Raw genomic sequence first — 63786 nt, forward strand, 5'->3', positions numbered from 1 at the left:
TTTTAACAAATCAAAAACTGAAAAATTGGGCGTGCAAAATTATTCAGCCCCCTTAAGTTAATACTTTGTAGCGCCACCTTTTGCTGCGATTACAGCTGTAAGTCGCTTGGGGTATGTCTCTATCAGTTTTGCACATCGAGAGACTGAAATTTTTCCCCATTCCTCCTTGCAAAACAGCTCGAGCTCAGTGAGGTTGGATGGAGAGCCGAATACTTTCGCAAGGCACTGTACCTAATATAATGTTTACATACCCTACATTATTCATCTCATATGTATACGTATATACTGTACTTTATCATCTACTGCATCCTTATGTAATACATGTATCACTAGCCACTTTAACTATGCCACTTTGTTTACATACTCATCTTATATGTATATACTGTACTCGATACCATCTACTGTATCTTGCCTATGCTGCTCTGCACCATCACTCATTCATATCTTTATGTACATATTCTTTATCCCCTTACACTGTGTACAAGCAATTTGTTTTGGAATTGTTAGTTAAATTACTTGTTGGTTATTACTGCATTGTCGGAACTGGAAGCACAAGCATTTCGCTACACTCGCATTAACATCTGCTAACCATGTGTGTGACAAATAAAATTTGATTTGATTAGCATAACGCAACGTTAACTATTCATGAAAATCGCAAATGAAATGACTGGAACGAATTGCAAAAATAGTTGAAGTTGGAGACTTTTATCTCCTTCACCATCTTTAAACATCTGCTATCTGAGCAGCTAGCCGTTCACTGCAGCTGTACATAGTCCATCGGTAAATAGCCCACCCAATTACCTCATCCCTATACTGTATTTATTTATTTACTTTTCTGCTCTTTTGCACACCAGTATCTCTACCTGCACATGACCATCTGATCATTTATCACTCCAGTGTTAACCTGCTAAATTGTAATTATTCGCCTACCTCCTCATGCCTTTTGCGCACAATGTATATAGACTCTTTTTTTCATTTTTTTCTTTTTTCTACTGTGTTATTTACTTGTTTATTGTTTACTCCACGCGTAACTCTGTGTTGCTGTCTGTTCACACAGCTATGCTTTATCTTGGCCAGGTCGCAGTTGTAAATGAGAACTTGTTCTCAACTAGCCTACCTGGTTAAATAAAGGTGAAATAGATTTTTTAAATTAAAACATGTTGCACGTGAAACAACGCAGTAGATTTCGCACAAAAGCTCTAACAGGATAACTGATATATCCAAACATGACTTTGTAGGGTGGAGATACTGACTCAAAAGGAATAACAGTAGGGAGCACATGATGCCGCGGAGCTGAGCAGACGTTGACAAACCGAGCTCTTCAAAGTTATTCTATTTTTACCTAAATAACAACGTTGAAACAATATTCTAACATCGGCTGATAAATTGTCAAGTACTTACCTTCCCAAAGAGCCATGGACCTCCGACCGAGAGGCAAGAAGGACGACCAAAACGTTGTTGATTCCCAAGATAACGATAACGCTACAGCTAGCAAGATTAGCATTAGCCCTCCTAACTCAGACAACAGTTCCAGACAGTTGCTCTCAGCCTCTTGCGAGCCTGCCGACATGCTGGCTGCTCTCCTCTGGGAAATTCAGGATAGTAACAAAGGTCTTTCTATGAAAATTGACAAGAAATCAACTGAACTTCATTTTTCCATTGACGACCTGAAATCCTCCATGAATGATCTCCTCGAGAACGACTGAGGCTGAGTTGCACATTAGCACAGTTGAAGATACCATCGCTCGACATGACCAGGTTCTGATACAACTGCAGAAGGACAAAGCCTACCTGAAAAACAAGGTAGACCAGATGGAGAACCAGAACAAACGTAGTAATATATGTGTGGTGGGATTGAAAGAGGACAGCGAGGGCCGTGACCCGGTCCGTTTCTTCACTCATTGGATCCCGGATGACCTAGGCATAATCAACCTCACCAAGCCGCTGGTAATCGAACGCACCCACAGAACATCAGCGTGTCCTGCTACAGTGTTATAGTTCTTTCTCTGGATATAAGGTCAATTTTGATATAAGCAAAATCTTACCGTTGTCTGTCTTTGACCATCATACCATCAAGCACAAGTTTCCTTTTAGATGGTTGCCTATGGGCTTCACATATTTGGGCATAATGGTGGATGGTAATCTGAACAAGCTCTATAAACTCAATCTGGCCAATTTGTTGCAAAAGGTGGAGGTTGACCTTTGTAAATGGATGGACTCACCTCGCACTACTGGGTAGAATCAATGTAATTAAAATGAATGTCCTGCCCAGATTTCTATATTTGTTTCAATCTCTCCCTATCCCTGTTCCCGCAGCATTCTTTTCCTTTCTCGACAAGCTGACCAGACGGTTTATCTGGCATGGCAAAACCCCTAGGGGTTTTGATCCTTCATTATGGTCAAAGGGGCTTAAACCTCCCCAATTTTAGAATGTACTACTGGGCTGCACAGTCTAGGTTTCTGGCTCAGAGGTTTGACAATGGTCCCTCTCCCTCATGGTTGAACATTGAAAAGCGTGAGGTAAATGATGACACTGGGGCAGAATTGTTTTACAAATGGGACAGAAAAGCTATAAAAACCATCACAGACAACCCTTTAATTCTACATTCTGTCCTGTCATGGTGCAAACTGCATGAGCTGTTCAGACGAGCGGGATTCCTTTCCCCCAAAATCCCTTTATGGAACAATAGATTGATCCCTATGTTTTTCCAGTAGTAACTTTAGACCATGGTCTGATAAGGGTACCACTCTTCTGGAAAATTGTTATGAGGTGGGAGTTCTTATGTCTTTTGATCAGCTGAAACAGAAATACCACTTGCCTAACAGGGACTTCTTTAGCTACCTACAACTATGAAATGTTATTAGGGTGACTCTCAAGGGAGAATGGAACCTACCTAAGATGTCACCTATTGAACAACTCTACCACTCAGACCAACCACTGTTCAAGACCATTTCCTGTGTTTACGATGCTCTTATGTTAGGACTAACACTGCCTGGGCTAGATATACCCCGACTTAGATGGGGAAAAGATCTGGGTATTGATCTTGATGAGGGTCTATGGAGTGACCTATGCAGAGATGGTAGAGATGGTTACATCCACATTGAACTCCAGATACAGACTGATCCAGTTTAATTTCCTCCATCAGCTCTATATCACCCCGTCTAGACTGCACAAGTTCAACTCTGATATCTCCTCCCTATGTTTTAGATGTGGCTCAGATGAAGGAACATTCCTCCATTCCACTTGGCAGTGTTCAAAACTACACGGTTTCTGGCAGGAGGTATGCGATACCATATCCTCAATTCACAGGGGGTTGCATTCCCTTTAGACCCGGAGGTCTGTCTACTGGGTAACTTTACTAACACCAATCTTAGGCAAAGCCATACTATAAAGCTAACATAAATATTGCTAGTGATTGCCAAGAAATGTATTGCCTTGAAATGGAAATTGGATTCCTCCCTGCCAGTTGCAATGTGACTATCAGAAGTTAAAAGTTGTATCCCACTAGAGAAAATCACTTACTGCTTGAGGAATAAGTTAAAGACATTTTACAGAAATTGGCAACATTTTATTGACAATATGGAGAATCTCCCCCCACATCACATTGATTGAATCTCTATATAACCCCTATATAATGTTTCACACGTAATGTATAGTATGTAGCTTATATGATCCAATGTTTCCTTATTATTATTTTTTATTTTACTCTTTATTATGACTTATTTATTGTATGTTTGTATATATAATTATCAGTTATTTTTTGTTATGCTCGTCTGTTACTGTCACTTTATCCTATTGTTGTCTAATATTTTTCACTTTTGTTTTGAATGTTCTTAATTGGAAAATGCTAAAATAAAATATGTATATATAAAAAAGGAATGACAGTGACTCCTCTGTTTCACCACCAAGTCTGCGACACACCAAACGGCGGGCGCCACAAATATCAGGATTCTTCAACTTCAATTCTCCATACTTAACGCTACCCCAAAAATCACTATTTTCAATGGTGCCCTGTTCCTAAGAGCAAAGCAAGAAACAAATATTGACCTAAGTCGTGCGACATGGAGCGCCTGCTCCCTCTGATCAAAAGAAACACAAACAAATATCACAAGTCCACGACAGGTTAGCTTCACTGATTCAACTTCACCCAACTCCTTTCTCACCCACCCTGAAACCACAAATGGATCCGCCAAAAGGCAAGGGTCCACTTTCTCCAAAAAACCACTCCTACTGGACCAGATGTTTCATTATCATGTCCAAACTCGCCGGTCCTCACTCTCGTCGGGTTCCATCTCTGAGCTACTGGAGCGCGTAACTCTTTTTGCACTTGATGCCAACCTTCCTCACCACAACCGCTTCCCTCTACACTCAGGTCCTTCTCGGCGGTCATCACTGTACCTGCCACCGCATTTAATTCAACCTCACTCTTGTCACATTCAATTTCCTTCTGTAGCTCTTCCAAAAGTTCTGTGTCCACCATGTTCTCCTTCATCAGATCTTCCAGAAGTCTTATACAATCCCCCACTCCATATACAGTGAGGCAAAAAAGTATTTAGTCAGCCACCAATTGTGCAAGTTCTCCCACTTAAAAAGATGAGAGAGGCCTGTAATTGTCATCATAGGTACACTTCAACTATGACAGACAAAATGAGAAAAAAAATCCGGAAAATCACATTGTAGGATTTTTAATGAATTTATTTGCAAATTATTGTGGAAAATAAGTATTTGGTCACCTACAAACAAGCAAGATTTCTGGCTCTCACAGACCTGTAACTTCTTATTTAAGAGGCTCCTCTGTCCTCCACTCGTTACCTGTATTAATGGCACCTGTTTGAACTTGTTATCAGTATAAAAGACACCTGTCCACAACCTCAAACAGTCACACTCCAAACTCCACTATGGCCAAGACCAAAGAGCTGTCAAAGGACACCAGAAACAAAATTGTAGACATGCACCAGGCTGGGAAGACTGAATCTGCAATAGGTAAGCAGCTTGGTTTGAAGAAATCAACTGTGTGAGCAATTATTAGGTAATGGAAGACATAAAAGACATACCCCAAGCGACTTACAGCTGTAATTGCAGCAAAAGGTGGCGCTACAAAGTATTAACTTAAGGGGGCTGAATAATTTTGCACGCCCAATTTTTCAGTTTTTGATTTGTTAAAAAAGTTTGAAATATCCGATAAATGTCGTTCCACTTCATAATTGTGTCCCACTTGTTGTTGATTCTTCACAAAAAAATACAGTTTTATATCTTTATGTTTGAAGCCTGAAATGTGGCAAAAGGTCGCAAAGTTCAAGGGGCCGAATACTTTCGCAAGGCACTGTATCTGCAGTAGATTGCAACTCCTTCCCCTTTGGCAGTTCTATTTTGACAGAAAATGTTGGGTATGGAAATCTCAGAATTTTGGGTTGTCTTCCTAAGCCAGGATTCATACAGGCTTCTGATGTTAACATGCATGAAACCAAGACTTTTACGGTTACAGAAGTCAACAAATGAGAGCGCCTGGGGGGACACAGGGCCTGGGTTAACCTCTACATCACCCAAGGAACAGAGGAGGAGTAGGATGAGGGTACGGCTAAAGGTTATCAAAACTGGTTGTCCCATGCGTTGGGGACAGAGAATTAAAGGAGCAGATTTCTGGGTAGGATGGATAGTGGTAGGATAGATTCAGGGCATAATGTACAGACGGGTATGGTAGGGTGCAAGTACAGTGGAGGTAAACCCAGGCATTGAGTGACGATGAGAGGGGTTGCATCACTGGAGGCACTAGTTATGCTAGGTGAGGTCATGGCATGTGTGGGAGGTGGGACAAAAGAGGTATCTGAGGCATGTTGAGTGGGGCTAGGGGCTACTCAGTAAAATTAAACAATGATAACTACCCTAAACAACAAGTATACAAGGCATATTGACATTTGAGAGAGACATAAAGCGAGGCATAAAGCAATCACAGGTGTTGATTGGGAGAGCTAGCTAAGACAACAACGGGTAAGACAACAACAGCTAATCAGCTAAGACAACAACAGGTAAAATGGCGATGAATGGGCAGAGAGGGTCAGTTAACAGGGCCTGGGTTCGACGCTGGGGCCGACAGATAAACAAAATAAACTAAATGGAGTACCGTGATTTAATGAACAGTCCAGCAGGCATCAGCTCTGTAGCCAGGGTCCAGTGAACAGCAATAGATGAAACAGGGAAGCCGTTTGGTAGTCGTTACTATGCTAGCAAGCGGGAGACACGGCGTACATGAAGATAGCAGGCCGGGGCTAGCAGAAGCGTCTTCACCGGCGTCCGGCAAAGGCCGGTTGAGGGCACAACGGTCCAGAGCTTACGGCAGGAATCTGTTGGTGTAGTGGCCTCCAGTCGTGTTAGTGATGCGTCAGGGAGGCATCAGCTGGGTATCCGAGTGACGATAGGGTCCACTGAGCAGGCCGGGAGATGGGCCTGGCTCAAGGCTAGCTTTGGGGCTGGGCCACTCGGTAGCAGCTAGCTCGCTGCGATTATATGGAGTAATGGTCCAGAGCTACGGCAGGAATCTGGTGATGTAGTGGAGAAAAGCAGTCCAGTATGTTCAGGGTTGACATTGCGCTGTGCAGACTGGCGGGTATTATCCAGGCTAAATGCGGCTGGTGTCTGAGCTAAAGGTAAAAGCCGCTAGCAGTGGCTAACAATGACTTAATAGCTAGTAGCTAATTAGCTGGTTAGCATCTGATGGCTAGCTTCCAATGGAGGTTATAGCTATATGGTCTAAAAATAGCAGATCCGTTTCAGATTGGGTGAGTCGGGTTGCCGGATGGTATATTTCATTTAAAAATGGAAAAAAAGATTTGAAATATATAAGAAACAGACTAAAAAAAACATTTACACGGGACAATTACAAACATGTGTGCACTGCTACGCCATCTTTGATTGCAATATACACACATAATACAGTTGAAGTCGGAAGTTTAAATACACTTAGGTTGGAGTGATTAAAACTCGTTTTTCAACCACTCCACACATTTCTTGCTAATTTCTTGTTGGTGCAGAAAGTGCAAATCAATCTCAGAGCAGCAGCAATGGACCTTGTGAAGATGCTGGAGGAAACAGGTACAAAAGTATCTATATCCACAGTAAAACGAGTCCTATATCGACATAACCTGAAAGGCTGTTCATCAAGGAAGAAGCCACAGCTCCAAAACCGCTATAAAAAAGCCAGACTACATTTTGCAACTGCACATGCGGACAAAGATCGTACTCTTTGGAGAAATGTCCTCTGGTCTGATGAAACAAAAATAGAACTGTTTGGTCATAATGACCAATATGTTTGGAGAAAAAAGGGGATGCTTGCAAGCCAAAGAACACCATCCCAACCATGACGCATGGGGGTGGCAGCCTCATGTTGTGTGGGTGGTTTGCTGCATGAGGGACTGGTGCACTTCACAAAATAGATGGCATCATGAGAGGAAAATTAAGTGGATATATTGAAGGTAAAGGTGTATGTAAACTTCTGACTTCAACTGTATGTCATTCCCTACTTGTCACGCACTCTGTTTTATAGACTAAGCTATGAGACTACCTAAACCATATAAACTGGAACAACTGTTTCAGTAATGGGTAAAATAAGTCCACGTAACATATTGTATTAGTTTAGATTATTTTCTGGGTAATTTATATTTGAGTAGCATACGATCAATTAATTAATTAACCAATCAATCAATGTTCATGCACAAACATAGACATTCAAAAAACAATTGTAAAAATATACCTGCAAAAGAGAATGCTGGGAAATATGATATTAAAGGGCGTGGTTTTTGTTGAAAGTGATGCTATGAGTTTCATTTCCCTGTATTAGGCAAAAACTAGTTCCTCAAAATAAGGCCTTATGAAACACTTATGGTATTGTGTTATAGTTTTTTTTAAATTACATTAACATATTAGCTTAGGATCTCACCTGGTAAAGTCCATAGTACTAAAGGTAGATGAATGCAACAGTCATCTCTCTGTCACTAACAAATACAGTCATGGGTGGTAACTTTACAATTTACTTGAAAGGCAATGCACTCTGGGAAGTATTTGAATAAGGCTTTACACTAAGGAGTGTGAAACACTCTTACGGGGTCTATATGGATCCACAGACTCAACACTTTCAGTGTTGATTTAACATTGTTCATTTTGTTTATTTTTAACACTGGATAATTAGCTGTGAAGGAACATATGCAGGAAGAGTCCAATTCCATCTTTATTGAGACTACTAAATGCATATTTTGAATCAGTAGGTTGTTAAAAAATATATTATATTTAAATAGTTTTTTAAATTGTGGTCAATTCCACTGCCGCATGCAAACTGCTATGGTGGTATTTGTGGAATTTTAAATTGTGAATAAATAAATCTACCTTTCCTATAAGCTGGTGAGCAAGCTGAAAGACAGAGCATTCCGCATGGCGGAGAGGAGGATAAAGGACTGTGTGAAGATGCAGCAGAAACACCACCAGCGGATGGAGAGGAAGTTCTTGAAGGAGAGTGTAGCGTCGGATAACTCAGATGCCATGAGCTTCACTAGTTATAACAGCAGCAGCACGCTAAACCGCAAACTTCCTCAGTTCAACACTCTCACTTCCAATATGCCATACTCACAGGTCAAAATTATTTCTTCCTTGCTACTTCACTGTCAATTTCTCATGATATTTGATATTGTTTTTCGTTCCTGAGTAAGCTCTGGAAATGTCAGCATTATTCAAATGTCTTGCTTTACATTTTGTAAATGATCTGTGTTAATGTCCTCTTCTGAGTCCACATTTCAATCTGTGCAATTCTCTCTCTCTATAGGCCACTCTTCACTCCACGGCCAAGGGTAAGACCAAGATTAAGAAGAAGCTAGAGAAGAAGAAACAGGTGGACGGCACCTTCAAGATCTACGAGGATGGGAGGAAGAGTGTACGCTCGCTGTCTGGCCTTCAGCTTGGCCAGGACGTCATGTTCCTCAAGCAGGTAAAATAAGTAGCTAGGTAGAGACACAACGCCCAAAACAGTTGGTGAGATTCTGACTAACGGAAAATACATATTTTTAAAAAAAATAAACACTCTATGCTCCCAAATATTAAATGGGAGAAACCATTACATTTTCCACAGGCTTAGTGAGGAAACCTGTGTTCGCGCCATTAAAATTGTTCTCAGCTAGCTTACTTGGTTAAATAAAGGTGAAATAGAAAAAATAAAATGGGTTCCTATTCATTAATGTTCCTTCAACAGGGCACCTATACCAACTCCAAGGATCGCTCGCGTCTCAACATCCGGGACATGTTCCCTCACCACGGCAACAACCCCGATTACCATGATGATTATGATGACGACCATGCGGACACCATCTCCCACATTTCCCGTGCCATAAGCGACCCGGGCCTTCACGAGACAGCCTACTCTGAGATCAGCGCCGACTCAGGCCGCGACTCTTTGTTCACCCGGCCAGGTCTCGGAACCATGGTGTTCCGACGGAACTACGTATCCGGCGGTCTCTTCGGGATCGGAGCCCGGGACAAGGGTTTTGTGGCTGGCAGTGAACCCGTAGGCCGGGCCCCTAACGTTCGTCTCTGTGGCCACCTCCCACGTCGCCAGCCCAGCCTGGACGATGCAATAGAGATAGGCAGCATCGGCAGTGCCCTGAGCCTCCAGGAGAAGCACCTACAGGAGCTGCCCTGGGAGGAGGCTGATGTGGGCCTGGACGAGGAGCTGGAGCCTGAAAACGGCCCACTGGAGACCTTCCTGGCCTCCCAGGGCCTGGGGGAGTTCATGCCCATCTTCAGGAAGGAGAAAATCGACCTGGAGGCCCTACTGCTCTGCTCGGACCAGGACCTGACCTCCATACACATCCCCCTGGGACCCAGGAAGAAGCTACTAAAGGCCTGTAAGAAACGGTTGGACACCCTGGAGGAACCAGAGGGCATCGAGGACACTGATCTCTGAAGGTCAGTATTACTTCATGAATTCTATGACAGGCAAAACACCTTACTTTGATTGCCTACACATGCCTCAAACAATAGAGGGAATCAAGAACACTGAGCTTTGAAGGTCTGTACAGTAGATTCTTTAAAGGCCTAATGCCTTTTTTTAAATCTCAATATAAAATAATTTCTGGTTAAAAATTAAGTACCTTACTGTGATTGTTTTCAATCAAATGGTCAAAAAGAAAACAAATAGCTTCTTAGCAAGAGCAATTTCTCAAGCAATAATTTTGTTGGAACTGTCTGGGAGTGGGAAGAGGAAGTCGGAAAACTAGCTAATTGGCAGAGAGGTTTAGAACTCTCTTTTTTATTGGTCTATTAGCGATGGCACCAGGCAAGCCTAAACTACATCCCACCAAAACAGGCTGACGTTTCAAACAGCTCTTAAGGCGTCCGCATGCTTCCCAGCCGAAACAGTTCATGCATATATTATGACAACATTTTGTGACGATTTTGTTTGTTTTGTTCTACGGTAATGTTTTTTTGGGCTGTTTGTGCACACAAAACATTTTCTCAAGGCAAGCTGAAGTTTTGTAGCCGAAGTTTACACCACTTCATCGGGATTGGTCAACAGTAGGGATTCTTCAATTAAGTGTTTGTTGTCATTCAATGAGAGACGACTCGTTTTCCTGCACATTTTTTAACTTGAAGTATACTCAAACAAATTTAAAAGATCTCCTCTGCAAAAATGTCAAAATCAATGACAGATTTCTTGAGTTATCTTCAATTAATTCTGACTATTTTAAGGAAGTGTATACTGGATATGGCATGTCAAGATAGACAAATAGTACTATTACTCGTTTTTCAAGATATGGTATTTTAACTTCGCCTAGCCGAGTTCTGTGAAGAGCAAACCAAACCTAGTATGCGGACACCTTTACACTAACAGGACATTTTCACAATTTCACAGTATTATTCCAACCTCATATTGTGGATATATATATATATACATATACATATATATATATATATATACACACAGTATATCACAAAAGTGAGTACACCCCTCACTTTTTAGTAAATATTTGAGTATATCTGCCGACACTGGGGAGCTACAGTTCATTGAGGGAACCATGAATGCCAACATGTACTGTGACATACTGAAGCAGAGCTTGATCCCCTCCCTGCGGAGACTGGGCCGCAGGGCAGTATTCCAACATGATAACGACCCCAAACACACCTCCAAGACGACCACTGCCTTGCTAAAGAAGCTGAGGCTCAAGGTGATGGACTGGCCAAGCATGTCTCCAGACCTAAACCCTATTGAGCATCTGTGGGGCATCCTCAAACGGAAGGTGGAGGAGTGCAAGGTCTCTAACATCCACCAGCTCCGTGATGTCGTCATGGAGGAGTGGAAGAGGACTCCAGTGGCTACCTGTGAAGCTCTGGTGAACTCTCTGGCAACCTGTGAAGCTCTGGTGAAAATGGTGGCCACACAAAATATTGACACTTTGGGACCAATTTGGACATTTTCACTTAGGGGTGTACTCACTTTTGTTGCCAGCGGTTTAGACATTAATGGCTGTGTGTTGAGGTATTTTGAGGGGACAGTAAATTTACATTGTTATACAAGCTGTACACTCACTGCTTTACATTGTAGCAGTGTGTCATTTCTTCAGTGTTGTCACATGAAAAGATATACTCAAATATTTACTAAAATATGAGGGGTGTACTCACTTTTGTGATATACTGTATATATGTATATCACTATATATATATATATATATATATATATATATATATATATATTCGGGGGTGTCAGTTGTTGATATGTGCAGAGGGTCCTTGGTTCATATATATATATATATATATATATATATATATATATATATATATATATATATATATATATACACAACACATTATAATAATATAATATAGGCCACTTAGCAGACACTACAGACTGACAGTACAGCAAGTAAATTGATTTGTATCTATTCTTTAATCTTGGGTCAGTACTAGCAGAATTCCTACCTATGTGTGTGGATGTAGATGAATGGGGCCATCTAGTGGAGAGCAGTAAAACTACACCACAGCATGGCAAAATTATATCATTTAGGACTTCAGCTCAAATCAAATTTTATTTGTCACATGTGCCGAATACTTACTATTGAAATAGGCATAAGCTATTATAGTAGAAATCTTCTATGATTTCTACTACGATTTCTACATTGATTATATAATACTGTACATGTTTTCTTTTGTTTCAGTCACAGAGCAAAGATCCTTTACTGTCATTCAAGATGACACAGGAGACCTAGACTTGGCAGTGAATGTGGTCCTGCTCTGTCTGGATCAGTTCTAGTTATGAGATGGTGTTATGATCCACAGAGCCTGGTTCTGATGCCTGTATACCCAGGGATGTTGCTCCCTGCCTTGGGACATAGAGAATATTACACTGGGTCTGGTAGAGTCCCCAGTGTTCTGGTGCTGTGCATGAGAGGACATCTTTAGTCACATGGCCAAATGGTCTGGTAGGGCCACGGGTGCCATGGGACTGTGCCCACACACATGCTATCACTGGCACACAACCTTGTGATTAGGAATTATTTTCTCCACTCACTGATGCACTCACGTTGCCCATATGTAATGTTGTATTCCATTTGCAAGTGAACATTTCATAATGTTTTGTCTGTATATTTGTGCAAATGTGTAATGTTATTTATTATTTATAGAATTTTTTAAATGTATTGTTTATTACAGACATTATTGTACAGTTTTGTTACTTTACTGTGTATAATAATGGTACTACAGTTAGCTAAGACGCTAGGATGCCCAGACTACAATGTCTTAGAAGGAACCATATTCCCAATACAGTGTCCTTAAAAACAGAAACGTTGTGTATGTCCCAAATGACACCCTATTCCCTACATAGTGCACTACTTTTGACCAGGGTCCATATGGTTCTGGTCAAAAGTAGTGCACTATGTAGGGCATAGGGTGCCATTTGAGACAGATCCAAATTTATGTTTTTAAGGAGAGTTTGTGTTTTTAATGAATATACTGGAACATGGTTCCGTGAGATTATCCGTCAGTCAGTCTGTCTGTGTCTTCATCCCAAAAGTACCCTATCCCTTATGTTGTGCACTTAATTTGACCAGTGGCCTTAGGGTTCCCTAGGCACTATATAGTGAACAGGGTGCTATTTGGAATGCATTCTGTCTGTGCTAAGGTAACTGTTATCTGGGGTTTGCTGAGGGGCTCCAACCCCGGGGTATAGTGTTTCACAAGAGGACTGCCTGTGGACTGATGTGTATGACTGTGCATGAATGTGTTTGAATGTAACTTCAATGATAATGTATGAATACAAACTTTGGGAAACAAAATAAGTCATATTTGGATGTACTTTCACACATAACAGTTATAATAAAACCTTTAGTACAATTAATGAAAGTTACTTTTTTGACACTGATTGTTAATATCTTGGTAATTGCAACTACAACTGCAACGATGGTTCAGCTGGATAGGTCTTCCCTGCTGTTTCTGTCACTAGTGTTACATTGTGATAACATGACTGACAGCTCCTGTTAGGAATAGAACAACACAGAGTTGATGTAGACGAGAGGGATGAATGAAGGTCTGTCTGATAGCCAAGTGCTCTTATGTCCCCTGGGTCATGTGTGTAGTCTAGAGGGATGAATGAAAGTCTGTCTGATAGCCTATTGCTTCTATGTCCCCTGGGTCATGTGTGTAGTCTAGAGGGATGAATGAAGGTCTGTCTGATAGCCAAGTGCTCTTATGTCCCCTGGGTCATGTGTGTAGTCTAGAGGGATGAATGAAAGTCTGTCTGATAGCCTATTGCTTCTATGTCCCCTGGGTCATGTGTGTAGTCTAGAGGGATGAATGAAGGTCTGTCTGATAGCCAAGTGCTCTTATGTCCCCTGGGTCATGTGTGTAGTCTAGAGGGATGAATGAAAGTCTGTCTGATAGCCTATTGCTTCTATGTCCCCTGGGTCATGTGTGTAGTCTAGAGGGATGAATGAAAGTCTGTCTGATAGCCTATTGCTTCTATGTCCCCTGGGTCCTGTATGTACAGTCGTGGCCAAACGTTTTGAGAATGACACAAATATTAATGTTCACAGTCTGCTACATCAGTTTGTATGATGGCAAAATGCATATACTCCAGAATGTTATGAGTGATTACATAAATTGCAATTAATTGCAAAGTCCATCTTTGCCATGCAAATGAACTGAATCCCCCAAAAACATTTCTACTGCATTTCAGCCCTGCCACAAAAGGACCAGCTGACATGTCAGTGATTCTCTCATTAACACAGGTGTGAGTGTTGACGAGGACAAGGCTGGAGATCACTCTGTCATGCTGATTGAGTTCGAATAACACTGGAAGACTGGAACAAAAAAGTGCTTCACAGGCAAGGATACTGCTACCAGTAAGATTGCACCTAAATCAACCATTTTTCAGATCATCAAGAACTTCAAGGAGAGCGGTTCAATTGTTGTGAAGGCTTCAGGGCACCCAAGAAAGTCCAGCAAGCGCCAGGACCGTCTCCTAAAGTTGATTCAGCTGAGGGATTGGGGTACCACCAGTACAGAGCTTGCTCAGGAATGCCAGCTGGCAAGTGTGAGTGCATCTGCATGCACAGTGAGGCGAAGACTTTTGGAGGATGGCCTGGTGTCAAGAAGGGCAGCAAGGAATCCACTTCTACAGGAAAAACAACAGGGACAGTCTGACAGGCTGACATTGAGCATTCCAGGGTGGATTGCAGAGGTCTTGAAAAAGAAGGGTCAACACTGCAAATATTAACTCTGCATCTACTTCATGAAATTGTCAATAAAAGCCTTTGACACTTATGAAATGCTTGTAATTATATGTCAGTATTCCATAATAACATCTGACAAAAATATCTAAAGACACTGAAGCAGCAAACTTTGTGGAAATTAATATTTGTGTCATTCTCAAAACTTTTGGCCACGACTGTAGTCTAGAGGGACGTATTAAGGTCTGTCTGATAGACCGCTTCACCACTCGGGAGCACTAGGCTAAGACACTGCTTGAGTGTCTTAGACCAGTCAGTGCTTGAGATGTCACTACAGATACCCTGGTTCGAATCCAAGCTGTATCACAACTGGCTGTGTTTGGGAGTCCCATAGGGCAGCGCACAATTGGTCCAGTGTCATCTGGGTTTGGCTGGTGTAGGCCGTCATTGTAAATAAGAATTAGTTCTGACTTGCCTAGTTAAATAAATAAAAATGTCCCCTGGGTAGACAAATGAAGGTCTGTCTGATAGCCTTGTGCTCCTATGTCCCCTGGGTCATGTTTTATTAGAGTTAAAACATTTTAAAATGGGGAGGTCATAGCTGTCCAATTAGAAAACCGATATTTTACTTTTCCGTTACAAAAAGTTTTGCTGGTGGGCCCAATTGAACACTACCCTGCAACACTGCTGAACAGTTGTAGTGGTAGTCCAGTCCACTCAAGATACCTCCAGTCCTCCTATTTTGCCTACCTCATTAAGAGCACTGCAGCCAACATGGCACCTGGCCCACCCAAAACTCTGGCCAACAGCCCATTAAAACACTTGTCTACTCCTTTCTTTCTTTCTTTCTTTCTTTCTTTCTTTCTTTTCTGAACTTACCCACCTCTCTTTAGTGTAGTCTCTCCCTTAGCAACAAGAAATAACTGACACAGTGAGTACTAAGCCGGGGCTGCAAATCCTCTCCTGACTTAGACCACCTTTCCCCGCACTCCTCCTCCTTCCACCACTCCTCCTTTCCCAGGACCTCTGCCAAGGTTACAACAGCGATGGGAGAAGTGAGGGGAAACAAGGACAGCAGGGGAGGGACATGAGGTATGCATGAGAGGCTCCGTTGAGGAGAGAGAGAGACAGATCAGCAGAATTGCTTCTCCAGCTGAGCAACTGGATAAAACTGCCAATAAAACTTTGCACCCTGCCATGCTAACATCAGTCCAGACCCTTTGTGTTCAGGGTACAATGTGCAGGCTGATTTCCTCAGAGTCTGGACGTTGCCTATGAGTCTGTCCGTACAGCCGCTGGACACACCGAGCAGTCACTTTTATTTTAGTTTGTTGTCGGTCAGGAGGGAGGCACAAAAGGAGCTGACATGCAAAATGTACCAAAGGAGTGGAGGGAAGAACAGAGCGTGGGAGGAGGAAGAGACAAAGATGTTAAACCGTGGGAGGGTAGAGAGGCCTTGTTCCAAAAGAACACCGGTAACTCCAAACAGGACATGTCCACAGGGAAAGAGAAGAAGAATGGAGAGATGATGAATGGAGGGGGAAAGGGGATGGAGGGGACGGATAAAGAGTCGCTGATGATGGAGCTGACCCGTCTGGTTCAGAAGACAGTGAAGGAGAGTAGTTGGTGGGAGCGGAGAGGCATCGACATCACTATCCTGGCCCTCTCCTTTCTCCTGCTACCCCCAGGTAATCTATACACCCGTCTTACACACTTCATACACCCATATCACACACTTCATAAACCCGCCTCACACACTTCATACACCCATATCATACACTTCATAAACCCGCCTCACACACTTCATAAACCCGTCTCACACACTTCATAAACTCGTCTCACGCACACTTCATAAACTCGTCTCACACACTTCATACACCTGTCTCACACACTTCATACACCTGTCTCACACACTTCATACACTCGTCTCACACACTTCATACACCAGTCTCACACACTTCATACACACGTTTCACACTCCTTATAGTTCTTATCAAGGCAAACATATGGTATGCTATTACATGTTTATATAGTGTAGGTTTACCACATTCAGTTCATCCTACCTCCAGGTAAGACATCTACCTGCACACCACAATACATACACCTGTCTCACACTTTATAGTGGTCCTCTGTAGCTCAGATGGTAGAGCTTGGCGCTGGCAACGCCAGAATCATGGGTTTCAATTGTCGCTGAGGCCGCCCATTCGAAAAATATATGCATGACTAAGTCGCTTTCAATAAAAGTGTCTGCTAAATGGCATAATAGTATTATATTATGTTGTTTTAAAGGTAGGTAATACAGTATATATGTTATTATATGTTTATAAAGTGAGGTTTTAACACATTCAGTTCACCCTACCCCCAGGTAAGACACCTGTCTAACAACGGCAAAATTGGTTGAAATTAGGTCTTTTCAACCAGTTTCTCTCACTGGGTATTAGCCTGGTTAAACCAGTTTTTCTCACTGGGGATTAGCCTGGTTACACCAGTCTTTCTCACTTGGTATTAGCCTGGTTAAGCCAGTTTTTCTCACTGGGGATTAGCCTGGTTAAACCAGTCTTTCTCACTTGGTACTAGCCTGGTTAATCCAGTTTTTCTCACTGGCTATTAGCCTGGTTAATCCAGTTTTTCTCACTGGCTATTAGCCTGGTTAAACCAGTTTTTCTCACTTGGTATTAGCCTGGTTAAATCAGTATTTCTCACTGGGTATTATCCTGGTTAAACCAGTTTTTCTCACTGGGTATTAGCTTGGTTAAACCAGTCTTTCTCACTTGGTACTAGCCTGGTTAATCCAGTTTTTCTCACTGGCTATTAGCCTGGTTAATCCAGTTTTTCTCACTGGGTATTAGCCTGATTAAACCAGTCTTTCTCACTTGGTATTAGCCTGGTTAAACCAGTTTTTCTCACTGGGTATTAGCTTGGTTAAACCAGTCTTTCTCACTTGGTACTAGCCTGGTTAATCCAGTATTTCTCACTGGCTATTAGCCTGGTTAAACCAGTTTTTCTCACTGGGTATTAGCCTGGTTAAACCAGATAGAACGATGGGATCAATAATGAGAGCAGGATTCAGTCTGAAGAATATGTTTGTACAGCTTTACCACATAACGTGTAACATGCAAATGTGTTCTAAATACACAGGACATCATGTTATTAATCCATTGTGCCAGTATTAGATCTTGAGCACTAACCTGGAACTTGATGTTGAGACAGGGACAGAGCAGAAATATACATGTTCTAATGTATAAGTAGACCAGTACATGGCCTCAATGAAATACTGATTTCAACAAGGCTGCACACACACCACACACATGCTTGATGTCTGATAGGACAAGGGAGTATCTGAGTCTGTGACCTCTTTCTAGGTCATTGTGACTGGTATGTCACCAGAGGCTATGCTTAATTTGGCAGCTTGTTAACACACCCATTAAGGTTCATTGTTTGATTATCTTTGGAAATCAAAGTCTTTAGATTCTAAATGCTGTTATATTTACGATTAGAAAATTGCTTTACATGCTCTCCAATACCTACTTCAGATTTTTTATTGAACCTTTATTCATCCAGGAGGTCCCATTGAGGTCAGACTACCTATTTAACAATAGGGACCTGGCGAATAAAAACAATAAATAAAATAAAAACACTTAGCTCAAAACACAAAGATCAGCCAGTAAAGGGCCACATTTCTGTTTCTGCTATTTACAATGGCACGTAGCATTTTAGTAGCACTCTTCTCTGTGCTACTAATTATCTGTCAACACTGGACAGTCCAATACTGCCCTGGGGGTGTATTACTGTCAACATGGTGTTTTACTGACCTTGTGACTTATTGCCTCCCAATGATGCTCTTCGAAATAGGGGGTGGGGAAAAGTGGAACATTAGCGCCAGACAGATTTTTCTAGGAATAGATTGGCAATATCACCTAACCAAAGATCCCCCGCTCCAAGAGAGGCATAGTCCAGGTGAAGCCCATTGAGGTTGAATGCATTTGTCATGTATTCCAGAGTGCATGCATGAAGCTACTGCAAATAATACATAGTTGTATCATTTTAGTGTAAGTCACTTTGTAGTCTTCTAGGTCCATTATTTAGATATTGTTCCTAGCTCTTTCTCATGTTGGCATGACAACTTTGCAGGAGCAACCTATACCTGTGATGATAACCTGTACCCCTCCCTCACAACATGTACCCCCTCCCATCCCAACACCTCCCAAGTAGCGATCCAGTTACCCTCCTTCATCTGAGCATCTCCTTTCAGTGCTGTAACCCACACCTTGGTACCGCAGTAGGGAGGCGGCAAGGCATGGTCGGGCTCCAGACTGTTTGCTGACTGTGTTCTGGGGAGGGAGGGAGGTTATCCAACACTGTGAACAAAGCCATAAAACCTACCAGCTCCTGCATGGAGGAATTATCCACCATAATTTGCAAATAAATTAATTAAAAATCCTACAATGTGATTTTCTGGATTTTTTTCCCTCATTTTGTCTGTCATAGTTGAAGTGTACCTATGATGAAAATTACAGGCCTCTCTCATCTTTTTAAGTGGGAGAACTTGCACAATTGGTGGCTGAGTAAATACTTTTTTTGCCCCACTGTATGGGGCTTTGGTGACAAAATGGATGGCACGGTGATAGACTGCATCCAATTTGCTGAGTAGAGTGTTGGAGGCTATTTTGTAAATGACATCGCCGAAGTCGAGGATTGGTAGGATAGTCAGTTTTACGAGGGTATGTTTTTCAGCATGAGTGAAGGATGCTTTGTTTTGCGAAATAGGAAGCCGATTCTAGATTTAATTTTGGATTGGCGATGCTTAATGTGAGTCTGGAAGGAGAGTTTACTGGATGGACGGGCAGGTGTGGGCAGCGATCGGTTGAAGAGCATGCATTTAGTTTTACCTGCATTGAAAGAGCAGTTGGAGGACACGGAAGGAGAGTTGTATGGCATTGAAGCTCGTCTGGAGGTTAGTTAACACAGTGTCCAAAGAAGGGCCAGACGTATACAAAATGGTGACATCAGCTTAGAGGTGGATCAGAGAATCACCAGCAGCAAGAGCGACATCATTGATGTACACAGAGAAAAGAGTCGGCCCGAGAATTGAACCCTGTGGTACCCCCATAGAGACTGCCAGAGGTCCGGACAACAGGCACTCCGATTTGTAGTTGGTGAACCAGGCGAGGCAGTCATTTGAGAAACCAAGGTTTCACATAAGAATGTGGTGATTGACAGAGTCGAAAGCCTTGACCAGGTCGATGAATACAGCTGCACAGTATTGTCTCTTGTCTCTTATGATATTGTTTAGGACTTTGAGCGTGGCTGAGGTGCACCCATGACCAGCTCTGAAACCAGATTGCATAGCGGAGAAGGTACGAATTCGAAATGGTCGGCGATCTGTTTGTTAACTTGGCTTTCGAAGACCTTAGAAAGGCAGAGTAGGATTGATATAGGACTGTAGCAGTTTGGGTCTAGAGTGTCTCTCCCTTTGAAGACGAGGATGACCAGGGCAGCTTTACAATCTTTGGGGATCTCAGACGATACGAAAGAGTTTGAACAGGCTAGTAATAGTAATAATATGGGCTTGCAACATTTTCAGAGGATAATTTTAGAAAGAGAGGGTCCAGATTGTCTGGCTCGGCTGATTTGTAGGGGTCCAGATTTTGCAGCTCTTTCAGAACATCAGTTATCTGGATTTGGGTGATGCCGAAACGGGGGAGGCTTGGGGGGTGCAGGGCTGTTGACCCGGGTAGGGGTAGCCAGGTGGAAAGCATGGCCAGCCGTAGAAAAATGCTTTTTGAAATTCTCAGGTATCATGGATTTATCGGTGGTGACAGTGTTTCCTAGCCTCAGTCAGTGGGCAGCTGGGAGGAGGTACTTTTATTCTCCATGAATTTTACAGTGTCCCAGAACTTTTTGGAGTTTGTGCTACAGGATGCAAATTGTTGTGTGAAAAAGCTAGCTTTCCTAACTGCCTGTATATATTGGTTCCTAACTTCCTTAAAAAGTTGCAGATGTCAGTCATCTGGCCAAGCAAGGTCCACCACAGGAGAAAGATCAGGAACATCCACATGCTTGACTGCAGAACAGAATGTTCAAGCAACCTGTTCTAGAATGTGTTTCAAATGGAAGGTGTAGAGTAGAGTGGAACATTGTCTATAGTTTGGCAAGACAATGACCATAGGAGTTGGCAAGACCGCACAAACAGATCTGGGACCAGGCAAATGCTAACATATTTATGCTAACATACAGTGCCTTGCGAAAGTATTCGCCCCCCTTGAACTTTGCGACCTTTTGCCACATTTCAGGCTTCAAACATAAAGATATAAAACTGTATTTTTTGTGAAGAACCAACAACAAGTGGGACACAATCATGAAGTGGAAAGACATTTATTGGATATTTCAAACTTTTTTAACAAATCAAAAACTGAAAAATTGGGCGTGCAAAATTATTCAGCCCCTTTACTTTCAGTGCAGCAAACTCTCTCCAGAAGTTCAGTGAGGATCTCTGAATGATCCAATGTTGACCGAAATGACTAATGATGATAAATACAATCCACCTGTGTGTAATCAAGTCTCCGTATAAATGCACCTGCACTGCGATAGTCTCAGAGGTCCGTTAAAAGCGCAGAGAGCATCATGAAGAACAAGGAACACACCAGGCAGGTCCGAGATACTGTTGTGAAGAAGTTTAAAGCCGGATTTGGATACAAAAAGATTTCCCAAGCTTTAAACAGCCAAGGTAGCACTGTGCAAGCGATAATATTGAAATGGAAGGAGTATCAGACCACTGCAAATCTACCAAGACCTGGCCGTCCCTCTAAACTTTCAGCTCATACAAGGAGAAGACTGATCAGAGATGCAGCCAAGAGGCCCATGATCTCTCTGGATGAACTGCAGAGATCTACAGCTGAGGTGGGAGACTCTGTCCATAGGACAACAATCAGTCGTATATTGCACAAATCTGGCCTTTATGGAAGTGGCAGAAGAAAGCCATTTCTTAAAGATATCCATAAAAAGTGTTGTTTAAAGTTTGCCACAAGCCACCTGGGAGACACACCAAACATGTGGAAGAAGGTGCTCTGGTCAGATGAAACCAAAATTGAACTTTTTGGCAACAATGCAAATCTTATGTTTGGCGTAAAAGCAACACAGCCCATAACCCTGAACACACCATCCCCACTGTCAAACATGGTGGAGGCAGCATCATGGTTTGGACCTGCTTTTCTTCAGCAGGGACAGGGAAGATGGTTCAAATTGATGGGAAGATGGATGGAGCCAAATACAGGACCATTCTGGAAGAAAACCTTATGGAGTCTGCAAAAGACCTGAGACTGGGACGGAGATTTGTCTTCCAACAAGACAATGATCCAAAACATAAAGCAAAATCTACAATTGAATGGTTCAAAAATAAACATATCCAGGTGTTAGAATGGCCAAGTCAAAGTCCAGACCTGAATCCAATTGAGAATCTGTGGAAAGAACTGAAAACTGCTGTTCACAAATGCTCTCCATACAACCTCACTGAGCTCGAGCTGTTTTGCAAGGAGGAATGGGAAAAAATGTCAGTCTTTCGATGTGCAAAACTGATAGAGACATACCTCAAGCGACTTGCAGCTGTAATCGCAGCAAAAGGTGGTGCTACAAAGTATTAATTTAAGGGGGCTGAATAATTTTGCACGCCCAATTTTTCAGTTTTTGATTTGTTAAAGTTTGAAATATCCAATAAATGTCGTTCCACTTCATGATTGTGTCCCACTTGTTGTTGATTCTTCACAAAAAAATACAGTTTTATATCTTTATGTTTGAAGCCTGAAATGTGGCAAAAGGTCGCAAAGTTCAAGGGGGCCGAATACTTTCGCAAGGCACTGTATGTATTCTACAGATCTAAGCTACTCTCCATATTGTGGAATATTTGCATTTAGAACAACATGTAAACTTGCTATCCTTTGTTTGACTCCTATTCTCTACCATTATCCCTCTATCCTCATCTCCTTGTTTCCTCAACCCCATCTCCCCCTCTCCTTAACCCCATCTCCCCATCTCCCTCTCTCCTCCAGCATTCCTGCTGCTTGGTTCGTCCCAGGCCCCGGTGTTTGTCCTGGGCATGGTGCTAATGGGCGTGTCCCATGCTGTCATCACCATCAAGGGCACCCATCTGGCAAGTCACGGATCGCTGAGCGAGTCCCCTACCTGGGCCGATGTCTGGGCTGTGTTTTTCATAGAGGTAAGAGAGAGATTGAGAGAGAGAGAGAATGGATTGTTGAGGGAGGGAGGGACGGAGAGAGAGAGAGAGAGAGAGAGAGAACTTCCTGTTAGCCAAAGCTTCATCAATTCAACCACAGTAGCCAAATCAAGCTGGGTTTAATCTCTCTTGAATTTGGGTTACTTTTGTTCATTGACACAACATTTTATCCTTTCACCAGACATTATATTACAGATGAGGGAGGCAGGTAGCCTAGCGTTTAGGAGCGCTGGGCCAGAAACAAAATGGTCCTTGGATTGATTCCCCTTGACAACCACGTGAAAAATCTGTCAATATGCCCCTGAGCTAGGCACTTAACTCCAATTGCCCCTGTAAATTGCTCTGGATAAGAGTGTCTACTAAAATGTAATAACATAACTGCTGGACTTTGTCCTTAATTAGGCCTGTTTTTTCAAGCTAGTCATTCAGCTATCAGTCACTTACGTGTCAAGTATCTATGTTCATGACACACTTGTCTGGATATCGATCCCCATGTCTGTGCCATTCTCTTCCATAGTGCTCTATGAAAATATAAACATGTTTGTCTTTGCATTTTCTAGTGTTGTTTCATCACACATCTTGATCACAAGTCTGTCTGTCTGTCTGTCTGTCTGTCTGTCTGTCTGTCTGTCTGTCTGTCTGTCTGTCTGTCTGTCTGTCTGTCTGTCTGTCTGTCTGTCTGTCTGTCTGTCTGTGTGTGTGTACAGGTGTGTGGGTCTTTCACAGCAAGGGCAGGTGTAATAGGCCACATTAAGATGCACCATGCCCACACCAACGTGATCGGCCTGGGTGACTCCAGCACCTGGAAGATACCCTACCTGCCCCGGGGTGTATACCTGTTCATTGCCCCCCTGGCTGTACCTGTTATCACTCCTCTGGTGGCACTAGGTGAGGCACAGCCAGGGTCTGTGTGTATGTTTTTCCATAGGTAGTGTCTACCTGTTCACTATCTAAGACACATAATGCTCTGTCTCTGTTATGCTACTGTTGTTTTGAAACAGGAACATGTTGATACAGTGCTTTCGGAAAGTATTCAGACCCCTTGACGTTTTCCAATTTTTTTTCAGGTTATCAATCTACTAACAATATCCTATAATGACAAAGCATTTTTTTTGTGCTAATTTATAAAATAAGATAAACGTAAATGTTACATTTACATAACTATTCAGACCCTCACTCAGTACTTTGTTGAAGCTCCTTTGTCAGCGATTACAGTTTTGAGTCTTATTAGGTATGACGCTACAAGCTTGGCACACCTGTATTTGTTTCTCCCATTCTTTTCTGCAGATCCTCTCAAGCTCAGTCAGGTTGGATAGAGAGTGTTGCTGCACAGCTATTTTCAGGTCTCTCCAGAGATGTTTGTTCCCGGGTTCAAGCCGAGGCTCTGACTGGGTCAATCAAGGACATTCATAGACTTGTCCCGAAACCACTCCTGCGTTGTCTTGGCTGTGTACTTAGGGTTGTTGTCCTGTTGGAAGGTGAACCTTGGCCCAGTCTGAGGTCTTGAGCACTCTGGAGCACGTTTTCATCAAGGATCTCTCTGTACTTTGCTCCGTTCATCTTTGCCTCAATCCTGACTAGTCGCCCAGTCTCTGCCGCTGAAAAACCCCCACAGCATGATGCTTCCACCAACATGCTTCACCGTAGGGATGGTGCCAGGTTTCCTCCAGACGTTACGCATGGCATTCAGGCCAAAGAGTTCAATCTTGGTTTCATCAGACCAGAGAATCTTGTTTCTCATGGTCTGAGAGTCTTTAGTTGCATTTTGGCAAACTCCATGCGGGCTGTCATGTGCCTTTTACTGAGGAGTGGTTTCATTCTGGTCACTTTACCATAAAGGCCTGATTGGTGGAGTGCTGCAGAGATGGTTGTCCTTCTGGAAGGTTCTCCCATCTCCACAGAACTCCTCCCGGGGCACCTCGCCGACCAAGTCCCTTCTCCCGAGATTGCTCAGTTTGGCAGGGCGGCCAGCTCAAGGAAGAGTTTTGGTGGTTCCAAACTCCTTCCATTTATGAATGATGGAGGCCACTGTGTTCTTGGGGACCTTCAATGCTACAGATGTTTTTTGGTACCCTTCCCCAGATCTGTGCCTCGACACAAGCCTGTCTCAGAGCTCTACGGACAATTTCTTCGACCTCATGACTTGGTTTTTGCTCCGACATTCACTGTCAACTGTGGGACATTATATAGACAGGTGTGTGCCTTTCCAAGAGGTTAACAAACCTTCAGGTAAATTACAAAACAAATGAAACTTTTATGTTGGAACAGGTGTCATGAACACACTATTCTTCCACGTAGAAATCATTTGATGTTTTGTTGATGGTGTTGGAAAACGCTGTCTCAGGCGACGCTCCAGAATCTCCCATAAGTAGTGATGTTACGTTTTATACTGGATGTCCGAGGCCTACATTTAAATCGCTAACGCCTCGATCACACCTACAAGGTCATTGTGCAAAATGGTACACAACCTTATCTGAATATGTGTGCAACAAATGCTAAACATTCACCTTCTGCTGCCATTTCTGTCAAGCTGTCTACACATACAATTTGTTTGATAAATCCAACACATGCAGCACACAGAACCAGTAGCGGTGCGTGGGTAAAATCAATGGGGAAGCCAAGGCAGAAAAAAACATGTGTTGTGATAATTGTGTTGTTTGCTCTATAAACTGTTAGTTCATGTGAATTGCAACCGTGACATATGCCTAAGGCCTAGTCAATAAGAAGACAGTGGCAGAATGCAATTAACTACACATTTGTTTCATCACAAAACCGGAGAGCAACATCTGTCCGGTGAAGTCCACAATGCATATTGCATGTAAGAAACTGAGGTCAGGACTTTGTGATGGCCACTCCAAGCTTTAACTTCCTGACTGATGTCTTGAGATTTTGCTTCAATATATCCCCATAATTGTCCTCCCTCATGATGCCATCTATTTTGTGAAGTGCACCAGTCCCTCCTGCAGCAAAGCACCCACACAACATGATGCTGCCACCCCCTGTGCTTCACGATTGGGATGGTGTTCTTCGGCTTGCAAGCATCCCCCTTTTTCCTCAAAACATAACAATGGTCATTATGGCCAAACAGTTCTATTTTTTGTTTCATCAGACCAGAGGAAATTTCTCCAAAAACTATGATCTTTGTCCCCATGTAGTCTGGCTTTTTTATGGCGGTTTTGGAGGAGTGGCTTCTTACTTGCTGAGCGGCCTAAACAGGTTATGTCGATATAGGACTCGTTTTACTGTGGATATAGATACTTTTGTACCTGTTTCCTCCAGCAAAGTATGTTCATCTCTAGGTAACAGAACACGTCTCCTTCCTGAGCGGTATGACGGCTGCATGGTCCCATGGTGTTTATACTTGCATACTATTGTTTGTACAGATGAACTTGGCACCTCCAGGCGTTTGGAAATTGTTCCCAAGGATGAAGCAGACTTGTGGAGGTCTGCATTTTTTTTTCTGAGGTCTTGGCTGATTTCTTTTGATTTTCCCATGACGTCAAGCAAAGAGGCACTGAGTTTGAAGGGAGACCTTGAAATACATCCACAGGTACAATTGACTCAAATGATGTCAATTAGCCTATCAGAAGCTTCTAAAGCCATGACATCATTTTCTGGAATTTTCCAAGCTGTTTAAAGGAACAGTCAACTTAGTGTATGTAAACCTCTGACCCACTGGAATTGTGATACAGTGAATTATAAGTGAAATAATCTGTCTGTAAACAATTGTTGAAAAAATGACTTGTGCCATGCACAAAGTAGATGTCCTAACCGACTTGCCAAAACTATAGTTTGTTAACAAGGAATTTGTGGAGTGGTTGAAAAACGAGTTTTAATGACTCCGACCTAAGTGTATGTAAACCTCTGACTTCAAATGTAAGTAAAACCACAAGTCCAAATCCCTACCTCCATCCGTGGCTAATTTAGGATAGGGCCAATTTTAGCTAGCTAGCTACCAGAGGACAACAAAACAACAAGATGTTTCTATCGATGACATATTTCTCTGAAGCTTCCGTGAACACTTTTTTTTATGCACCAGGACCATTCCCAGTTGAGCTCACTCAGTTTAGCTCAACGCAGATTGGCTATTATTTTATTTAAAAAATGTATTTCAAGGGAGGCCAAATGCTCACTGGCTTTCCTTGCATTCATTACCTATGAGGCAAAAATGTCATACTCTTTATGACCAGACCGCATCAGATAGATGGCCTACACATCCAGAGACAAAGGCGTGCTGTTTTTCTTTATCCAGTGTGATACATTCAGAGATGAAAAAAAAAATGTATTGGTCAATTTTTTGAAGAAGCCAGGCTTTCCTTGGCATCCATGAATACATGCCACTGCACAGAACGTGCTACAACTGCCTCTGCAATGCATTGCTGCAAGGCAAACGCAGCATTCCATTGGAAATGAATGTACTTCTGATGTACCATAATGCAATGATGCTGTGTGTGATTGAGGTGTAAGCAGTTTTTCACCCAATTAGTTTGGTATTGGTTTTGGTAGAAGATAAAAAGGCTACCCTGCGCAGGTGCTCTGCGTGTGCAACATCATCTATAATAACTTTGCTGTTCTAAATTATTTTGACCAGCAGGTGCCTCTAGTGTACAACATGTTGATCAAGGCCTGCAGTAATGAACCAATGTCAGACACAATTGGCAGGAAACACTCAATGCTTCAGGAAGCTTCCTTTCCCCATAACCACCTGTCAGTGTTCAATTGGGTTGAGATCTGGTGACTGAGACGCCCATGGCATATGGCTTACATTGTTTCCATGCTCATCAAAACATTCAGTGACCATTCGTGTCCTGTCATCCTATGGGGGCTTAGCTATGGAAGCAAAATGAATGGCCAAAATAATGGTGTGTCCAGCATTTTTATACATGACTCTAAGCATGATTGGATGTTTATTGCTTAATTAATTCAAGAACCAAAACTTTGTGGAAGCATCTGCATTCAATATACTTTGTATTCCTCATTTACTCAAGTGTTCATTATTTTGGCAGTTACCTGTATACTTCAAGTTGCAACCCATATTTCTTTCAACACTCAACTTACTTTTCCCCTTTGGTTAAACCTAATAAAGAACATATAAACTAATACACTGAGTGTACAAAACATTAGGAACACCTTTGTAATATGGAGTTGCACCCCCATCTTTTGCCCTCAAAACAGACTCAATTCGTCTGGGCATGGACTCAATGTGTTGAAAGTATTTCACAGGGATGCTCACGCTTGTTGACTCCAATGCTTCCCACTGTTGTGTCAAGCTGGCTGGATGTCCTTTCGGTGGTGGACCATTCTTGATACATACGGGGAACTGTTGAGCATGAAAAACCCAACAGTGTTGCAGTTTTTGACACAAATCGGTGTACCCCGTTCAAGGGCACTTCAATCTTTTATCTTGCCATTCACCCTCTGAATGGCACACATACACAATCCATGTCAAAAGGCTCAAAAATCCTTCTGAACGTGGAGGAGAGATTGACTTCATCAAATCAAAGTGTATCTGTCACGTGCGCCGAATACAACCGATATAGATCTTACAGTGAAATGCTTACTTACAGGCTCTAACCAATAGTGCACAAAAGGTATTATGTGAACAATAGGTAAGTAAAGAAATAAAAACAACAGTTACAAGACAGTGAAAAATAACAGTAGTGAGGCTATAACAGTAGCGAGTCTACATACAGGCACCGGTTAGACAGGCTGATTGAGGTAGTATGTACATGTAGATATGATTGAAATGACTATGCATATATGATAAACAGAGAGTAGCAGTAGCATAAAAGAGGGGTTGGCGGGTGGTGGGTGGCGGGACACAATGCAGATAGCCTGGTTAGCCAATGTGCGGGAGCTCTGGTTGGTCGGGCTAATTGAGGTAGTATGTACATGACCGTATAGTTAAAGTGACTATGCATATATGATAAACAGAGAGTAGCAGCAGCGTAAAATGGTGGTTGGGGGGAGGCACACAATGCAAACAGTCCAGGTAGCCATTTGATTACCTGTTCAGGAGTCTTATGGCTTGGGGGTAAAAACTGTTGAGAAGCCTTTTTGTCCTAGACGTGGCACTCTGGTACCGCTTGCCATGCAGTAGTAGAGAGAACAGTCTATGACTGGGGTGGCTGGGGTCTTTGACAATTTTTAGCGCCTTCCTCTGACACCGCCTGGTGTAGAGGTCCTGGATGGCAGGCAGCTTAGCCCCAGTGATGTACTGGGCTGTATGCACTACAGTCTTTAGTGCCTTGCGGTCGGAGTCGGAGCAATTGCCGCACCAGGCAGTGATGCAACCAGTCAGGATGCTCTCAATGTTGCAGCTGTAGAACCTTTTGAGGATCTGAGGACCCGTGCCCTCTTCATGACTGTCTTGGTGTGTTGGGACCATTCTAGTTTGTTGGTGATGTTGAGAGCTTCAAGTTCCTTGGTGTCCACCTGCTCCATTACAGCCCCGTCGATGAGAATGGGGATGTGCTCGGTCCTCCTTTTCCTGTATTGCACAATCGTCTCCTTAGTCTTGGTTACGTTGAGGGATAGGTTGTTGTTCTGGCACCACCCGTCCCGGTCTCTGACCTCCTCTCTATAGGCTGCCTTGTGATCGGTGATCAGGCCTACCACTGTTCTGTCATCTGCAAACTTAATGATTGTGTTGGAGTCGTGCCTGGCCATGCAGTCGTGGGTGAACAAGGAGTACAGGAGGGGACTGAGCATGCACCCCTGGGGGGCTCCAGTGTTGAGGATCAGAGTGACAGATGTGTTGCTACCTTCCTTCACCACCTGCGGGCGGCCCGTCAGGAAGTCCAGGATCCAGTTACAGAGGGAGGTGTTTAGTCCCAGGTTCCTTAGCTAGTGATGATCTAAGGACCTGCCCTCCAAGACACCTAAACCACCCGATGTCACAGGAAGGCATAAAAGATAATCAAGGACAACAACCAACGGAGCCACTGCCTGTTCACTCCGCTATCATCCAGAAGGCGAGGGACCAAGAGACTGAAAAACAGCTTCTATCTCAAGGGCATTAGACTGTTAACAGTTATCACTAACATTGAGTGGCTTCTGCCAACATACTGACTCAAATCTCTAGCCACTTTAATAATTAAAAATTGGATGTAATAAATGTATCACTAGTTACTTTAAACAATGTCACTTTATATAATGTTTACATACCCTACATTACTCATCTCATATGTATATACTTTACACTATAACATCTACTGCATCTTGCCTATGCCGTTCGGCCATCGTTCATCCATATATTTATATGTACATATTCTTATTAATTCCTTTACACTTGTGTGTATAAGGCAGTTGTTGTGAAACTGTTAGATTACTTGTTAGATATTACTGCATGGTCAGAACAAGAAGCACAAGCATTTCACTACACTCACATTAACATCTGCTAACCATTTGTATGTGACCAATAACATTTTATTTTATTTGAGCTTTGAGGGTACTATGGTGTTGAATGCTGAGCTGTAAGTCAATAAATAGCATTCTCATATGTGTTTATTTTGTCCAGGTGGGAAAGGGCAGTGTGGAGTGCAATTGCTTCAGATTGCATCAGAATACATCATCTGTGGATCTGTTTGGGCGGTATGCAAATTTGAGTGGGTCTAAGGTTTCTGGAATAATGGTGTTGATGTGAGCCATTACCAGCCTTTCAAAGCACTTCATGGCTACGGACGTGAGTGCTACGGGTCTGTAGTCATTTAGGCAGGTTGCCTTCGTGTTGGGCACAGCGACTATGTTGGTCTGCTTGAAACATGTTGGTATTACAGACTCAATCAGGGACATGTTGAAAATGTCAGTGAAGACACCTGCCTGTTGGTCAGCACATGCCCAGAGCACATGCCCTGGTAATCCATCTGGCCCCGCAGCCTTGTGAATGTTGACCTATTTAAAAGGTCTTACTCACATTGGCTATGGAGAGCGTGATCACACAGTCGTCCGGAACAGCTGATACTCTCATGAATGCCTCAGTTTCACTTGAGCATAGAAGTGATTTAGCTCGTCTGGTAGGCTCCTGTCACTAGGCAGCTCGCGGCTGTGCTTCCCTTTGTAGTCTGTAATAGTTTGCAAGCCCTGCCACGTAAGACGAGCGTCGGAGCCGGTGTAGTCCTGTATTGACCCTTTGACTGTTTGATGGTTGGTCGGAGGGCATAGCAGGATATTTTATAAGCTTCCGGGTTAGAATCCCGCACCTTGAATGCGGCAGCTCTACCCTTTAGCTCAGTGTGAATGTTACCTTTAATCTATGGCTTCTGGTTAGGGTATGTACGTACACTCACAGTGGGGACGACGTCCTTGATGCACTTATTGATAAAGCCAGTGACTGATGTGGTGTACTCCTCAAAGCCATCGGAAGAATCCCGTAACATGTTCCAGTCTGTGATAGCAAAACAGTCCTGTAGTTTAGCAATCTGCTTCATCTGACCATTTTTTTTATAGTCACTGGTGCTTCCTGCTTTAATGTTTGCTTATAAGCAGGAATCAGTCAGCAGGATATAATTGTGTTCGGATTTACTAAATTGAGGGAGAGCTTTGTACGGGTCTGTGTGTGGAGTACAGGTGATCTAGATTTTTTTCTTTCTGGTTGCACATTTAACATGTTGATGGAAATTAGGTAGAACTGATTTAAGTTTCCCTGTATTAAAGTCTTCGGCCACTAGGAGCGCCGCCTCTGGTTGAGTGGTTTCCTGTTTTCTTATTTCCTTATACAGCTGACTAAATGCGGTCTTAGTGCTGGCATCCGTCTGTGGTGGTAAATAAACAGCCAGTAAAAGTATAGATGAAAACTCTGTAGGCAAGTAGTGTGGTCTGCAATTTATGACAAGATACTCTACCTCAGGCAAGCAAAATCTAGAGACTTCCTTAAGTCGCTCTGGATAAGAGCGTCTGCTAAATGACTTAAATGTAAATGTAAATGTACATTTCATGCACCAGCTGTTGTTTACAAATATGCACAGACCGCCCCCACTCGTCTTACAACGAGCTGCGTATATCCCGCGAGCCAAATATCGGTCATCATTCAGGACACTATTCTGTGAAACATAAGATATTTCAGTTTTTTATGTCCTGTTGGTAGGATATTCGTGATCGTACCTCGTCTAGTTTATTGTCCAATGATGTTGTTGCACGTTGGCGAGTAATATTGACGGTAACGGCAGTTTTCCCACTCTCCTTCTGCGGATCCTTACGAGGCATCCCGCTCTGTGAACTCTGTGCCTGCGTCTCTTCCTCTTGCAAATAACTGGGATGTTGGCCTTGTCGGGTGTTCGGAGAATGTCCTGTGCGTCCTGCTTGTTGAAGACAAAATCCTTGTCTAATCCGAGGTAAGTGATCACTGTCCAGTATCCAGAAGCTCTTTTTTTGCCATAAGATACGGTTGCATAAACATTATGTACAAAATAAGTTACAAATACCACAAAACCCCCCCACATAATAGCACAATTGGTTGGGCGCCCGTAAAACTGCTCCCATTTCTTTCGGTGCCATTTTAGAAGAGACCTCTTCTACTTTTATTTATGAGAGGTATTGACATGTTGAATGCACTAGGCGGTCTGTCTGAACTACTGGCACACAGCTCGGACACCCATGCATACCCCACAAGACATGCCACAAGAGGTCTCTTCACAGTCCCCAAGTCCAGAACAGATTAGTGGAGGCACACAGTACTAGATAGAGCCATGACTACATGGAGCTCTATTCCACATCAAGTAACTGACGCAAGCAGTAAAATTAGATTTAAAAAACAGATAAAACACACCTTATGGAACAGCGGGGACTGTGAAGCAACACAAACATTGGCACAGACGCGCACACACACACACACACACACACACACACACACACACACACACACACACACACACACACACACACACACACACACACACACACACACAGTAGATATGTGGTAGTGGTGGAGGCACCTGAGGGCACACAGTGAGTTGTGAAATCTGTGAATGTATTGTAATGTTTTTAAATTTGTAGAAACTTAATATTGTTTGACCCCAGGAAGAGTAGCTGCTGTTTTGGCAGTAGCTAATGGGGATCCATAATAAATACAAATACAAAATCTACACTGATTGAAGTGTATTTAACAAGTGACATCAATAAGGGACCATATATTCCACCTGGATTCACCTGGTCAATCTATGTCATGGAAAAGAGCAGGTGTTCTTAATGTTTTGTACACAGTGTATATGCAACCCTTTTTTTCATGTTGTTCCAAGTAGATTTTTCTTCACTTAGGAATTACCTATCCCAAATGTCTTCAATTGGATTACAAACAATTAAATACATGGAATGGCATCAAACACTGGGAGACCATGGGTTTAATGTATTTGATACATTCCACTAATAACGCTCCAGTCTTTACCATGAGCTCGTCCTCCCCAATTAAGGTGCCACACACACCTCCTGTGGTGTGTTGGAACTGACTGTGTCTGTCCCCGACTGTGACTGTATCTAACTGAGTTGTCTGTGTCCCTCTGTTATAGGTCAGCTGAAAGAGCACTCAATGGGCCAGGCCCTGAGGACAGTCCTGATGGTGTTCCTGGGGTTGTACGCTCAGTACTGGCTGTTGATCCATGTCTCTGGGTTCCAGTGTCTTTACAGCACCCTCCTCTGTATGCTGCTCTGCAGGGCTATGTTCTCCCTGCCCTACATACACGTTAATATCTTCCAAGTGAGAAAGCATATATACACATTGATTTAGGCAAGCACACACACGCACCCTCAGCAAAGTATATAATCAATGGGTAACTGACGATTCGGCTGGTATTATTTGGCTAGTAGGGAGCACCAGTTATGAAGGAAAAAACATCTCCAATATGTTGTTTCTCCATTTGTGTTATTATTGATGGCAGCAGTCTTGTCTCCATCCTCCCCGGTACTCCCACTGTGGGTGCCTGCTTGTATTTGGTCCTATTTCACATATATTCAAGTGTGTATTAATGCACATGTGAATTTGACCCTGTACTGTTAAGACCATTGTAGAGGCATTTAACTGAATGGTGGATCCATAGAGATAGAATAACATATGTCTTTGGGTAGACCTCCCGCAGACAGATTATGCTCAACTCTGCATCTCATCTTCTACTACATTGTAAAAGTGTCCAGGGCAGCAAAATCATGCCAACAGTTTCTCTCTGGGTATCTTTCCGTTCAGTGAATCAGCGGGGGCTCACACACACACCCACACACCTTTCCATTAAACTGTTCTCTCCTGTTCTGTACAGCACATCGGCCTGCCTATGTTCTCCCCGAACCGTCGGCCCAAGAGGATTTACCAGATGACCCACGGGGTTCTGAACCTTCCTCGGAACCCCCTGCTGGACTGGATCTTCGGACACTCCCTCATCAACTGTCACGTGGAACACCACCTGTTCCCCTTCCTCTCCGACAACATGTGTCTCAAGGTACAATGCAGACAATGTGTATCTCAACGTACAATGCAGACAACGTGCACCTCAATACAATACAACATGTATCACAAGGTACAATGCAGAAAATGTGTATCTCAACGTACAACGTGTCTTAAGGTTCAATACAAACAACCAGGGTTGGGGTTAATTCCAATTATATTTCTAATTCCAAATTAAATTCTAGAATTCAAACAGGAAGTGGAACATTTTATTGGAATTGAATTGGAATTGCAGCAATCTACTTTTTTGGGAGGGGGGGAATTTAATTAGAATTTAGACTGTCTTAATTTGATTGATATTGTACATTTGAATTGAACAAGAACCATCCTTGGAATGGATTTGGAATTAAGACTGTCTGAATATTTATTGAATTGGAATTGAAGAAGAAAACCATCATTGGAATGGAATTGAAATTGATTTGGAATTTAGACTGAATTTTAATTGGAAAATAAAAACATCCCCGGAGTGGAATTTTAAATTTAGAATTTTAAAACTGGAATTGTGTTGTAATTGTTCAAATTCCAGTTACTGGAGGTGATGCATTAAAATTGAATGCAAACTTTGTTTTCAATCGATCAATTAATTATAATTGTATACGCACATTACTAATATATACATAATATCTATATAATTATTTAAATTTTTGTATGTTTACCAATGTGGAGTTGACATGCAATATATTTCTGGTTAGGTTATTTTGATCCATTTAAAGGGATAATTCACCCTAATTACATATTGGTTTCCTTACACTTAAGCAGTCTATGAACTATGACATTGTAAGTTTGTAATTTGGGTAAGCTTAATAATGGAAAATGTGGGGGGTGCTGCATAGTGGCGATTTTAGCATGTACAGTGGGGCAAAAAAGTATTTAGTCAGCCACCAATTGTGCAAGTTCTCCCACTTAAAAAGATGAGAGAGGCCTGTAATTTTCATCATAGGTACACAAAAGGAACACCTATGTGAGAATGCTGTTCATTGACCACAGCTCAGCGTTCAACACTATAGTGCCCACGAAGCTAATTACTAAGCTAAGGATTTTGGGACTAAACACCTCCCTCCTGACGGGCCGCCCCCAGGTGGTAAGGGTTGGCAACAACATGTCTGCCATGCTGATCCTCAACACTGGGACCCCTCAGGGGTGTGTACTTAGTCCCCTGCTGTACTCTTTGTTCACCCATGTGTCACACCCTGACCATAGTTTATTTGTATGTTTCTATGTTTTGGTTGGTCAAGGTGTGATCTGAGTGCGCATTCTATGTTGGATGTCTTGTTTGTCTATTTCTATGTCTGGCCTGATATGGTTCTCAATCAGAGGCAGGTGTTAGTCATTGTCTCTGATTTGGAACCATATTTAAGTAGCCTGGGTTTCACTGTGTGTTTGTGGGTGATTGTTCCTGTCTCTGTGTTTTGCACCAGATAGGGCTGTTTTCGTACGTTTGTTATTTTGTTAGTTTAATCGTGTATAGTTTCCTTATTAAATAAAATGAATCACAACTACGCTGCATTTTGGTCCGCTCCTCCTTCCCACAACGAAAGCCGTGACAGAATCACCCACCACAACAGGACCAAGCGGCGTGGTAACGGGAAACAGCAAAGGCAGCAGCAGGAGCAGCGAAAAAAGGACTTTTGTACTTGGGAGGAAATCCTCGACGGGAAAGGACCCTGGGCTAAACCAGGGGAGTGTAGCTGCCTCAAGGAGCAACTAAAGGAGGAATGGACATGGGAGGAGGAATTATTCAGAGAAGGATCCTGGGATCAGCCTGGAGAATATCGTTGCCCCAAAGAAGAACTAGAGGCGGAGAGAGCTGAGAGGCGCTGGTATGAGGAGGCAGCGCGGCGACGAGGATGGAAGCCTGAGAGTCAGCCCCAAAAATGTCTTGGGGGGGTCTCACAGGGAGTATGGTGACGCTAGGTAGGAGACCTGCGCCAACTTCCTGTGGTTACCGGGGGGCTAGAGAGACCTTGCAGGCACCGTGTTATGCTGTGGTGCGCACGGTGTCTCCAGTGCGGGTGCATAGCCCGGTGCGTTCTATTCCAGCTCCACGTATCGGCCGTGCTAGATTGAGCGTCGAGCCAAATGCCATGAAGCCGGCTCTACGCATCTGGTCCCCAGTGCGTCTCCTTGGGCCGGCTTACATGGCACCAGCCTTACGCTCGGTGTCCCCGGTTCGCCTGCATAGCCCAGTGTGGGCTATTCCACCTTGCCGCACTGGCAGAGCGACCGGGAGTATTCAACCAGGTAAGGTTGGGCAGGCTCGGTGCTCAAGAGCTCCAGTGCGCCTGCACGGTCCGGTCTACCCAGTACCACCTCCACACCCCAGCCCTCCGGTGGCAGCTCCCTGCACCAGGCTTCCTGTGCGTGTCCTCGGCCCAGTACCACCAGTGCCAGCACCACGCATCAGGCCTACTGTGCGCCTCGCCTCTCCAGCGCTACCGGAGCCTTCCTCCTCTCCTGCGCTGTTGGAGTCTCCCGCCTGTTTAGCGCTGCCAGAGCCTACCGCCTCTACAGCGTTGCCGGAGTCTCCTGCCCGTTTAGTGCAGCCAGAGCTGTCAGTCTGCATGGAGCAGCCAGAGCTGTCAGTCTGCATGGAACAGCCAGAGCTGTCAGTCTGCATGAAGCAGCCAGAGCTGCCAGTCTGCATGGAGCAGCCCGAGCTGCCAGTCTGCAAGGAGCTGCCAGTCTGCAAGGATCTGCCAGTCTGCAAGGAGCTGCCAGTCTGCAAGGAGCTGCCAGAGCTGCCAGTCTGCATGGAGCAGCCAGAGCTGCCAGTCTGCAAGAAGCCGCCAGAGCTGCCAATCTGCATGGAGCAGCCAGAGCTGCCAGTCAGCATGGAGCTGCCAGAGCCGCCAGTCAGCATGGAGCTGCCAGAGCCGCCAGTCAGCATGAAGCAGCCAGAGCCGCCAGTCAGCATGGAGCAGCCAGAGCCGCCAGTCAGCATGGAGCAGCCAGAGCCGTCAGTCTGCCAGGATCCGCCAGTCAGCCAGACTCTTCCAGATCGGCCAGTCAGCCAGACTCTTCCAGATCTGCCAGTCAGCCAGACTCTTCCAGATCTGCCAGTCAGCCAGACTCTTCCAGATCTGCCAGTCAGCCAGACTCTTCCAGATCTGCCAGTCAGCCAGACTCTTCCAGATCTGCCAGTCAGCCAGACTCTTCCAGATCTGCCAGTCAGCCAGACTCTTCCAGATCTGCCAGTCAGCCAGACTCTTCCAGATCTGCCAGTCAGCCAGACTCTTCCAGATCCGCCAGTCAACCAGACTCTTCCAGATCTGCTAGTCAGCCAGGATCTGCCAGAGCCTTCCTCCTCTCCGCTGCTACCGGAGTCTCCCGCCTGTATGGCGCTGCTGCCGGAGTCTGAGGAGCACCTCTGTCCCGAGCTGCCCCTCTGTCCCGAGCTGCCCCTCTGTCCCGTGTTATTTAGTAGGGTTGCCGTGGCTAGGAGGTCACAGAAGCGAACAAGGTGGGGGAGGACTATGGTGAAGCGGGGGCCACGTCCAGCACCGGACCCGCCACCGCGGACAGATGCGGTGGGGGGGGGGGGGGGTACTGTCACACCCTGACCATAGTTTATTTGTATGTTTCTATGTTTTGGTTGGTCAGGGTGTGATCTGAGTGGGCATTCTATGTTGGATGTCTTGTTTGTCTATTTCTATGTCTGGCCTGATATGGTTCTCAATCAGAGGCAGGCGTTAGTCATTGTCTCTGATTGGGAACCATATTTAGGTAGCCTGGGTTTCACTGTGTGTTTGTGGGTGATTGTTCCTGTCTCTGTGTTTGCACCAGATAGGGCTGTTTTCGGTTTTCGTACGTTTGTTATTTTGTTAGTTTAATCGTGTATAGTTTCCTTATTAAATAAAATGAATCACAACTACGCTGCATTTTGGTCCGCTCCTCCTTCCCACAACGAAAGCCGTGACACCATGACTGCGTGGCCAAACAGGACTCCAACACCATCATTAAGTTTGCTGATCTCCGACAACAATGAGACAGCATGTGACAAATCAAGATTGATTTGAAAAGTTCATTAGAGTTACCAGCCTCAGATATTGCAGCCCAAATAAATGCTTCACAGAGTTCAAGTAACATACACATCTCAACATCAACTGTTCAGATGAAATTATGTGAATGAGGCCTTCATGGTTGAATTGCTGCAAAGAAACCACTACTAAAGGACCAATAAGAAGAAGATACTTGCTTGGGCCAAAAATCACGAGCAATGGACATTAGACCGGTGGAAATTTGTCCTTTGGTCTGGAGTCCAAATTGGAGATTTTTGGTTCTAACCACCGTGTCTCACAAAGACGTGGTTGAACAGATGAGCTCTGTATATGTAGTTCCCACCGTAAAGCATGGAGGGGGAGGTGTTATGGTGTGGGGGTGCTTTCTTGGTGACACTGTCTGTGGTTCATTTACAATTCAAGGCACACTTAACCAGCACGGCTACCACAGCATTCTGCAGTGATACGCCATCCCTTCTGGTTTGGGCTTAGTGGGACTATCATTTGTTTTTTTAACAGGACAATGACCCAACACACCTCCGTGTAAGTACTATTTGAACAAGAATGGATGGAGTTCTGCATCAGATGACCAGGCCTCCACAATCGCTCAACCGAATTGAGATGGTTTGGGATGAGTCGGACACAGAGTGAAGGAAAAGTAGCCAACAAGTGCTCAGCATATGTGGGGACTCCTTCAAGACTGTTGGAAAAGCACCCCAAGTGAAGCTGGTTGAGAGAATGCCAAGAGTGTGCAAAGCTGTTATCAAGGCAAAGGGTGGCTATTTAAAGAAGTTCAAATATAAAATATATTTTGCTTTGTTTAACACTTCTTTGGTTACTACATGATTCAATATGTGTTAATTCATAGCTCTGATGTCTTCATTATTATTCTACAATTTAGAAAATATAAAAATGAAGAAAAACCCTTGAATGAGTAAGTGTTGTAAAACTTTTAAACGGTAGTGTATATACAGTGGGGAGAACAAATATTTGACACACTGCCGATTTTGCAGGTTTTCCAACTTACAAAGCATGTAGAGGTCTGTAATTTTTATCATAGGTACACTTCAACTGTGAGAGACGGAATCTAAAACAAAAATCAAGAAAATCACATTGTATGATTTTTAAGTAATTAATTTGCATTTTATTGCATGACAGAAGTATTTGATCACCTACCAACCAGTAAGAATTCCAGCTCTCACAGACCTGTTAGTTTTTCTTTAAGAAGCCCTCCTGTTCTCCACTCATTACCTGTATAAAAGACACCTGTCCACACACTCAATCAAACAGACTCCAACCTCTCCACAATGGCCAAGACCAGAGAGCTGTGTAAGGACATCAGGGTTAAAATTGTAGACCTGCACAAGGCTGGGATGGGCTACAGGACAATAGGCAAGCAGCTTGGTGAGAAGGCAACAACTGTTTAGCACAATTATTAGAAAATGGAAGAAGTTCAAGATGAAGGTCAATCACCCTCTGTCTGGGGCTCTATGCAAGATCTCACATCGTGGGGCATCAATGATCATGAGGAAGGTGAGTGATCAGCCCAGAACTACATGGCAGGACCTGGTCAATGACCTGAAGAGAGCTGGGACCACAGTCTCAAAGAAAACCATTAGTTACACACTACGCCGTCATGGATTCAAATCCTGCAGTGCACACAAGGGGCCCCTGCTCAAGCCAGCACATGTCCAGGCCCATCTGAAGTTTGCCAATGACCATCTGGATGATCCAGAGCAGGACTGGGAGAAGGTCATGTGGTCTGATGAGACAAAAATAAAGATTTTTGGTCTAAACTCCACTCGCTGTGGAAGACGAAGGGTGAGTACAACCCCAAGAACACCATATAGAAAATAGAATATCTTTGGAGGGAGCTGAAAGTCCGTATTGCCCAACGACAGCCCCGAAACCTGAAGGATCTGGAGAAGGTCTATATGGAGGAGTGGGCCAAAATCCCTGCTGCAGTGTGTGCAAACCTGGTCAAGAACTACAGGAAACGTATGATCTCTGTAATTGCAAACAAAGATTTCTGTACCAAATATTAAGTTCTGCTTTTCTGATGTATCAAATACTTATGCCATGCAATAAAATGCTAATTAATTACTTAAAAATCATAGTGTGATTTTCTGGATTTTTGTTTTAGATTCCGTCTCTCACAGTTGAAGTGTACCTATGATAAAAATTACAGACCTCTACATGATTTGTATGTAGGGAAACCTGCAAAATCGGCAGTGTGTCAAATACTTGTTCTCCCCACTGTATACAGTTGAAATAGGAAGTTTACATACACCTTAGCCAAATACTTTTAAACTCAGTTTCACAATTCCTGACATTTAATCCTCGTAAAAATTCCCTGTCTTAGGTAAGTTAGGATCACCAATTTATTTTAAGAATGTGAAATGTCAGAATAAGAGTAGAGAGAATGATTTATTTCAGATTTTATTTCTTTCATCACATTCCCAGTGGGTCAGAAGTTTACATGCACTCAATTAGTACTTGGTAGCATTATCTTTAAATTGTTTCACTTGGGTCAAACATTTTTGGTAGCCTTCCACAAGCTTCCCACAATAAGTTGGGTGAATTTTGGCCCATTCCTCCTGACAGAGCTGGTGTAACTGAGTCAGGTCTGTAGGCCTCCTTGCTTGCACACACTTTTTCAGTTCTGCCCACAAATGTTCTATAGGATTGAGGTCAGGGTATTGTGATGGCCACATCAATACCTTGACTTTGTTCTCCTAAAGCCATTTTGCCACAACTTTGGAAGTTTGCTTGGGTTCATTGTTCAATTGGAAGACCCATTTGCGACTAAGCTTTAACTTCCTGACTGATGTCTTGAGATGTTGCTTCAATATATCCCCATAATTTCCCTTCCTCATGATGCCATCTATTTTGTGAAGTGCACCTTTCCCTCCTGCAACAAACCACCCACACAACATGATATTGCCACCCGCGCTTCACGGTTGGAATGGTGTCTTCGGCTTGAAAGCCTCCCTCTTTTTCCTCCAAACATATCAATGGTCATTTTGACCAAGTAGTTCTATTTTTGTTTCATCAGACCAGAGGACATTTCTCCAAAAAGTACGATCTTTGTCCCCATGTGGAGTTGCAAAATGCTGAGCGGCCTAATAGGTTATGTCGATATAGGACTCGTTTTACTGTGGATATAGATACTTTTGTACCTGTTTCCTCCAGCATCTTCACAAGGTCCTTCGCTGTTATTCTGGGATTGATTTGCACTTTTCGCACCAAAGTACGTTCATCTCTAGGAGACAGAACGCGTCTCCTTCCTGAGTGGTATGATGGCTGCATGGTCTCATGGTGTTTATACCTGCATACTATTGTTTGTACAGATGAACGTGGTACCTTCAGGCAATTGGAAATTGCTCCCAAGGATGAACCAGTCTTGTGGAGGTCTACAATTGTTTTCTGAGGTCTTGGCTGATTTCTTTTGATTTTACCATGATGTCAAGCATAGAGGCACTGAGTTTGTCATGCACAAAGTAGATGTCCTAAACAACTTGCCAAAACTATAGTTTGTTAACAAGGAATTTGTAGTGGTTGAAAAATGAGTTTTAATGACTCCAACCTAAGTGTATGTAAACATACGACTTCAACTGTATGTATGTATGTATGTATGTATGTATGTATGTATGTATGTATGTATGTATGTATGTATGTATGTATGTATGTATGTATGTATGTATGTATGTATGTATGTATGTATGTATGTGTGTGTGTGTGTGTGTGTGTGTGTGTGTGTGTGTGTGTGTGTGTGTGTGTGTGTGTGTATATGTATGTATGTATGTATGTATGTATGTATGTATGTATGTATCATTTATAAATCCAAAAATAGATGTAGCAACTACAGATTGCCCATTTAAGTCTATCAAAAGTGATCACGTTTGAGGATGTGTCCATTAGGCCTATGTATTTTTTAAATCAGCATTAATTAGATTGAGCAATAAATGCCCCACATTTATTCTATGGACTTGGATCTGCACTATGCAGCTGTTACAAGACCACATTTTTTACTGGCTGTCCAGTGGTTTCAAAAACAAGGATTGATAGGTAGCTTAAGCTTCTTGATTTCAAACATTATTGGGTTCAAATACGCATTTAGATTTGTGAACAGCCATTCACAACAACCACAATCGTTAAGACACAAGTAGCTAAATGAGAGAGAAGCAGTGTGATTCACATCAATGCGCTATGTAGATATCAATAATAACTGATATCCATATCGTCGTAGTCTACACCACTGCTGTCATCCTTACCTCCAAGTGTTTATTCAAGTTGGATCATCTTTGGATGCCAACAGCAGTTGCACTATTGGAAGACATACATTAGCTTGGACTGTAGCCTATAAAAGCCTATTCCTGCTCTTTTCCCACGATACATCAAATACATTGTGTGTCATCATAGTAGTCTCTGACTTGAGGTCAGACTCGCTCAGGTGGAACGAACTTAAACGTGCGCCTTTTTTCAATGCTGATTTGAATGACATTGAGTAAACAGAGAAGTGTCCAAAAAATGTTTCTAGCTAACATCCTTTTAAAAGTAATCCTCGAAGTAATCACCTAGTATGGTGGAATTTTGCAAGATAATGCTATTATTGCATCAAATGGTTGTTTTATGCAACAGAATAAGGGGTTGTTTGAACGCTCATTTGTGTGTGTTCTTCTGAGGATGGGCCTCTGGGAGATAACACTGACAGGAGATTTATGCTGTATTTAGGGTGATAAAACCTAAAGAGACTGCAATCCAGAGCATAAGTTAATGTTTCTGTCCTATATGGTAACAGGGAGAGATGACCCCAGGGCCAGACCCTGGTCTGTACAATGACAGATAACTGTTGACACAGCAGATACTGTCTGCTGTGAATATAAGAATCTTTCATACAAATGTTAACCTTATGACCCGTACTATACATCTGTTTGTCATGTAGGTTGAAAGGGGTGTATCTTGGCTATAAAATACCTTTGTACTTTTGTCCCGGGGCTCTCAGCGAATCATCTGAACGTGATTCGTCTACCAGCCATCATGATCGTAGAGCACTCAATCATTTCACTTTATATATGTGTGTTGTATTTTTTATTTTTTTTAACCTTTATTTTACTAGGCAAGTCAGTTAAGAACAAAATCTTATTTTCAAAGACGGCCTAGGAACAGTGGGTTAACTGCCTGTTCAGGGGCAGAACGACAGATTTGTACCTTGTCAGCTCGGGGGTTTGAACTTGCAACCTTTCGGTTACTAGTCCAATGCTCTAACCACTAGGCTGACCTGCTCCCTTATTAATAAGTGATTAAAGATTTAGTAAGTATAACTCTGACTTTGTCTCTCCTCATTTGATAGTAAAGTAATGAACCACCACACTAGTTTTTCAAAAGAATCTGTAATCTGATTACAATATTACATTTACTGTTTTTTGTTGCACCACCAAGTCAGAACAGTAGGATAAATTATGAGTGGAAAATTGACTAAATTATCAGGGTGAGGGACATGGGCTACTAACAACTTACTACACAACATACACTTAGTATTACTTTCTTACTACAGTATACATATCTCCCTGGCATATTACATCATTTATGCAGCAGCATACAATACATTTTTGGACTCAATTTGTTATGCTGTGCTCACTTGAACAGGAAGGTCTGAGATTTCCCAGTTTCCAGTTGTTTTGAAAGCGACAGAAGTCATACTGGATTGACAGCATGGCCAATGTTGAATGTTTATCACTTTGGTAAAGAGACCCTTAAACTCAGACTTGGACGACACATCCACTCCACTGAATAGCAGGCTAGTGATTGCTTTGCATTGCTTGTAGTTAAGCACTGATTCCGTCCAAACCACTCATTGTTGGGTTGAGTTTGGCTTGAGTTGAGTTGAAAGAAGTGAAGGAATTCAAATTCAGGGAATTGGTCTAGAGAGGGAATTGAATTATGAAATAATAGTTTCGAATTGACTTAAAATTGGAATTTGAGAATTTTGCTCTGGAATTGTGAATTGAGATTGATGGAATTACATTTTTGGAATTGACACCAAACCTGTAGACATGTGGGTACAGACAACATGCGTCTCAAGGTACAATACAACATGTGTCTCAAGGAACTATACAGTACAACGTGTCTCAAGGTACTATAAAACATTTTTTTAACCTTTATTTAACTAGGCAAGCCAGGTAAAAATAATATACAAGTTAAATGGGTTTCAATTACAATTTCAACTCTACTGATGGTTTTCTCACCAAAAATGTTGTGTTATATAGTGAATGTGCCCACTTTGGTATTGGCACATGCGCTCCAGCCAACGGCTTGCAGATACAGTGTGGGTATAGCCTACATGATGAGATTTAAAAATATATATATATTGTCACGACTTCCTCCGAGGTCGGCTCCTCTCCTTGTTCGGGTGACGTTTGGCGATAGACGTCACCGGCTTTCTAGCCATCGCCGCTCCATTTGTCATATGTCCATTTGCATTGTCTTGTCCCATACACACCTGGATTTCATTCCCTAATACCACCTCATCGACTGGGGAAATGTACGATATATCTCCTGGCAGACGCTGTGCTTCCCAGGAGTCACGTGTATCCCTTGTCGTAAGCGGAGACGGTGGCTATTGATACATACAGTGGGGCAAAAAAGTATTTAGTCAGCCACCAATTGTGCATGTTCTCCCACTTAAAAAGATGAGAGGCCTGTAATTTTCATCATAGGTACACTTCAACTATGACAGACAAAATGAGAAGAAAAAAATCCAGAAAATCATATTGTAGGATTTTTTATGAATTTATTTGCAAATTATGGTGGAAGATAAGTATTTGGTCAATACCAAAAGTTTATCTCAATACTTTGTTATATACCCTTTGTTGGCAATGACAGAGGTCAAACGTTTTCTGTAAGTCTTCACAAGGTTTTCACACACTGTTGCTGGTATTTTGGCCCATTCCTCCATGCAGATCTCCTCTCGTGCTGGCGCATCCGGATCCCTCTTTGGCATTCATAGTGGAGGTGGACGCATCCGAGGCTGGGATAGGAGCCGTGCTCTCACATCACTCGGGTACGCCACCGAAACTCCACCCCTGCACTGTCTTCTCGAAGAAGAAGCTCAGCCCAGTGGAGCGTAACTATTATGTGGGGGACCGGGAGTTGTTGGCTGTGGTTAAAGCGTTGAAGGCATGGAGACATTGGCTTGAGGGGGCTAAACACCCTTTCCTTATCTGGGCTGACCACCGCAACCTGGAGTACATCCGGGCAGCAAGGAGACTGAATCCTCGTCAGGCTTGGTGGGCCATGTTCTTTACCTGTTTTGTGTTTACCCTATCCTGCAGCCCAGGTTCCCAGAATAAGAAGGCAGATGCACTGTCCCGGCTGTATGACACAGAGGAGCGGCCCATGGATCAGACTCCCATACTCCCGGCCTCCTGCCTGGTAGCACCGGTCGTGTGGGAGCTGGATGCGAACATTGAGCAGGCGCTGCGTACAGAGCCCGCTCCCCTCCAGGGTCCCGTTGGGCGCATGAACATTCCGTCTGCTGTCTGTGACCTGTTGATCTATTGGGCCCACACGTCTCCCTCCTCTGGTCATCCGGGGATCGGTCAGACGGTTCGCTGTCTGACTGGGAAGTACTGGTGGCCCAGCTTGGCTAAGGACTTGAGGGTTTATGTTTCCTCCTGCTTGGTGTGTGCCAGTGTAAGGCTCCGAGACACCTGCCAAGAGGTAAGTTACATCCCTTACCCATTCCACAATGACCTTGGTCACATCTGTCAGTGGATTTCCGAACAGATCTTCCTCTTTCACAGGGAAACACTACGAATCTGGTCGTTGTGGATCGCTTTTCTAAGTCCTGTCGTCAACTCCCTCTGCCTGGTCTTCCTATGGCCCTACAGACTGTGGAAGCCCTGTTTACTCACGTCTTCCGGCACTATGGGGTGCCTGAGGATATAGTGTCGGATCGGGGTCCCCAGTTCATGTCTCGATCAGCCTTACCTCAGGTTTTCACCCTGAGAGTAACGGGCAGGTAGAGAGAGTTAACCAAGATGTGGGCAGGTTTCTGCGGTCCTATTGCCAGGACCGGCCAGAGGAGTGGGCAGTGTTCGTGCCCTGGGCCGAGATGGCACATAATGCACTTCGCCACTCCTCCACTAACCTCTCTCCCTTTCAGTGCGTATTGGGGTACCAGCTGGTTCTGGCACTGTGGCATCAGGGTCAGAGCGAGGCTCTTGCGGTGGATGACTGGTTTAGGCGCGCGGAGGAGACATGGGATGCCGCCCGTGTACACCTCCAGCGAACCGCTCGTCACCAGACAACCAGCGCGGTGACCGTCATCACCAGACCGTCATCGCAGTGAGAGCCCGGTGTTCTGGCTCTCGACCCGTAACCTGTCCCTACTGCCCCTACTGTCACGACTTTGGCTCCTCTCCTTGTTCGTTCGGCGATCGACGTCACTGGCTTTCTAGCCATCACCGCTTCATTTTTGCTTGGTCTTGTCCCATAGACACCTGGTTTTCATTCCCTAATCAATTTACATGTATTTAGCCCTCTGTTTCCCATCATGTCTTTGTGTGTAATTGTTTGTTTGTGTTGTGGATTATTGTCGGGCTCTTTACTTTTGCCATGTTCCGTGTTTTTGGCACGTTATTGTTTTTATGTGCTCTTTATGTGCCTCTCCCCCATGTGACCTACTTGTTGAATGTACAGTTGAAGTCGGAAGTTTACATACACATAGGTTGGAGTCATTGAAACTCGTTTTTCAACCACTTCACAAATTCTTGTTAACAAACTATAGTTTTGGCAAGTCGGTTAGGACATCTACTTTATGCATGACAAGTCATTTTTCCAACAATTGTTTACAGACAGATTATTTCGCATGTAATTCACTGTATCACAATTCCAGTGGGTCAGAAGATTAAATACACTAAGTTGACTGTGCCTTTAAACAGCTATGAAAATTCCAGAAAATGATGTCATGGCTTTAGAAGCTTGACATCATGGGAAAATCCAAATTACTCAGCCAAGACCTCGAAAAGATAATTGTAGACCTCCGCGAGTCTGGTTCATCTTTGGGAGCAATTTCCAAACTTCTGAAGGTATCACGTTCATCTGTACAAACAATAGTATGCAAGTATAAACACCATGGGACCATGCAGCCGTCATACCGCTCAGGAGAGAGACGTGTTCTGTTACCTAGAGATGAAAGTACTTTGGTGTGAAAAGTGCAAATCAATCCCAGAACAACAACAAAAAATGTATTTACATCCACAGTAAAACGAGTCCTATATCAACATAACTTGTTTAGGCCGCTCATCAAGGAAGAAGCCACTGCTCCAAAACCGCCATAAAAATGCCAAACTACATTTTGCAACTGCACATGGGGACAAAGATCGTACTTTTTGGAGAAATGTGCTCTGGTCTGATGAAACAAAAATACTGTTTGGCCATAATGACCATCGTTATGTTTGAATGAAAAAGGGGAGGCTTGCAAGCCGAAGAACACCATCCCAACCGTGAAGCCCAGGGGTGGCAGTATCATGTTGTGTGGGTGGTTTGCTGCAGGAGGGGCTGGTGCACTTCACAAAATAGATGGCATCATGAGGGAGGGAAATGATGTGGATATATTGAATCTCACGACATCAGTCAGGAAGTTAAAGTTTGGTCGCCAAATGGGTTTTCCAAATGGACAATGACCCCAAGCATACTTCCAAAGTTGTGGCAAAATGGCTTAAGGACAACAAAGTCATTGTATTGGAGTGGCCATCTCAAAGCCCTGACCTCAATCCTATAGAACATGTGTGGGCAGAACTAAAAAAGCGTGTGCAGGCAAGGAGGCCTACAAACCTGACTCAATTACACAAGCTCTGTCAGTAGGAATGGGCCAAAATTCATTCTTTGTGAGAAGCTTATGGAAGGCTACCAGAAACGTTTGACCCAAGTTAAACAATTTAAAGGCAATGCTACCATATACTTAAGTGTATGTAAACTTCTGACCCACTGGGTATGTGATGAAAGAAATAAAATCAGAAATAAATAATTCTCTCTACTATTATTCTGACATTTCACTTTCTTAAAATAAAGTGGTGAACCCAATCTTTACTAGGATTAAATGTCAGGAATTGTGAAAACTGAGTTTAAATGTATTTGGCTAAGGTGTATGTAAACTTCAACGGGATGTATGTGTAACTGATAGACACACACACACACACGTTAATGTAAGTAAATTGTAAAGTATTTTTGTCTGTAATGTCTTTTTCGTTATGTGTTGGACCCCAGTAAGACTAGCTGTCGCAATTGGCGTTGGCTAATGGGGATCCTAATATATCAAATCTATGTTCACATCACCAGAATAAGACCTTTGTTATTTATTGGAATGGAGCATCAAGCACGTCACCTTGCACATTGACCACCCTGTGAAGTTCATCATAGCTTATTTAATCTGTAGCCTAATAAACGGTATGCTATGAGTCATGGTGTGAGGACCACACAACATGTCATTGCGTGACTCCAAGTTTACTTCAATATTATGGTTATTATTTGAATATTTGAGCATAAAAGCATTTCCACTGACATTTCTCACATAATTCATTTTACCGAAACAAAAAGATCCCACCTTGTCTGAAGTATTTTGTTTTGTCAACATTCGGAAAATTTATCTGACATACTTTACTCACATAAAAAAGGTTGGATGGAAACCTGGTTACAGAAGCTTCTTTCAAGAAAATGACATTCACCTCTAAATTATGTGGATCTTTGTGAGAACTGTTGATGTCAAATGGCTTTATAAAAATCAATGTTGTTGATTAATATGAACCCTTTCCTCCCTTCTCTCCTCTCAGGTAAAGCCCATCGTGTCCCAGTATCTGAAGGAGAAGGAGCTCCCATACCAGGAGGATAGCTACCTCTCCCGTCTGCAGCTCTTCTTTCACAAGTACCAGGAGCTCATGGTTTTCGCCCCACCCATCACGGAGCTGGTGGGGGTGCAGTGATGGAGCAGAGAGGTCGAGGATGAGGCGGAGGACAGGAAACAGGGAATATACCATCTACTAACCCATGCTGCTATGTGCAGTCACTGAATTAAGAGACTGTTACCACTGTCCTACTGTATCTAGGATGATCATTCTTTAAGTGCACAAACTCCAACTCACTGACATTAACATAGTAATATATAATACACCGCAATATTAATAAATTACTGTCGAAAAACAATTACATGAAACAAATATTGTAAATGTATCTGCACGATCTCACGCTATACCAATGATCTTTATTCAAGACAATGTGTAGTTAAACAACCCACTGCGCACATACCGGTTGAATCAATGTTGTTTACATGTCATTATGTGGAACCAAAGTAGAATAGACTAATTGATGTCTGTGCCCATTGGGAACAATAATAAGGCACTTTATGGGATACATACACTACCATTCAAAAGTTTGGGGTCACTTAGAAATGTCCTTGTTTTTGAAAGAAAAAAAAGTGTCCATTAAAATAACATCAAATTGATCAGAAATACTGTGTAGACGTTGTTAATGTTGTAAATGACCATTGTAGCTGGAAATGGCAGAACTGTTTATGGAATATCTACATAGGTGTACAGAGGTCCATTATCAGCAACCATAACTCCTGTGTTCCAATGACACATTGTGTTAGTGATATGTAATTTTGTAATCAATGTTCATTCATTTCAATCATCTTAATTGGTCTGAAACTGGTTGAAAGGAAACTCAATCACAATTGATCAAATCCAAGTTTATTTGCGAGAGCTCTCTCGTGCATACAAAGACTTTTCTTTTATAACATTCCAACCTACACATATACACTAACATTTGGATTCTCTCTTTTTCTCCTGAAGTCTCACCACAGTTTATTACCACTCAGCTGACAGTTCCAGTCCCCCTCAGATACGGGAAACTTGGAGGGGCTCTCCCTGTCCTATCTGATCTTCCCAGAGTTATAGCTGGGTCGGTTCAAACATAGGTTAAGGATCCTCTTTGTTTTCGTTAATTACTCCTTGTTCATGCTACATAACCTCTGATCCCTAATGGCTAAGTTTCCGGGTAGAATTATTTAATCATGTATTTTAAACCTTCATTAAACATTTTAACAGTTAGCTATTCCAATTTGATCATTTTAAAAGGATCATTAGAAAACCCTTTTGCAATTAAGTTATCACCTCTGAAAACTGTTGGCCTGATTAAAGAAGCAATAAAACTGGCCTTCTTTAGACTAGTTGAGTATCTGGAGCATCAGCATTTGTGGGTTTTATTACAGGCTCAAAATGGCCAGAAACAAAGACCTTCCTTCTGAAACTCGTCAGTCTATTCTTGTTCTGAGAAATAAAGGCTATTCCATGCGAGAAACTGCCAAGAAACTGAAGATCTCGTACAACGCTGTGTACTACTCCCTTCACAGAACAGCGCAAACTGTCTCTAACCAGAATAAAAAGGAGGTGTGGGGGGCCCTTGTGCACAACTAAGCAAGAGGACAAGTACATTAGAGTGTCTAGTTTGAGAAACAGAAGCCCCACAAGTCCTCAACTGGTGGTTCATTAACATAACATAAACTAGGTTTACCACCAGGTGTGTTTCCATCAAACAGACTCGTTGTGGATAAAAAAAAGGCTGTGCACATAAATTACTTTTGTGGTTAAGTTCCCATGTACCAAATAACAAACACAAGTCAAATGAGTTTCCGTCGCAATTTCAACTCTACCGATGGTTTTGTTACAAATACTCTTGCACAATCTGATTATGGCGCATACTGTCTGGACAAGACTTCACTGACAAACTGGATAGGGGGGGGGGGGGGGGGTTCTGTGATGAGATATGGATAGGATGTAATTTAGTTTAATAATTGGCAGCCAAGAACCGATCATCATGTCACGAGCATTCAAATAAGCGCCTTCCCTCGATATTTAGCCAATTGGACATTTGCATGGTCACCGTGCACTTAACCACCATGTGAAGTTCATCATTACTTATTTTATCTGCCTATAAACTTAATGCTTTTCCACTATGTGGTGGTAGGACCATATCGCGTGACTCCAAGTTTACCTCGATATGATGGTTATTAAATCAATATTTTCAGCATAAAGGCATTTCCATGGCCATTTCTAACATAATTCATTTTACAGACAAAAAGATTCCACCATGTCAAACGAAACTGTCTGTTGACATTTATGAAATTGTATGGACATTTCCTGTTTCTATAAACCCTGTCGTGACCTTTTTATGTGTCAGGTAAAACTTCCGCATGAATTGTTTTTAGTGTTTTTACAACTAATGCCGGTTTGTCTGAGACTGATGTCGTGCAGGTGTTTGTACACATGCATATACACACACACTCATTCAAATAAACACATACAACAACACACACATACATGTAATAGTGCCAGACATGCACACAAACATATACAGTTGGCATTGCTGTTATGATTTTAGTTGTCCTTGATGTCCTTTGTTTTACATTTATTTGTTTAATTCTTTTTTTTGCATTGTTGTTTGCAGTCTTTTTTCTCTTTAGTTCATTTTCTAGGTTGTTGGTGCTTTTGGGGGGGGGGGGTTCTTGGGGGTCGGGAATGGAATTAATTGTACACAGATTCCTTTCGAACTTCATGGAATTATAGACAGTTTGTGTTTGATGATTACTCTGCCAAGAGCTGTGACTTGAATAAACGAAATGACTGAGATTGCGTCACAAATGGCACCCTATTCACCACTCTATAGCCAATAAGGCTCTGGTCAAAAGTAGTGCACGATATAGGGAATAGGTTGCCATTTAGGATGTAACCTAAATGCTGCTTTAACTGACTAAGGAGATTAGTCAAGACATCTGAATTGACCTCTTTTTACCATAGACAGATGTTTTTGAGTTGTGAGTGCCAATTATTTTGCATTGTCTTTAATTCAAAAGCACATCCTTGTTTGCACTAATTACATTCTATATGAAATAAATAATGTAATAATGTCCATTCAAGTGTGCCATGTTTACTTTTAAAGAAATTAAAAGGTAAAACAAGTTCTAGCCTACCAGCTGAGACATTGTAGTAACATAAAATACCAGTTTTTATTGCAAGTAAATACCACATGGGGTTTAGATTAGAAATGCTAAATAATGGTAGGGAATAGTGGGGTATATTGACCCAATGGTTAGTTGTTTCTAGGAAACACAAAATTAATCATGTGACCAAATATTTAGGAAGAGATCATAATTTCATGGTGTCAGTCTGGTATGCAAGATTTTCACAAAGTCAGATTAATGTCTTGTGTTACAGGTTTTATTATGCGTGCATCTAAACCAAAGTAGATTGGTAGATTGTTGGGGTCTCTATAAGCTACAATATGAGGTCCTAAACCTAGCATGAAAGTGCATCCTTGTAGCGGTGTGGGCTAATATAGTAAAGATGTTCGCGTTGGAGTAAGTTGAGTCAATGGCCATGGGGTAATTTTAGCCAATGGCCACCATACAAATTGTGTTATTTTGTCAGTTTAATGCATAATATGCATAGTATTTTTGCAATGTGTTTACTAAAAATATTGCATTTTCTTGTTACAGAGCAGGTATCAGCATGCAGCGTGTATATAAACGTAGAAGTACATTCGAGAAGAAGTAAGGGATTAAAAAATAATGACTGAATGACACAGAAGAGGTTTGTTTTCTTTTTTGTCAATATACATGTCCCAGCTAGCATTTTTGGTTCATTGGAAGTTGTGGGAACAATACATTTTTGGTTTCCCATCGATCTGGTAATGAAGCCATACATTTCCTGACCAGTAAAACTAAAATGTTTTTTTTTCTGAGATCAGAAGTGAAAATGTAGCACGTTCTGGGAAAGTTCCTTTGTAGGTTGCAGGGATGTTCTGATAACATTTTACTATGGTTCCCTGAAAATTATAGGTTGTTTGAAGGAAATTAAATAGCGTTGCCTTGTACATGTTTCAATAAGACTTTAAAAAACACTGCTAGCGTCGGTTAAACATTCAAGCACAGATAGGACACATGGAAATTAATTTGCTTAGACATTAATCATGCAAATAAATTTCTTTATTTTATTGTGGCACAGCATCAGTGAGATTTGATCCTACGTATGATCTTCGGTTTTCTATCCATGGAATTAGTACACTGTGTCTCTTCAAACAGACCCCATTTCAAAGGAAACAAGCACTCATTAAGATCAGGTGTGGCCAATTAGTGGGCATGGCCAACATACCTGAACACACAAAATAGAGGATTGATAAAGTTTTGTTGACACTAAGAATGGAATGTATATGTTTTTAAATCACATTCTTAGAACATTAGTAATGTTTTCTTGTGGTTTTCATGGAAAGTTGTCTTAATGTTCTGAGAACATGACTTTACATAGAACCATGAGAAATCCTGTAGAAAACATTTTACTTACGTACTGAAATTCCCACCTAAGAAACATATGGTTCTCAGAATGTTATGTGCTAGCTGGGTATCTTGTACCATTCCCAGAATGTTGTGTGAAGGTTGTATGCAAAATAACCGTAGGACAACCATGCTCTCACCAAGAAACACATGCTAGCTGGGGTACCTGTGCTAAAGAGAGGAAATGATAAAGTAGCAGAGGCACACAAGTTCTTATCTGATGACATCAAATGCCGAATACAACAGATACCTTACAGTGAAATGCTTACTTACAAGCCCAAGAAAAACAAGTGTTAAGAAAGTATTTACTAAAACAAACTGAAGTAAAACATAATAAATGAAATAAAATATAAAAAAATAATTAAGAAGCAACAATAAAATAACAGTACCGATGCTATATACATTGAGGTAATATGTGCAGGTAGAGGTAAAGTGACTATGCATGGATAATAAACAGACAGTAGCAGCAGCGTAAAAAGGGGATGGGGGGGGTGCAAATAATCCATAGCCATTTGATTAGCTGTTCAGGAGTCTTATGGTTTAGGGGTAGAAACTGTTAAGAATCCTTTTTGACCTAGACTTGGTGCTCCAGTACCGCTTGCCGTGCGGTAGCAGAAAGAACAGTCTATGACTAGGGTGGCTGGAGTCATAGTCTGAGCTTGCTAAATATATCAAGAATCTATATCAAGACCAGTTTCATAAGCGTAATAGCCTTAAATGCAGGGAACCTGCCTACGAATTGGCACATCAAAACATCATCCCTGTCCCAGACAGGTGGTCAACAAATGGAAGGGTAAGTGATTTGAACAGAGCGATTTGAATGTAGGCATAACTTTAAAACTTCTTAAGGTATAGGGGGCAGCATTTTCACTTTTGGATAAATAGCGTGCCCAATTTAAACTTCCTGCTACTCATGCCAAGAATTTAAAAGATATGCATATTATTAGTGGATTTGGATAGAACACACTGAAGTTTCTAAAACTGTTTGAATCATGTCTGTGAGTATAACAGAACTTATGTAGCAGGCAAAACCCAGAGGACAAACCGTTCAGATTTTTATTTATTTTTTTATGTTCAGTGAGTTCTCATTGGAAAACGATATTTCTTAGGAACTTGTTTTCAGTTCCTACCGCTTCCACTGGATGTCACCAGTCTTTGGAATTTGGTTGAGGTTATTCATTTGTGCAATGAATAAGTACTGCCATCTAGGAGCTGCGTAACACTGTTGAGAGCTGCGCAAGACTTGAAAAGTAGCTTGGTTTGTTGTCTTCCTGTATTGAACACAGATAGACCAGTCTTCAATTGGATCTATTATTAACGTTTAAAAATACCTAAAGTTGTATTATAAAAGTAGTTTGAAATGTTTCGGCAAAGTTTACAGGCAACCTTTGAAATATTTTGTCGTGACGTTGCGCAATTTGGAAGCTGTTTTTTTCTGGATCAAACGTGCCAAATAAATGGACATTTTGGATATATATGGACGGAATTAATCGAACAAAAAGGTCCAATTGTGATGTTTATGGGACATATTGGAGTGCCAACAAAAGAAGCCCGTCAAAGGTAAGGCATGTTTTATATTTTATTTCTGCGTTTTGTGTAGCGCCTGCATGGTTGAAATATGCTACCCTCTTTGTTTACTGTTGTGCTTTTTATGGTTTCGCCGAAAATACTTTAAAATCTGACATGTTGGCTGGATTCACAACGAGTGTAGCTTTAATTTAGTATCTTACATGTGTGTTTTAATGAAAGTTTGATTTTTACATCATTTTTTTAAAAATTTGCCACGCCGCATTTTCCCTGGCTTTTGGCCAAGTGGGACGCAAGTGTCCCCTATACCATAAGAAGTTAAGAGATACAATATACCAAACCCACATTCCATTAATTAAACTTTGACCTACCAGCACCATCACCCACTTACCAAGTCTGCTCAACTTACACTGTCCCTATGCACAACTTACCCCATACCCAGTGTAAGTTGTGCCAAGGGACCACTTTCTATGGACAAGCTATGTTTTCAAAACTGCTACGTTGACAGTGCATTCGGAAGCATTCAGACCCCTTGACTTTTTCCACATTTTTTTAATGTCACAGCCTTATTCTAAAATGGATGAAATAGAAATGCCCCTCAATCTACACACAATACCCCATGATGACAAAGCAAAACTGTGTTTTAGAAATGTTTGCAAATGTATTAAAAGAAAAACAGAAATCCCTTATTTACATAAGTATTCAGGCACTTTGCTATGAGACTCGAAATTGAGCTCAGGTGCATCCTGTTGCCATTGATCATCCTTGAGATGTTTCTACGACTTGAGTTCACCTGAGGTACATTCAATTAATTGGACATGATTTGGCAAGGTACACACTTGTCTATATAAGGTCCCACAGTTGACAGTGCATGTCAGTGCTAAAACCAAGCAATGAGGTCGAAGGAATTGTGCATAGAGCTCTGAGACATTGTGTCGAAGGCACAGATTTGGGGAAGGGTACCAAAAAAGTCTGCAGCATTGAAGGTCCCCGAATAACACAGTAACCTCCATCATTCTTAAATGGAAGAAGTTTGGAACCACCAAGACTCTTCCTAGTGCTGGCTGCCCAGCCAAACTGATTAATCGAGGGAGAAGGGCCTTGGTCAAGGGGATGACAGAGCTCCAGAGTTCTTCTGTGGAGATGGGAGAACCTTCCAGAAGGGCAACCATCTCTGCAGCACTCCACCAATCAGGCCTTTATGGTAAAGTGGGCAGACGGAAGCCAGTCCTCAGTAAAAGGCAGCATCATGCTGTGGATATGTCATTCAGCGGCAGGGACTGAGAGACTAGTCAGGATCGAAGGAAAGATGAACAGAGCAAAGTACAGAGAGGTCCTTGATGAAAACCCGCTCCAGAGCGCTCAGGACCTCAAATTGGGGCGAAGGTTCGTCTTCGAACAGGACAAGCACACAACCAAGACAACGCAGGAGTGGCTTCAGGTTAAGTCTCTGAATGTCCTTGATTGGTCCAGCTGGAGCCCGAACTTGAACCGACCAAACATCTCTGGAGAGACCTGAAAATAGCTGTACAGTGATGCACTCCATCCAACCTCACTGAGCTTGAGAAGATCTGTAGAGAAGAATTGGAGAAACCCCCCCTTAATACAGGTGTGTCAAGCTTGTAGTGTCATACCCAAGAGGACAAGGATGTAATCGCTGCCAAAGATGCTTCAACAAAGTACTGAGTAAAAGGTCTGAATACTTATGTAAATGTAATATTTCCAGGGTTTTTAAAATTATACATTGGCAAACAAAATCTACAAATAACTGTTTGTTTTGTTTTTATTTGGTATGGGGTAGATTTATGAGGGGGAAAAACACTAATCAATTTTAGAATAAGGCTGTAAAGTTACAAAATGTGGAAAAAGTCAAGGGGACTGAATACTTTCTGAATGTACTGTACATGAATTCTGATTAGTTCCAGGGATTCACAAAATCTGGAAATTATTTATACAGTTGAAGTCCGAAGTTAATATACACTTAGGTTGGAGTCATTTAAACTTGTTTTTCAACCACCCCACAAATGTCTTGTTAACAAACTATAGTTTTGGCAAGTCGGTTAGGACATCTACTTTGTGCAAGACACAAGGCATTTTTCCAACAATTGTTTATAGACAGAATATTTCAATTATAATTCTGTGTCACAATTCCAGTGGGTCAGAAGTCTACATACACTAAGTTGACTGTGCCTTTAAACAACTTGGAAAATTCCAGAAAATGATGTTGTGGCTTTAGAATCTTCTGATAGGCTAATTGACATCCATTTGAGTCAAATCGGAGGTGTACCTGTGGATGCATTCCAAAGCCTACCTTCAAACTCAGTGCCTCTTCACTTGACATCATGGGAAAATCAAAAGAAATCAGCCAAGACCATCCTTGGGAGCAATTTCCAAATACCTGAAGGTACCATGTTCCTCTGTAAAAAAAATTGTATGCAAGTATAAACACCATGGGACCACGGAGCCGTCATACCGCTCAGGAAGGAGACACGTCTGTCTCCTAGAGATGAACGTACTTTGGTGCGAAAAGTGGAAATCAATCCCAGAACAACCGTGAAGGACCTTGTGAAGATGCTAACATAACCTGTTAGGCCGCTCAGCAAGGAAGAAGCCACTGCTCCAAAACTGCCATAAAAAAAAGCCAGACTACGGTTTGCAACTGCACATGGGGACAAAAAAATGTACTTTTTGGAGAAATGTCCTCTGGTCTGATGAAACAAAAATAGAACTGTTTGGTCATAATGACCATCGTTATGTTTGGAGCAAAATGGGGGATGCTTGCAAGCCGAAGAACACCATCCCAGCTGTGAAGCACGGGTTGGCAGCATCATGTTGTGGGGGTGCTTTTCTGCAGGAGGGACTGGTGCACCTCACAAAATAGATGGCATCATGAGTGAAGAAAATCATGTGGATATATTGAAGCAACATCTCAAGACATCAGTCAGGAAGTTAAAACTTGGTCGCAAATGGGTCTTCCAAATGGACAATGACCCCAAGCATACTTCAAAGTTATGGCAAAATGGCTTAAGGACAAGAAAGTCAATGTATTGGAGTGGCCATCACAAAGCCCTGACCTCCATCCTATAGAACATTTGTGGGCAGAACTACAAACCTGATTCAGTTACGCCAGCTCTGTCGGGAGGAATGGGCCAAAATTCACCCAACTTATTATGGGATGCTTGTGGAAGGCTACCAGAAACATTTGACCCAAGATAAACAATTTAAAGGCAAAGCTACCAAATACTAATTGAGTGTATGTAAACTGACCCACTGGGAATGTGATGAAAGAAATACAATTTTAAATAAATCACTCTACTATTATTCTGACATTTCACATTCTTAAAATAAAGTGTGCCGACGGAGATGGCCGCCTCGCTTTGCGTTCCTAGGAAACTATGCAGGTTTTTTTTACCTGTTATTTCTTACATTAGTACCCCAGGTCATCTTAGGTTTCATTACATACAGTCGAGAAGAACTTCTGAATATAAGAGCAGCCTCAACTCACCATCAGTACGACCAACAATATGACTTTCGCGAAGCGAATCCTGTGTTCTGCCTTTCACCCAGGACAACGGAATGGATCCCAGCCGGTGACCCAAAAAAACGACTTTGCAAAAGAGGGAAACGAAGCGGTCTTCTGGTCAGACGCCGGAGGCGGGCACATCGTGCACCACTCCCTAGTATACTTCGCCAATGTCCAGTCTCTTGACAACAAGGTTGATGAAATCCGAGCAAGGGTAGCATTCCAGAGGGACATCAGAGACTGTAACGTTCTTTGGAGTCGGTGCAGCCAGCTGGTTTCTCCACGCACCGACAGAAACAAACATCCTTCTGGTAAGAAGTGGCGGGGGCGTATGCCTTATGGCTAACGAGACGTGGTGTGGTCACAAAAACATAAAGGAACTCAAGTCCTTCTGTTCACCTGATTTAGAATTCCTCACAATCAAATGTCGACCGCATTATCTACCAAGGGAATTCTCTTCGATTATAATCACAGCTGTATATATTCCCCCCAAGCAGACACATCGATGGCTCTGAATGAACTTTATTTGTCTCTTTGCAAACTGGAATCCATACATCCTGAGGCTGAATTCATTGTAGCTGGGGATTTTAACAAGGCTAATCTGAAAACAAGACTCCCTAAATTGTATCAGCATATCGATTGCGCAACCAGGGCTGGCAAAACCTTGGATCATTGCTATTCTAACTTCCGCGACGCATATAAGGCCCTGCCCCGCCCTCCTTTCGGAAAAGCTGACCATGACTCCATTTTGTTGATCCCTGCCTACAGACAGAAACTAAAACAAGAAGCTCCCAAGCTGAGGTCTGTCCAACGCTGGTCCGACCAATCTGATTCCACACTCCAAGACTGCTTCCATCACGTAGACTGGGATATGTTTCGTATTGCGTCAGACAACAACATTGACGAATACGCTGGTTCGGTGTGCGAGTTCATTAGAACGTGCGTTGAAGAAGTCGTTCCCATAGCAACGATTAAAACATTCCCAAACCAGAAACCGTGGATTGATAGCAGCATTCGCGTGAAACTGAAAGCGTGAACCACTGCTTTTAATCAGGGCAAGGTGACCAGAAACATGACCGAATACAAACAGTGTAGCTATTCCCTCCGCAAGGCAATCAAACAAGCTAAGCGTCAGTATAGAGACAAAGTAGAATCTCAATTCAACGGCTCAGACACAAGAGGTATGTGGAAGGGTCTACAGTCAATCACGGATTACAAAAAGAAAACCAGCCCCGTCACGAACCAGGCTGTCTTGCTCCCAGGCAGACTAAATAACTTTTTTGCCCGCTTTGAGGACAATACAGTGCCACTGACACGGCCTGCAACCAAAACATGTGGCCTCTCCTTCACTGCAGCCGAGGTGAGTAAAACATTTAAACGTGTTAACCCTCGCAAGGCGGCAGGCCCAGACGGCATCCCCAGCCGCACCCTCGGAGCATGCGCAGACCAGCTGGCTGGTGCGTTTACGGACATATTCAATCAATCCCTATCCCAGTCTGCTGTTCCCACATCCTACAAGAGGGCCACCACTGTTCCTGTTCCCAAGAAAGCTAAGGTAACTGAGCTAAATGACTACCGCCCCGTTGCACTCACTTCCGTCATCATGAAGTGCTTTGAGAGACTAGTCAAGGACCATATCACCTCCACCCTACCTGACACCCTAGACCCACTCCAATTTGCTTACCACCTAAATAGGTCCACAGACGATGCAATCTCAACCACACTGCACACTGCCCTAACCCATCTGGACAAGAGGAATACCTATGTGAGAATGCTGTTCATCGACTACAGCTCGGCATTTAACATCATAGTACCCTCCAAGCTCATCACCCCGCCCTGTGCAACTGGGTACTGGACTTCCTGACGGCCGCCCCCAGGTGGTGAGGGTAGGCAACAACATCTCCACCCACTGATCCTCAACACTGGGGCCCCACAAGGGTGCGTTCTGAGCCCTCTCCTATACTCCCTGTTCACCCACGACTGCGTGGCCACGCACGCCTCCAACTCAATCATCAAGTTTGCGGACGACACAACAGTAGTAGGCTTGATTACCAACAACAACGAGACGGCCTACAGGGAGGCGGTGAGGGCCCTCGGAGTGTGGTGTCAGGAAAATAACCTCACACTCAACGTCAACAAAACTAAGGAGATGATTGTGGACTTCAGGAAACAGCAGAGGGAACACCCCCTTAACCACATTGATGGAACAGTAGTGGAGAGGGTAGTAAGTTAAGTTCCTCGGCATACACATCACAGACACACTGAATTGGTCCACCCACACAGACAGCATCGTGAAGAAGGCGCAGCAGCGCCTCTTCAACCTCAGGAGGCTGAAGAAATTTGGCTTGTCACCAAAAGCACACAAACTTCTAGATGCACAATCGAGAGCATCCTGGCGGGCTGTATCACCGCCTGGTACGGCAACTGCTCTGCCCACAACCGTAAGCCTCTCCAGAGGGTAGTGAAGTCTGCCCAACGCATCACCGGGGGCAAACTACCTGCCCTCCAGGACACCTACACCACCCGATGTTACAGGAAGGCCATAAAGATCATCAAGGACAACAACCACCCAAGCCACTGCCTGTTCACCCCGCTATCATCCAGAAGGCGAGGTCAGTACAGGTGCATCAAAGCTGGGACCGAGAGACTGAAAAACAGCTTCTATCTCAAGGCCATCAGACTGTTAAACAGCCACCACTAACATTGAGTGGCTGCTGCCAACACACTGACTCAACTCCAGCCACTTTAATAATGGGAATTGATGGGAAATGTAAAATATATCACTAGCCACTTTAAAACAATGCTACCTAATATAATGTTTACATACTCTACATTATTAATCTCATATACATATACTGTACTCTATATCATCTACTGCATCCTTATGTAATACATGTATCACTAGCCACTTCAAATATGCCACTTTGTTTACATACTCATCTCATATGTATATACTGTACTCGATACCATCTACTGTATCTTGCCTATGATGCTCTGTACCATCACTCATTAATATATCTTTATGTACATATTCTTTATCCCCCTACACTTGTGTGTATAAGACAGTAGTTTTGGAATTGTTGGTTAGATTACTTGTTGGTTATTACTGCATTGTCGGAACTAGAAGCACAAGCATTTCGCTACACTCGCATTGACATCTGCTAACCATGTGTATGTGACAAATAAAATTTTATTTGATTTTATCCTAACTGAAATAAGACAGGGAATTGTTACAAGGATTAAATGTCTGGAATTGTGAAAAACTGAGTGTCAATGTATTTGGCTAAGGTGTATGTAAACCTCCGACTTCAACTGTATGTAGATATCTTTGTTAGAAAGGACACTACATTTCTCTTGAAGTAGTGATGCTACATGTAAAATGTATCACAATAATATAGAAAGAAATGTTTGCATGATTAATGCCTAACCAAATGAATTTCCATTTGTCCTGCTGTATCTGGTGATATATATATATATTTTTTAATCCGTGCTTGTCGTTCGAAAAGTTAACCCAAAATAAGCTAGCAGTGTTTTCAAAATTCTTATTTAAACTTTTTCATGAAGTTATTCAAAAACCTCTATATAACCTTTACATTTTGTTCTTAGAGTGTTAAGAAAACATTCAACTATCAAACATTCACATTTAGATAATTTCTTAGAATGTTATTTAATTACCTTCAAATAACCTATAATTTCCATTCTCAGAGCGTTAATAAAGTCTCCCAGGAAAACTTTCAGGGAAACACAGCAAAACAAAAAAATGACTATTCCAAGAACAGGTTTAAATGTTCACTTCTGTTCTCAGAAAAAAAGGATTTTGACAAGATCAAAATAATTTATTGTTTTATGATGCTTTTATCAAATCCAAAGTAAATTATTTTCAAGATTTCTCTATACATCAGTTGGCTTCAATATGAGGTCCTAGACCTAGCATGAAAGTACATCCTTGTTGCAGAAAAATAGTTTGCCTTGGGGTAAGTTGAGCCAATGACCATGAGGTAAGTTGAGCCAATGGCAAGTTGAACAAGTTGTTTTCTTCCCAGGTGCAATGCAAGGCATTATGGCTGGGATATGAGGTAACAACAGGGCCTGGCCTATGTTTAAAAAAGTACAAAGTGTTTGTCTGGTGTTACTGTAACTGTGTTAAAATATGTTTAAAATTATTAAAAAACAAAAAAGTGATTGTGATTGTGTTATGGAAATAAAGATAGACATGGTTTTAAAAAAGGTAGTATAATATTTAATTCAGTACAGAAATTAGTAGCCGGGTTAACTTAGCATGTCCCGCTGCTCAACTTACCCCATGCATGGGTTAAGTTGTGCCAAGAGACCACTATTTTTGGACAAGCTATATTTTAAAAACTGTCATGTTTACATGAGTGCTGATACATTTCCAGGGACACACAACATCTGTAAATATATGTAGATATCTTTGTTAGAAAGAACACTATATGTCCCTTGATGGAGTGATGCTGAATGGCTCAACTTACACCACTCAATGATGGTGGTTAAAAGCTGAATTTTGATAATATTACTATTGTATCAACACGCTCGTCACTCCTGTTTAACAACTTAAAAAATTTGGCACAGTAGGCATCAAGTTACTTGCCTTTTAATGTTGCATAAACGTTTGAAAGGTCTATCATTTTTACTGAACACGATCCAAGTTATCATAGGCCGTAGACGCTATCAATTGCCTAACTTATAAGCTTAGGCATATTTTTGAACAACATGATTTTGCGCTCAGAAGGGATAACTTGAAATAACATGATGTAGGTTAATTAAATAATCAAAATAAAATTATTTATTTGCCTAGTTGTTATAAGTATTTAGGCATATCATGTGAATTTGGCCTAATGTGAAATCATTGTCAAACGCACAAAATATTTTGTCGCATATAGGTCTATGATTTATGGGTTGGTAAGGTAGAAATATCAAAACATTCTTTTAACAACTCCAAACCAATTGCCTGTCTATGGTGCAGGAACCACT

General features: G+C 42.5%; 2 protein-coding genes across 2 annotated transcripts in view; both read left to right on the forward strand.

The window, feature by feature from the left end:
• The window catches only part of LOC135511595 (pre-mRNA splicing regulator USH1G-like), a 34197-nt gene extending 21312 nt beyond the window's left edge, over positions 1 to 12885 (forward strand). The window contains exons 3-6 of the mRNA XM_064933085.1: positions 8390 to 8620; positions 8811 to 8972; positions 9234 to 9946; positions 12193 to 12885. Coding sequence (XP_064789157.1) covers positions 8390 to 8620; positions 8811 to 8972; positions 9234 to 9944 — 1104 coding nt within the window. The 3' untranslated portion in view covers positions 9945 to 9946; positions 12193 to 12885. The remainder of the gene's footprint in view (positions 1 to 8389; positions 8621 to 8810; positions 8973 to 9233; positions 9947 to 12192) is intronic.
• A 3001-nt stretch (positions 12886 to 15886) lies between these two features.
• LOC135512060 (fatty acid desaturase 6-like) lies at positions 15887 to 49866 on the forward strand. Its single transcript, XM_064933672.1, has 6 exons — positions 15887 to 16388; positions 22746 to 22912; positions 23638 to 23818; positions 33433 to 33620; positions 34174 to 34353; positions 49192 to 49866. Exons 1-6 carry the CDS (start codon positions 16067 to 16069, stop codon positions 49339 to 49341), a joined length of 1188 nt encoding a protein of 395 aa, XP_064789744.1. The 5' UTR covers positions 15887 to 16066; the 3' UTR covers positions 49342 to 49866.
• Positions 49867 to 63786: the final 13920 nt, after the last annotated feature.

This window comes from Oncorhynchus masou, chromosome 24 (genome assembly GCF_036934945.1).
Source record: "Oncorhynchus masou masou isolate Uvic2021 chromosome 24, UVic_Omas_1.1, whole genome shotgun sequence".
NCBI lineage: Eukaryota > Metazoa > Chordata > Actinopteri > Salmoniformes > Salmonidae > Oncorhynchus > Oncorhynchus masou.

Bases quoted from the DNA above. Each gene is read 5' to 3' on its own strand.
- LOC135512060 (XM_064933672.1), top strand. From the start codon at position 16,067: ATGCAAAATGTACCAAAGGAGTGGAGGGAAGAACAGAGCGTGGGAGGA. The intron at 16,389-22,745 runs GTAATCTATACA...TCTCTCCTCCAG, and splicing joins CTTTCTCCTGCTACCCCCAG to CATTCCTGCTGCTTGGTTCG. The intron at 33,621-34,173 runs GTGAGAAAGCAT...TGTTCTGTACAG, and splicing joins TACACGTTAATATCTTCCAA to CACATCGGCCTGCCTATGTT.